This window comes from Phyllobates terribilis, unplaced genomic scaffold (genome assembly GCF_046119375.1).
Source record: "Phyllobates terribilis strain yellow unplaced genomic scaffold, ASM4611937v1 Scaffold_2__4_contigs__length_985480577, whole genome shotgun sequence".
Lineage (NCBI taxonomy): Eukaryota > Metazoa > Chordata > Amphibia > Anura > Dendrobatidae > Phyllobates > Phyllobates terribilis.
The window spans coordinates 907682900-907754988 of NW_027362762.1; the positions used below are offsets into that span (position 1 = coordinate 907682900).

Genomic DNA, 72089 nt, shown 5'->3' on the forward strand with positions numbered 1-72089 from the left:
GGATTAGAACAGAGTTTGGTAGATGGATTAGAGCAGAGTTTGGTAAATGAATTAGAGCAGAGTTTGGTAGATGTATTAGTGCAGAGTTTCATAGATGGATTAGAGCAGAGTTTGGTAGATATATTAGTGCAGAGTTTGGTAGGTGGATTAGAGCAGAGTTTGGTAGATGTATTAGTGCAGAGTTTGGTAGATGGATTAGAGCATAGTTTGGTAGATGTATTAGTGCAGAGTTTCATAGATGGATTAGAGCAGAGTTTGGTAGATGTATTAGTGCAGAGTTTGGTAGATGTATTAGTGCAGAGTTTGGTAGATGGATTAGAGCAGAGTTTGGTAGATGGATTAGAGCAGAGTTTGGTAGATGTATTAGTGCAGAGTTTGGTAGATGGATTAGAGCAGAGTTTGGTAGATGTATTAGTGCAGAGTTTGGTAGATGTATTAGTGCAGAGTTTGGTAAATGGATTAGAGCAGAGTTTGGTAGATGTATTAGTGCAGAGATTGGTAGATGTATTAGTGCAGAGTTTGGTTGATGTATTAGTGCAGAGTTTGGTAAATGGATTAGAGCAGAGTTTGGTAGATGTATTACTGCAGAGTTTGGTAGATGTATTAGTGCAGAGTTTGGTAGATGGGTTAGAGCAGAGTTTGGTAGATGGATTAGAGCAGAGTTTGGTAGATGTATTGGTGCAGAGTTTGGTTAATGGATTACAACACAGTTTGGTTGATGTTTTACTGCACAGTTTGATTGGTCTTGAACAGAGCTAATTATTTCTAACCAACGTAAATCATAAATAGAGGAAAAGTATAACCAACTCTAATTTTGACATAATTCGGTTCTGCTTTTTGTTGCCTTTGTAGAGCATGGTATTATGGAGGATTGATTCTGTATAGAATACCTCTGGAATGCAGCATGCCTTGACTCTTTTGCTTCATGAAGAATTCGACCCTCAAGAATCCGTCTATGCCTCAGAATGAATTTAAATAGTCTACCAGGGTATATTAGGGCTTCATATATTTCTTTTGGCTCTGTACAACTGGGAGATTGTATAAAACCATAATATTGTGATCTGCAAAAGGTATTAGAGTTTTAGATGTCCGATTATGTTGCACATAAAAAGTTTTTCATTGGCTTCCTAGTATAAATTAATTAAAAGGAATATTTTACTTTAATTGTGAAATTTTTCTAATAAGTCCCCAATTTCAGTACTTGTTCCATGACCTCTAATGTTCCATGTCTCTTTCATTTCGATAAAGGCAGAGAGCTTCATTCCCCTCTCTGCGTTAGTGATTTGCTTGAAGGCGGCTGACTGTTTTGTTCATTTGCTAAGCTAGCCCCCTTTTCTTGACCTTGCATCACAACGATGGAGATGGTAACCAGACAGCCAGCCCCCTTCATCATGTCACCGACATAGAAAGAGAGTAGTTTCTGCCAGTGACGGAACAACAGCATTGAAACTGAAAAATCCATTAAGGTTTCCCAATCAAATTTTTATAGTATGTTTAATTAATGTAAATTTGGAAACTAATGAGAAACTTTTTGTGTCATTGGACCACCCTTTGGAGTTGGGCGTTTGGTTTAAAAAGGACTTTGCTCCCAATACAGATAAGTGCCAATTTCCCCCAAATCCTCAATTTTATTTATTCATTGTGACCCTTGTTATGTTCTTCGTGCCTTACATTTTTTTTAGGAAAATTTTAAGTATGCAGTTACGAACTAATTTACAGTGCAATAAGTCTGGACTAATATAATGATACCGATATAATTTAAAAAAAGTTATCTATTTTTTCCAGTGAAACATTGCACCTCATGGTTAAAACTTTTTTCATGGAAGATTACTAGAACATATTTAATCCACGGCATCATGCATTCTTAACACTCGTCACATGCTGGGGTACATTGTTCCCAGGGTTGACGTCCAATTGGGAAATCAGCGATGTATTGTGGAAGACATACTAAGCCTTCTGGGTAGATTTTTTCAATGGTTTCAGAAGAGTGCGGATAATTTAAAGTGGTTTTCAAAGTGATACTAAGCAAATAAAGAGATCATCTTTCCTTAACAAGTTGACAGACGCTGTATGCTCCAGTTGGAAGAGGACCCCTAATCATCAACTATTGAAGAAGTAGCGTGCTGCTGTCACTGGGCATCTTTCCAGCATTGCTCACATGTATATCTCAATTCACTTTAAATTATTTGAACATCAAGAATTTGAAAATTTTTCTTAGTTATTGATTTTGGAACATGGAAAAAGATGGAACTTTTGAAAAAAATACCACTTAGTTTCTAGACAAACATCTAGATATGTCAAATTGCTCCAACAAGTGACCTTTCCCCATAATACCCATCCTGTAAATTCATTTTGTAGATTTTTTCTAATGTTTTTGTAAAGTACTACTTCAGGGTTCTTCTTTATTTCACCAATGGATAGGTATCAAAACTGTATGTTCCCTGTGTATACTGAAATACTTATCGGTCGATGTCTTCTGCTGTTTTCAGCGCTGCCCCAGTCCTCTTCTGCATGGAGTGGCACAAGAAACAGTAAAAGACAGCCATCGGTAAGCATTTGCTACACAGAGGGAAAATACATTACTGATACCTATCCGGTGGTGAAATAGAAAGAAAAGCTTCAAGCGTAAACTTGCTTAAATGTTTTTTACGATTTCAGTAAATCTTATCCAAAACTGAGATGGGTGTGTGAAACCCAAGTGCGATGACCAGTGAATCCGAGTATGAGTTCAACAATCTGTCCACCACATAATAATGAGAAATCTATATCTTCCTTGGTTTGTGTTTTAGTGCGTTTGCCTCCACTTTTTGTTCTAGTGAAATAGCCATTGGCAGCACATATAAAGACTTTTTAATTTTGACCATTTCTATTAGTGTCTTTTTCTACTGCACTTATAATAATTTTTTATAATAATTTTTTATTTTTATAGTGCCAACATATTCCGCCGCACTTTACAAATTTTAAGGGGGATTTATACAGACAATACAGAATAAGCATATTTCATATTGAAAGGAGTGAGGGCCCTGCTCGCAAGCTTACAGTCTATGAGGAAATGGGGGAGACACACAAGGTAGAATGTACATACAGTTATATGAAAAAGTTTGGGCACCCCTATTAATCTTAAGCTTAATGTTTTATAAAAATTGGTGTTTTTGCAACAGCTATTTCAGTTTGATATTTGTAATAACTGTTGGACACAGTAATGTTTCTGCCTTGAAATGAGGTTTATTGTACTAACAGAAAATGTTTACTGACTTACTAAAGCACTTTTTTTGGTTTTGTAACCTCATTGAGCTTTGAACTTCATAGCCAGGTGTATGCAATCATGAGAAAAGCTACTTAAAGTGGCCACTTGCAAGTTGTTCTCCTGTTTGAATCTCCTCTGAAGAGTGGCATCATGGGCTCCTCAAAACAACTGTCAAATGATCTGAAAACAAAGATTATTCAACATAGTTGTTCAGGGGAAGGATACAAAAAGCTGTCTCAGCGATTAAACCTGTCAGTTTCCACTGTAAGGAACATAGTAAGGAAAAGGAAGAACACAGGGACAGTTCTTGTTAAGGCCAGAAGTGGCAGTCCAAGAAAAACATCAGAAAGGCAGAGAAGAAGAATGGTGAGATCAGTCAAGGACAATCCTCAGACCACCTCCAGAGAGCTGCAGCATCAACTTGCTGCAGATGGTGTCACTGTGCATCGGTCAACTATACAACGCACTTTGCACAAGGAGAAGCTGTATGGGAGAGTGATGCGAAAGAAGCCGTTTCTGCAAGCACGCCACAAACAGAGTCGGCTGAGGTATGAAAAGCACATTTGGAGAAGCCAATTTCTTTTTGGAAGAAGGTCCTGTGGACTGATGAAACCAAGATTGAGTTGTTTGGTCATACAAAAAGGCGTTATGCATGGCGGCAAAAAAACACAGCATTCCAAGAAAAACACTTGCTACCCACAGTAAAATTTGGTGGAGGTTCCATCATGCTTTGGGGCTGTGTGGCCAATGCCGGCACCGGGAATCTTGCTAAAGTTGAGGAACGCATGGATTCCACTCAGTATCAGCAGATTCTTGACAATAATGTTCAAGAATCAGTGACAAAGTTGAAGTTACGCAGGGGATGGATCTTTCAGCAAGACAATAATCCAAAACACCGCTCCAAATCTACTCAGGCATTCATGCAGAGGAACAATTACAATGTTCTGGAATGGCCATCCCAGTCCCCAGACCTGAATATCATTGAACATCTGTGGGATCATTTGAAGAGGGCTGTCCATGCTTGGCGACCATCAAACTTAACTGAACTGGAATTGTTTTGTAAAGAGGAATGGTCAAAAATACCTTCATCCAGGATCCAGGAAATCATTAAAAGCTACAGGAAGCGACTAGAGGCTGTGATTTTTGCAAAAGGAGGATCTACTAAATATTAATGTCACTTTTCTGGTGAGGTGCCCATACTTATGCACCTGTCAAATTTTGTTTGAATGCAGATTGCACATTTTCTGTTAGTACAATAAACCTCATTTCAAGGCAGAAACATTACTGTGTCCAACAGTTATTACATATATCAAACTGAAATAGCTGTTGCAAAAACACCAATTTTTATAAAACATTAAGCTTAAGATTAATAGGGGTGCCCAAACTTTTTCATATAACTGTATATTGTATAATGCAGCCTTGATATATTATATAGGATAAACAATACATGGACTGGTCGCCTGCCACTATGTGTGCAGTCCTGACCGAGGCTATTATGTGCATGATTGGTATGAACTTGAAATTGAAGAAGACTTTAATATGGGGGAAAACTGGGATGGACAGATAGTGTGTGGAGGCGATACGCCAGTCTAAAGAAATGGGTTTTTAGGGTCCGCTTGAAACTGTGGGTATTGGGAATTAATCGAACTGTCCTGGGTAGTGCATTCCAAAGAATTGGCGCAGCATGCAGGAAATCTTGGAGACGGGAGTGGGAAGTTCGGATTATGGAGGATTTTAGTTTTAAGTCACTGGCAGAATGGAGGGCATGTGTAGGGTGGTAGACTGAGACAAGGGAGGAGATGTAGGGGGGTACTGAAGCATGGAGCGCTTTGTGGGTAAGCGTGATAAGTTTAAATTGAACTCTATATTGGATGGGTAACCAATGCAATGACTGGCACAGGGAAGAGGCATCGGTGTAGCGGTTGGCGAGGAATATGAACCTGACTGTTGCGTTAAGGACGGATTGGAGAGGGGAGAGATTAGTAAGAGGGAGCCCGATAAGTAGAGAGTTGCAGTAGTCCAGGCGGAAATGAATACGAGCTACAGTAAGAGTTTTTGCTGAGTCAAAGGTGGGAAAAGTCCTGATTCTTGAGATGTTTTTGAGGTGTAGATGACATGATCGAGCGAGTGATTTGATGTGAGGAGTGAAGGAAAGATCTGAGTCAAAAATGACCCCAAGACAGCGGGCTTGTTGCTGGGAAGTAATGGTTGAGCCACAAACGGAAATGGCAATATCGGGCACAGGTAGGTTAGTGGAGGGAGGAAATACGAGTAGTTCAGTTTTTGACAGATTCAGTTTTAGACATAGGGAGGACTTAATGTTAGACACAGCAGAAAGTCAATAACTGGTCTTTTGTAATAATGCAGGGGTGATGTCCGGTGCAGAGGTGTATAATTGGGTCTCATCAGTATAGAGATGGTACTGAAAACTGAACCTGCTGATTGTTTGTCCAATGGGAGTGGTGTATAAGGAGAAAAGAAGGGGGCCTAGGACTGATCCTTGAGGAACCCCAACAGTAAGGGGAAGGAGAGAGGAGGAGGAGCCCGCGAAAGACACAGAGAAGGAGCGGTCAGAGAGATAGGAGGAGAACCAGGAGAGAACAGTGTCCTTGAGGCCAATAGTGCAGAGCATAGTGAGGAGGAGCTTGTGATCCACAGTGTCGAATGCGGCAGAGAGTTCCAGGAGAATCAGCAGGGAGTAGTGACCATTAGATTTAGCTGTTAGTAGATCATTATAGACTTTAGTAAGGGCAGTTTCAGTAGAATGTAAGGAGCGGAAACCTGATTGTAAAGGGTCAAGAAGAGAGTTGTCTGAGAGATAGCGGATTAGACGGGAATGGACCAGGCATTCCAGGAGTTTAGAGATAAAGGGAAGATTGGAAACAGGTCTGTAGTTGGCCGTGCAGTTCTGGTCAAGGGATGGTTTTTTAAGTAATGGATGTATGCTGGCATGTTTGAAAGAAGAGGGAAAGATACCAGATGAGAGGGAGAGGTTGAAAATTTTAGTTAGGTGAATGGTGACAGCTGGAGCAAGGGACTGAAGGAGATGTGAGGGAATAGGGTCACTGGTGCAGGTGGTAGGGTGAGAAGATGCAAGGAGCCTGATCACTTTATCTTCCATGACTGGTTCAAAGTCAGAAAGTGAGCAAGATACAATGTGGCTGGGGAGAGCATGCACACCATTTGGTGATTGGGAGAAAATTTCCTGTCGGATATGGTCAATTTTTTCTTTGAAATAATTGGCCAGATCGTCAGTGCTGAGGTTGGTGATCGGGGCCTGTGCTGTTTGATTGAGGAGAGAATGAAACGTGTCAAAGAGTCGTTTAGGATTATTGGAAAGTGAGATTATGAGGTTGTTAAAGTAGGTTTGTTTGGAGAGGTGAAGCGCAGAGTTAAATGTTTTCAGCATAAATTTATAATGGAGGAAATCTTCAGGGAGATTAGATTTTCTCCACAGTGTTTCAGCGCACCTGGAACACCGCTGGAGAAGACGTGTTTGAGGTGTGTGCCAGGGTTGTCGCCGTCTATGCCGAATTGTTCTCTGCGTAGGAGGTGCGGGTTCATCCAGGGCACATTGCAATGTTTCGTTATAAAGCTTCAGTGCAGAGTCAGGACATGAGAGGGAGGAGATTGGGGCCAATGATGATTGCAACTTTTTCATAAATTTCTGGGTGTTAATGGCGCGTATATTTCTATAAGTGTGGAAAGTGGGGGGGTCTTGAGTAGAGTCACAGTTCTTGACAGAGAATGAAAGAAGATTATGGTCAGACAGTGGAAGGGGAGAGTTAGTAAAGTCATGTACTGAGCAAAGCCAGGAGAAGATCAGGTCCAATGTGTTCCCGTCCTCATGTGTAGGAGAATTAGCAAGCTGTGAAAGGCTGAAGGAGGAGGCTAGTGATAAAAGGTGAGTGGCAGATGGGGAAAGAGGATCGCCAATTGGGATGTTAAAATCTCCCATGATTATCGTGGAGATGTCGCAGGATAGAAAATTTGGAAGCCAGGCAGCAAAGTGATCCAGAAACTGACGAGAGGGACCTGGAGGGCGATAGACAGCGGCCACTCGCAAGGAGAGGGGCCGGTAGAGTCTGACTGTGTGGGCCTCAAAAGAAGGGAAGACAAGGGAGGGTACTGGGGGGATAACCTGAAAAGTACATTTTGTTGAAAGAAGCAGACCAACACCTCCACCTGATCTGTTGTCAGGTCTCGGAGTATGAGAGAAGTGTAGGCCACCATAGGAGAGAGCTGCTGCAGCGGTGGTGTCCGACTGCTGGATCCAGGTTTCAGTGAGAGCCAGAAGGTCGAGGGAATTAGGGAGGAAAAAGTCATGGATGTAAGAGAGTTTATTACATGCTGAGCGCGCATTCCAAAGGGCACAGTTGAATGAGACAGAAGATATGCAGGGAATATTAATGAGATTAGCAGGGTTACTGAATGTAACAGGGAAATACAAAGCACTTCTCCGAAAGATGGGTTAGGGCTTATTTTCCGGGGATGTCTTATCATTTGTTACATGAACAACAATCCACATTTATTCTTAAACAAAAAGTCAACATTTATTCAAATATAATCATGTCAATTGTGCAAGTTCTCCCACTTAAAAAGATAAGAGAAGCCTGTAACTGACATCATAGGTAGACCTCAACTATGAGAGACAAAATGAGAAAACAAATCCTGAAAATCACATTGTCTGATTTGGAAAGAATTTTTTTCCAATTTTGGTGGAAAATAAGTATTTGGTCAATTACAAAAGTTCATCTTAATACTTTGTTATATATCCTTTGTTGGCAATGACAGAGGTCAAAGATTTTCTGTAAGTCTTCACTAGGTTGGCACACACTGTTGCTGGTATGTTGGCCCATTCCTTCATGCAGATCTCCTCTAGAGCAGTGATGTTTTGCGCCTGTCGCTGAGCAACACGGACTTTCAACTCCCTCCAAAGGTTTTGTAAAGGGTTTAGATCTGGAGACTGGCTAGGCCACTCCAAGACCTTGAAATGCTTCTTACAAAGTCACTCCTTCATTGCCCTGGCGTTGTGCTTGGGATCATTGTCATGCTGAAAGACCCAGCCACGTTTCATCTTCAATGCCCTTGCTGATGGAAGGAGGTTTGTACTCAAAATCTCACGATACATGGCCCCATTCATTCTTTCATGTACAGCCCCAAAGCATGATGTTGCCACCCCCATGCTTCACAGTAGGTATGGTGTTCTTTGGATGCAACTCAGCATTCTTTCTCTTCCAAACACGCCGAGTTGTGTTTCTTCCAGAAAGTTCTACTTTGGTTTCATCTGACCATATGACATTCTCCCAATCCTCTTCTGGATCATCCAAATGCTCTCTAGCAAACTTCATATGGGTCCGGACATGTAATGGCTTAAGCAGGGGGACACGTCTGGTACTGCAGGATCTGAGTCCCTGGCGGCGTAGTGTGTTACTTATGGTAGCCTGTGTAAAGTTGGTCCAAGCTCTCTGCAGGTCATTCACTAGGTCCACCCGTATGGTTCTGGGATTTTTGCTCACCGTTCTTGAGGTAATTTTAACCCCACGTGGTGAGATCTTGTGTGGAGCCCCAGATTGAGGGAGATTATCAGTGGTATTGTATGTCTTCCATTTTCTAATTATTGCTCCCACAGTTGATTTCTTCACACCAAGCTGCTTGCCTATTGCAGATTCAGTCTTCCCAGCTTGGTGCAGGGCTACCATTTTGTTTCTGGTGTCCTTCGACAGCTCTTTGGTCTTCACCATAGTGGAGTTTGGAGTGTAACTGTTTGAGGTTGCAGACCGGTGTCTTTTATACTGATAACAAGTTCAAACAGGTACCAGTACTACAGGTAATGAGTGGAGGAAAGAGGAGCCTCTTAAAGAAGAAGTTACAGGTCTGTGAGAGCCAGAAATCTTGCTTGTTTGTAATTGACCTTATTTTCCACCAAAATGTGAAAATAATTCTTTCCAAATCAGACAATGTGATTTTCAGGATTTGTTTTCTCATTTTGTCTCTCATAGTTTAGGTCTACCTATGATGTCAATTACAGGCCTCTCTCATCTTTTTAAGTGGGAGAACTTGCACAATTGGTGGCTGACTAAATACTTTTTTTCCCCACTGTATATACACACACACACTGCACATACACATATATACACAAACTACACACACTACACATACACATGTATATACACACACAATGCACATACACATGTATATACACACACTGCACATGAACATGTATATACACACACACTGCCCATACACATGTATATACACACAGCACATACACATGTAGATACACACACTGCACATACACATGTATATACACACACACTGCGCTTACACATGTATATGCACACACAGCACATACACATGTATATACACACACACTGCACATACACATGTATATACACACACACTGCACATGAACATATATATACACACACACTGCCCATACACATGTATATACACACAGCACATACACATGTAGATACACACACTGCACATACACATGTATATACACACACACTGCCCATACACATGTATATACACACAGCACATACACATGTAGATACACACACTGCACATACACATGTATATACACACACACTGCACGTACACATGTATATACACACACAGCACATACACATGTATATACACACACTGCACATATACATGTATATACACACACACTGCACATACACATGTAGATACATACACATTGCACATACACAATACACATGTATATACACACACAGCATATACACACATATATACACACACTGCACAAACACATGTATATACACATGCTGCACATAAAGATGTATATACACACACTGCACTGTAAGGTGGCTAATGGTCACATAGTCAATGTGTGAGTATGTGTCACAGAGATGGCTGTCCTCTGTGGTGTAACCCGGAGTGTTTCTCTAGTGCACATAAGCACTAAGAGGATCATTTGGTGCACCTGGGACCGGGTTATGGGTAGCTTGGAGAGTTGATTGGGTCCAGCTACCCACATACCTCACCTGTTGGTGTGGTTAAAATCCTTTAAGATGGATGCCATTGTTTGACACATGGGCTGTGTGTTTGGAGGGAGAAAGTCTTCTGTGTGTTGTTTCGCCGGACTGAGCCAGTGAGCTTAACGCTATGCAGCCTGTGTGCCCACAGGACTGGCTTAAGCAGAGACTTGCTTAATGGACATTTTTCTTTGTTTTGCCTGAACTAAAGGCTGTTTGTATTCCTTTATTTTTGCCGGGTTTATGAGGTAATAAACCAACATGAAGATTTAAAGGAACATGCCTCCTGTTTGCCTCCCACCGCACGCAAGTGAGTAAAACCCCTACAGCACATACACAAGTATATACACACATTGCACATACACATGTATACACACACTGCGCATACACATGTATACACACTCACTGCACATACACATGTATATACACACACACTGCACATACACATGTATACACACACTGCACATACACACGTGTATACACACACTGCACATACACATGTAAATACACACTGCAGTTGAAGTTCAGACTTTCAGCTTTCATTTGAGGGTATCTACATTAAAATTGGATGAAGGGTTTAGGAGTTTCAGCTCCTTAACATGTGCCACCCTGTTTTTAAAGGGACCAAAAGTAATTGGACAATTGACTCCAAGGCTATTTCATGGACAGGTTTGGGCAATCCCTTCGTTATGTCATTCTCAATTAAGCAGATAAAAGACCTGGAGTTGATTTGAGGTGTGGTGCTTGCATTTGGAAGGTTTTGCTGTGGAGTAACCATGCGGTCAAAGGAGCTCTCCATGCAGGTAAAACAAGCCATCCTTAAGCTACAAAAACAGAAAAAAAACATCTGAGAAATTGCTACAATATTAGGAGTGGCAAAATCTACAGTTTGGTACATCTTGAGAAAGAAAGAAAGCACTGGTGAACTCATCAATGCAAAAAGACCTGGGCGCCCACGGAAGACAACAGTGGTGGATGATCACAGAATAATCTCCATGGTGAAGTGAAACCCCTTCACAACAGCCAACCAAGTGAACAACACTCTCCAGGAGGTAGGCGTATCAATATCCAAATCTACCATAAAGAGAAGACTGCATGAAAGTAAATACAGAGGGATCACTGCACGGTGCAAGCCACTCATAAGCATCAAGAATAAAAAGGCTATACAGGACTTTGCTAAAAAACATCTAAAAAAGCCAGCACAGTTCTGGAAGAACATTCTTTGGACAGATGAAACTAAGATCAACCTCTACCAGAATGATGGAAAGAGAAAAGTATGGTGAAGGCGTGGTACAGCTCATGATCCAAAACATACCACATCATCTGGAAAACACGGCGGAGGCAGTGTGATGGCTTGGGCATGCATGGCTGCCAGTGGCACTGGGTCACTAGTGTTTATTGATGATGTGACACAGGACAGAAGCAGCCGAATGAATACTGATGCATTCAGAGCCATACTGTGTGCTCAGATCCACCCAAATGCAGCCAAACTGATTGGTCGTCGTTTCATACTACAGATGGACAATGACCCAAAACATAAAGCCAAATCAACCCAGGAGTTTATTAAAGCAAAGAAGTGGAATATTCTTGAATGGCCAAGTCAGTCACCTGATCTCAACCCAATTGAGCATGCATTTCACTTGTTAAAGACTAAACTTCAGACAGAAAGGCCCACAAACAAACAGCAACTGAAAACCACCGCAGTGAAGGCCTGTCAGAGCATCAAAAAGGAGGAAACACAGCGTCTGGTGATGTCCATGAGTTCAAAACTTCAGGCAGTCATTGCCAACAAAGGGTTTTCAACCAAGTACTAGAAATGAACATTTTATTTATAATTATTTAATCTGTCCACTTACTTTTGGTCCCTTTAAAAACAGGGTGGCACATGTTAAGGAGCTGAAACTCCTAAACCCTTCATCCAATTTTAATGTGGATACCCTCAAATGAAAGCTGAAAGTCTGAACTTCAACTGCATCTGAATTGTTTTGTTTAAAATTCATTGTGGTAATGTCTAGAACCAAAATTAGAAAAATGTTGTCTCTGTCCAAATATATATGGACCTAACTGTATACACACACTGCACATACACATGTATACACACAGAGCACATACGGTACATACCAACCTGTCTCCTCTTTAGTGCCTCTAGACTCCTGCAGTTAAAGGACCTTTGGTGACATAATTTCTTGTAAAATCATGCTGGGCTTATTTTCAGGGAAACACAATATCAAGAAAAACTGTCAAAACAATTATTTGGAGGAATTGCAAGACATTACATATTGTGGCTAGTATTATATGGATGATAAAGCATCTAATAAATGGGGTTGAAAAAAACATGCATCCTTGGTTCTGCCCATGTGTCTGTGTCCCCAAACCCATATGAGGCAATAAAAAATGGGATTGGAGGATGGAAATAAATTCAAGGAAATCCGTGATGCCTTAAGTATTGCTCTTTTTTGCCTGTGTTTTAGGCTTGGACTATATGGAGACTTTAGGTAGTGATTACGGATGAGCGGACCCGTGGAAGTTCGGGTCCGTCGGCTTCAGTCGAACTTTAGTCCAATGTTCGGTTCAGGAACCAGAACTGTACACGAACTTGAACCAGAACCCAAACCCCATAGAAGTCAATGAATACCTGAACTTTGGAGCTAGAAAATCTCTCTCCAGACTCCTGAACTGTAAACCAGGAGAAGTGCGTGTTTGAAGTTCCAGTGTTCCAGTGAAATTCCAGTGCTGGACACTACTTGTCTGGTACGAACCCCAAAATTTACAGTTCGGGTTTGCTCATCTCTAGTAGTAATAGCTGCAGACCACAAAAATTGAGAACAGCTCAATGTATGTCTTTGGATGTCAGTTGAATAGTTCAAATCACAGTTTTTCTACAACTTTTTTTTCTCCAGGTAGCCTACATTTTATGCAGTATTCGGTTGCAGATAGTCCTGTGAAGTGTCCGCAACACCAGTCCTCCGGTGTTGCTCTCTGGTGTCAGCCACACACAGCCTGGAGACCTCAATCTCCAGAGCACACACTCCTCTCTGGAAACAATCTGAATGACCACTTATATCCTGTTCAGCCACACCCTGAGGGGAGGTATGGGGAATGACTTCCCTCCCATCTCTACGTCATTCCCATAAAACCACACCCTTTTAAAGAGGTAACCCCCAGCATATAATATCTATTGATTTCAATACACACAGGCCAACAACCTGCGTGACACATACCTACCCTCGTATATAATACCAGTGACTCTGTCACAATCGATATTAGATAGATAGATATGAGATAGATATTAGATAGGTGGATAGATATATATGAGATAGATTAGATATGGAATAGATATTAGATAGATAGATATTAGATAGATAGATAGATAGATTGATATTAGATAGATAGATAGATAGATAGATATGGGATAGATATTAGATAGATATTAGATAGATAGCTAGATATTGATAGATAGATATGAGATAGATAGATATTAGATAGATAGATAGAGGGATAGATAGATAGATAGATAGATAGATATAAATATGAGATACATATATAGATACTGTAGTTAGATTAGACTATGTTAAAAGGGATCCACAGACAACAAAGAAGGAAGGCTGACCGCACTCACTAAGATGGACGCTCGTTCAAAGTTCCAAGGATCCCACTTGGAGGATTAACAGCTTAGAGGCAAAGAAACAGCGTCCAGTCCAGGGTGATGCATTTCAAAAGTTGAAGTTTATTCCGGCATTATACTGAATGCTGTTTGTTTGCCTCTATGTTAAAGGGGATGTCCACCTTTGGGGACAATTTTCTCTGTTTACTTAGATGCATGTATTTAAGGCTAAAAATCGATTTTATAATTAGGATTGATTAAAAAAATGTTGCACCAGGTGCCTTCTGTAACCTCTCTGTTGCACAACCTACATGGTGGGTGCAAAATGAATTAACTGAGAATCTGTCAGTGAGTTTATTCTGATGGTCTGAGAGGAGAGTTTGTAACTTTTTTTTATCTCACAGACAGACAAATAGATCGATAGGTAAGCAAAAAAGAAATGCAGGCAGCACTCCATGATGGTTTCAAAGTGATAAAATGGGTGTTCTGTTGGCTTCACATCTTTCTTTTTTTTTCTATTTTTTTTGCTAAACTTGTGCTGCTTCATTTTTCCTGATTTCTAGATAGATAGAGGAAATGCAATAGATTACTGTAAGGTAGATAATAATAATAATAATCAGATAGATAGCGGATAGGTGCAGGAGTTTTCTGTAATGACCTCTCTAGCAATTTCAGTTTTTGATTCCAATTCATCCCAACTTTTCTTCCTAGAATTTCTTGTTCTTGTAAATGCAGCGTGACCCATGTGTCAAAGTCTTGGGGCCAGCTGAGCACCAAGGGGATTGCATGAGCAGAATAACAGATAGATAGATAATAGATAGATAGATAATATATAGATAGATACAGGGGTGGACACAGACTGTAGTGGGCCCCTGTGCAAGAAATTTTTGGGCCCCCCCCCTGCCCTTCATAAGGCAACAAAGTTATGTAAACATAACCCCCCCATGTGCATCTCTCACCCCCCCCATGTGCATCTCTCATCCCCCCCATGTGCATCTCTCACCCCCCCATGTGCATCTCTCACCCCCCCATGTGCATCTCTCATCCCCCCCATGTGCATCTCTCACCCCCCCATGTGCATCTCTCATCCCCCCGTGCATCTCATCCCCCCGTGCATCTCATCCCCCCCGTGCATCTCTGATTCCCCCCACTCCTAGTTAATTAATTGTATTTAAAAAAAATAAAACTTGTTATACTTACCCCCATGCGATCCCTGCAGAATCCTGGCGCTCGTCCACGTTGCTGCCACCAGGTTCTCCTGACGTTCGGCCATGTGACGGCGCCACATACATAGCCAGCAGCTTTTGTTTTGGCCAAAAGATTTTTAAAGCCGCCACCACGATAAGGTAGACTCTTCTGGCCGGGCCCTACTCTAACCTATTATAATTTTCTTAAAATATCCAATACTCTTTTTAGATATATTTTTATTTTGTTTTCTTTAAGGGAATGTGTCATATACATTTTTTTTTTTAAATGACCAATAATACCACATACAGGGAATACCGCCACACCATGACCAGACCACATATTACCACAACATAGTGACCGAATAATACCACACAGAAGGAAGAAAAACTGCCACACCATGACCAGACCACATATTACCACCACATTACTAATATTACCACCACATTACTAATATTACCATAAGTGTCATTATACACGGGAGCTCTATACATGGTATGTATAATTTAAGTGTCCAGGTAATCTAGTGATCACCAGTGACATTATACACAGGAGCTCTGTATATAGTGTCAGTGTACAGGTAATACAGTGATCACCAGTGACATTATACACAGGAGCTCTGTATATAGTGTCAGTGTACAGGTAATACAGTGATCACCAGTGACATTATACACAGGAGCCCGGTACATAGTATATAGTGTAAGTGTACATGTAATACACTGACTCACTGGTGACGTCTCTAGGTGAAGTCCTTCAGCTACGCTTTTCTCCTTCATCCAGCACAGACCGCCATCACGTCTTCCAGCCAGGACTCGTCTCTGCATAAAATAACACAGTTATCTAGAGCACATTCCCCAACTTCTACATTACGCAGCTGAATACAGACGTGCATCCACCATCAATATATGGTTAGTTATTATGCAACCCACCATTCCAAATATAAATTGTAATCCACCACGGTGCCCCCATTAACTGTAAATAGGCACTTAATATGTAATTTAATTAGAACCTCTACTCTTTCCACCAATTTGTTACCAGTTACACTCCTGCATCCGCAACGCCCCCTACTCTATACTTCCTGCTCCCTGCATTCATTATTTACATGCACCCCCTGCCCCAATTCATTATATCATGTCCGTGCTCTCCCCACCCCATCATCATTTACTCTCCCCCACCCCACATTCATTATGTGCAGCTCATTATCCCCCTACTCCCAATTCCCCCATGTGCAGCTCATTTTCTCCCAATTCCCCCATGTGCAGCTCTCATCCCCCCCATGTGCACATCTCTCATCCCCCTCCCCCACATGTGCACCTCCCATTCCCCGCCCCATGTGCACCTCCCATTCCCCCCCATGTGCATCTCCCATCCCCCCCATGTGCATCCCCCATTCCCCCCCCATGTGCATCCCCCATTCCCCCCCCCATGTGCATCTCCCATTTCCCCCCCATGTGCATCCCCCATTCCCCCCCCATGTGCATCTCCCATTTCCCCCCACTCCTAGTTAATTGTATTTAAAAAAAATAAATAAAATTTGTTATACTTACCCCCATGCGATCCCTGCAGAATCCTGGCGCTCATCCAAATCGCTGACACCAGGTTCTCCTGACTTCCGGTCATGTGACGGCGCGGTCACATGACCGGAAGTCAGGGGAATCATAAAGGCGCTGCCGCAGCAGAGCAGCGCAGCGCTGAGATGTCCCGGAGGCCCCATGAGGAGAGAGACGCACAAGAGGGGGGGCTCCGAGGGGGCCCCTACAGGCCGGGCCCCATACTGGAGTCAGGGCAGTCATGCCCTGATGGCGGCCCTGCTGGAGGCTGGAGGGGCCCCCTCTCCCTCGGGGCCCCCGTTCAATGAACCGGCTGCACGGGCGGTAGTTCCACCCCTGGATAGATAGATAGATAGATAGATAGATAATAGATAGATAGATAATATATAGATAGATAGATAGATAGATAGATAGATAGATAGATCGATAGATCGATAGATAGATAGATAGATAATATATAGATAGATAGGAGATAGATTCATACATGGTGTATGATGTATGTACGGTCTATTAGATTGATAGTACAGCAGCTTCCCATCAATGACATGCCAACAACACATAACATGTGTAACGTGAGTAACTAACGGGACTTTTGCCGTTTAATCCATCAGCTGTGACCTCGTGGGACCGCAGCTTGACACCCTGCCTGGGAAGCTTAGGTTTTATTGGCTGGAAAAATCTCATTTCATGTTCAGGTCAAAAGAGCAAGTTTAATTTGTCATAAACCGGAGTGAGTGAATATGAAATGTGTGCAATCTCCGTCCACACACACTATGTATACTTGACTGTCTGGAGCTGCTCCCTCTTTGACCCGTATAATCAGCAGTTAGTTTAAGGAATATAGTAACACATGTTCTCCTGGTGGTCTTTAGTCCACGTCAATAAATTAGTTTCACAGTCTGAGCTTTCTCGTTCTATCCTCTATGCTATTCTTCACATGACCTCATGTGCGCTACATTTTCACAGAGGTTCAGAATTCGCGTTCTTGGACCTGCTTCAACTTCATCTTGTGGATGTTTCTTCTCAACCACCCCCTTCGGGTTCATTTATCCATCTTCCATGTATCTGAAGTTGTCTGCTAATCATTGAAGAGGAGCTGTCACCAGGTCAAAAGTGGCCAGTTTTTGCTCCTATTTCATACTTGCCACTTTCCTGAGTATTTCAGGTTTTGTTTTTAATGAAATCCACCATATAGCTCTATAGATGCGGAACAAGGGGACAAGGCTCATGGGATTCCGTGGGGGCATGTCTTTAGGTTGCTCAGCATTATTCCCCTGTGAACAATGTCTTCTTTATAAATACCATCAAAATTAGCCCTAAATAAAAATACTCATATCTTTGGAAGCATATGGTGGATATAAACCCCCCCCCCAAAAAAAAACATACAAATAAAATTGGAATTCTTATGGTAGCAGCAGGAATAAAATAAGAGTAAAAATTGGCCACTGTTGACCTGGTGACAGGTAAGTGCAGTAGATAGGAAAATAGGTTCAATGCTTGGATATTAGAAGCTGAGAATTGTTCTGCTTAATTTAGAATACTGAATCCAGGTTTGAAATAGATAGCCACATAGGCTACAAATGACCCTTGTAAAGTGATTAAAGAAGTGGAGGTCACTGGTAGGGTGGTAGATAGAGCTGAGGGAGGAGATGTATGGCGGTGCAGAACTGTGGAGAGCTTTGTGACTGCGAGTGATAAGTTTCTATTGGACACTGCAGTGGATGGGTAACCAGTGCAATGACTGGCACAGGCTGGAGGCATGAGTTTAATGGCTGGATAGAAATATCACCCTGGCTGCTGCATTCATTATAGATTGGAACAAGTTTACTAAGAGGGAGACTAATTAGTAGATGGTTTCAAAAGTTCAAACAAGAATGAATCAATGTAACAGTAAGGGTTTTTGCAGAGTCAAACATAAAAAAAGTTTGAATCCTTAAAATATTATTGAAACTACAGTCTGTATTGACCAGAAGAGTTATAGTTCTTGAAAGCAAAGGAAACCAACATCTTCATGAAGAAGGGCTCATTGAGTCTCTGTCACCAAAGCATGGAGGGTCCTAGAGCTTGGTCCTCAGTAATAATTAATGAGTACCTTTTTTTTTCTAAGGTATCATCCTTACTTATTCATTGACTATTAGTAATGGACCAGTTAAAAAAGGATGAAACTCTGAAGTACAAAGTTTGTCTTCAATGTTTCATCAGTTCTCTACGGATCCACCTAAGGGACAATTCTCAAGTTTAGTGATTCTCTTGTCGGTCTTGATGAGGGGGCATTTTGGAGCGGGTGCTCCTGATTCATTAAGAGGTGCACTTCTCTTAATGAATCAAGATTGTTGCGTAGTGTCGTTCACCTCTGTGCGCCTCGCCATATGTCTTACTCCAGCTTCTGGCGTAATTGAAATTTTTGGTGCAGCCGAACATCAAGAATTTGATGAATGGGGGTCGCCAGACCCCATCACGCCCCCTCCCCAGCTCCACCCACATTTTCACAGCTGGGATAAGAATTATGTGAAAATGGCAGAAATCACCCTTTTTTTGCACACCCTGTTGTTGCACACAAAAAAGGGACTTTTGAACAATTTTTTAAATCTGGCAAAAAATCTTTAATGAATCTCCCCCATAGAGTTGGCCCAGTCAGAGACATAAAACGAATGAGAATAGGAAATTATCTGAGACTCAAGAACCAGAGAGCAATAAATCTATTCTTCAAACTGATGTGCATATGGCTCAATGAAGATCCATGGGTCAGTGAACTGTTCGATAAAAAAAATGGACCACATACTGATGTGTGAATGCAGCCATAGGAGTCCTGTGCCAGGTCCCTGCATCGTACTGTGAAACACGGATGTATGAATCTGGACTACAGTGTAGCAATTGAAACACAGCTCTGCAACACCTTACAAACTCTGCTGCATTTGACAACCTCTGCTGCATCTGACAACCTCTGCTGCATCTGACAACCTCTGCTGCACCTGACAACCTCTGCTACATCTGACAACCTCTCCTGTATCTGACAACCTCTGCTGCATCTGACAACCTCTGCTGCACCTGACAACCTCTTCTGCATCTGACAACCTCTGCTGCACCTGACAACCTCTGCTCTTTACTTCACCAATCTTCTACACTTCTTGTCGGCTTCTGCTTTGTTATAAATGTCCATGAGGTTCCAGCCACTTGTATAATTAAATAGTGACGGCTCAAACATCGGATGATAATAAGCTGCGTCTCTTAATCAGGAATTTCATATAAAATATTTCTAATATTAAGAACCAATCAGAATGCTGTGATTATTTTTGATATTAGGGAAATGTAATTTCACAGACATTTACATTTCTAATATGCTTTCGTCTGGACTGTTTGGCTGAGATAATTTGCTGATACAGGATATTACGTGTTTATGAAGTCTAGTTACTGCCTCAAGTATAGAGCTAAGAAAAAAGCAGAGCAGCTGGCCATAGCGCCCGAGATTGCTAAATACACTGGAAAAATAAAACCTTTCCTGCTAACCTATAACTTCCTCTATTACTGCCTTCAAAATTGGGCATTTTTTTTACATTTTTGCTCTTTTTTTTTTTCCTTCCATTTTTTCAAGAGCTATAGCTTTCTTAATATTTTTGTTAACATGGCTTACGCAGACTTGTTTTTGTTGGACGAGTTGTAATTTTGATTGACACCATTCATTTTACTAAGTAATGTACTTAAAATTGGGAAAAGGTGAAAAAAAGGATCCTCTAGGGCGTGTATATAAGCTGCTCTGCATTATTAACCTGTGAGCACCGCCTCCTTGTAAAGACCATAAAAATTAGAACTAGTTAAAAAGGCCCAGATCTCTGGAACCATAAAGTGGATTTAAAAAAAATAACAGAAAAAAACCTTAAAAATGTAAAAAATGCAGCGGGATAAAGAAAAAGCAAAATATGGACACCTTTGACCTGGTGGCAGGTCTTCTTTAAGAAGAGAAATCTAAGAAATACTAAAGGTGGACATAAACACGCCTTAACCCCTTCAGGACACAACCATTTTTGTTTTTGTACTTTAGTTTTTTCCACATTTATTTTAAAGAGCCATAACTTTCTACATTTTCAGTCCACGTAGTAGTCTGAGAGCTTATATTTTAGCAGAATTAATGTACTGAAAAAGGGTAAAAATAGAAATCCCAAGGTTCGTGAATGGCTAAAAAGCACAATTCTGAAAATGTTTTTTCGTGTTTCCTAGTGTTTAACTTTTATGGTTTTCCATTGACAGAGCTACTTGGGACTTGTTTTATGTGTGGTGAGCTGATGTTTTTATTGCTACCATATGATACATATGTTTTCATCACTTTATATTGCATTTTTTGATGGGAGTTGTGGCAACTAAAAATCAGCAATTCTGACATTTCATTAATTAATTTTATACAGTACAGACTTTTATTTTTGAATCGGAAAAAAGGTGCTTGTTCATATTTTAATACTTTAAAAAAACAAAACACATTAATTATTCACTTTTTTTCTTTAATCCCCATAGGGGACTTGAATCTGCATGCTACATACCTCAATTCCCCAGTATTGCAGTATATAGTGAAATTGTTGATATGGGCTTGGCTTCATAGGAGGACTAAGATGGCAGTGATGGGGGTCTTCAGTAGGGCCCACTTTTTTCTAAATATGTTAATGAACTGTTAAGATCTATGAGCCGGACATAGATCTTCCTAAGAATCTGCCTCAAGAGCTTATTTTAAATGAATGAGGGCGCTACCAGTGTCAGATATGTATATCAGGAGAGCAGACTGTCAGTCATTACATGTCTCACACTGGTAACTCCTCCTTTCAATTATAATAATCTCTGGAGGCAGATTCTCTGAGAGATCTATGTCCGGCCCATAGAACTTAACAGCTCATTTACATAATAAGAAAAATGTGAATTTCTCTGGAATAAGACATTGGATATCAAGGTATAATTTTATTCAACTTCTATGACATACATATAGACGGCTTTGGACAGTTGATCCTAAGATTCCCTTTAAGCGTATGGATGGTTGTCCTTAATATTATTCAATGTACAATAATTAAGGTCAGAGAAATGTCCAAAAAATGTTTTCTTCCAGGATCACTACTTATATCCCGATTAGAAGACCTCCAGAAACAAATGCATTCATTTGAGTGAATATTATTAGCATCTTATCTCATATTTTAACTCATATTTTATACTAATTTCTAGAGTATTGTCACTTTGACGGCATATCAGAACATCATTGAAACCTACAGCATTAAATATGCGAGTATCTCTTAAACAATCGGTATTGACTTTTAGGTTTGCTATATCCAATAGGTAGTTCTAATTCTGTTCATCTCTAAAGAGGCTATTTGCATATTAATGTTCCTAGAGGAGTGTTGCATACCCTATAAGGCTCCTAACGCCTACTTGACACTCTCCACAAGGAGAAATATTACCATTTAGACATCCTGTAAGAGTCCTCTCACTGAACCAAAACAGTTCTTTCCTGCTTTGCACTGATGAATGGCAAACACCCTGAAACATGTGTCTGCAAATGGAGTTTCTGTTTTGGCTTCTTATCCTAAGACAAGTGGAAATGCATGTTAAATTGTTGATATTGAATTTTAGAATTGCTACCCCCCAATAGACAGCACTAGCGTTGCAGTTCTCTTCATGTCTGAAGAGGCTATTTGCATCTTCAGGACAGATAAATGGTGTCATTGAACCCCTCATTTGGAACACAAACTTTCATTTCCCCATATAAAAATATTGTAATCCTCGTGTAATATTAAGTGCATCCAACATGGTTCAATTCTCAATTCAGTTACTCTAACAGAATCTAAAATGAGGCTTTGTCTTATGTTCTGGAAATATTACCTTTATCCGGATCTAAGGCCGAATTCAGACATCCATAAATCACCGCGCAAGTACAGAACGTGATGCATGGACTGGCCACAGGTCTCCTGACCCAAACTTGAGAACCTTATATGTCAAGTGGGGGTCAGGAGATTCACGACCAGTCCAAGCACCATACAGTAGTCCATACTTGGAACGTAGTATAAGGACTTCTGAATTCTGGCTGAGTAGAGATCAGCAGATTTTTTGTGTGCTAAGTCATATATTTCCTTCAAGAGGTGTTACAGTTCTCCAAAATTGATGTCCTTTGAATAGTCCATTAATATTACATCATTGGGGATCTGACTCTCCGGTAGGTGAGCTTTTTCAAGAGGCTGCAGTCCCCTCTATTTGCAGTCTTTACTTGTACCTGGTATTACAACTTTTCCAGTCGTAATATATTCTACTGCTACTTTTCATGTAGAGTCAAAAGTCGCTTCGATTGACATTTGATCTGAATTTCTTCTCAACAATTTTAACTCAACTTCTTCTGAGTCTAATTTCTGCTGAGTCTAAAATTGCTGGAATAGATAATGCATCATTTCAGCTTTTTTATGATTAATTGTATATTAGGTATATAATAGCGGAGATCCATTGTGGTTCTATACACTCATAGTCATGGTATAGAACGTGACTTTTGCAGTAACACCCTTTAGCTCATTGTATTTAGGGCAAGTTGCCTAATATGAATAGTAACATGAAGTCAGGGTCAGAGGAGTGACTAGAGCACTAGAGAATCCTCCAGTTGTTCGAGAATCTGCACCATTAATTGGGCACACCTAAAATAAATCCCTTGAGGACCAGGTTTGGACAAACCCATTGGAAGCTGATATTTTTTGCTAGTCTTATTGTTGGGTTATTTCCAAAATAATATATTACCTCTTATTCAAGATATTCATGTTCTTGGGCATAACCTTGCTTGTATAGCAGAAAGCAATGAGGGAAACTTGAAACTTCAGGTCCCCAATGCTGGATTTGCAAGGCTACATGCAGGGTTTTTTGAATTTTTAGGAACATGTTTGCTCCAATAAATGCCTTAAAAAAAAATCACTCAAAAATGCTTGGCAGACTCTTCCTATTCATGTCTTTTGTAAAACTTCCTGCTGTTCACGTGTTCAGTCATTCGAGAGCCTTCAGTTTTTGAAAAAAGGCGTGGTAGGAAAAAAGGGAATACACATGATTTCTTTGAATCGATTCCTGATGGAATCTGCTCCAATCTAGACACTGTCCAAATCAGACAGCTGCAAAAGTCATTTCAGGAATAAAATTCACCCAAAACACTTAAAAAAAATCCCAAATGTAATATTCTGAGTACAGGTAAGTATAGTCTTTACATATGAGGTAGATGGACTTTTAGGCTTTTTTAGGCAACTTCTGTATTCTCTTTAGTAGAATTGGTGCAAATCGATTTTCAGAACCCAATCCATGGGTCGTGTCAGTGCATTTTGGCCACTGGATGAGGAGACAAAATAATTGTCCCTTCCCTGACGGCATTTGAGGCTCTGCTTTTGATTAGCTGGACTGGTGGAATGTCACATGCGGGTCATGTTGCATTGATGGCGTCCCGCCAGGCCAGCTGATCAAAAAGTCAGTTCTCAGGGCTCCCATCCAGTGGTCACAGATTACCGACCTGAACTATGGTCCAGGTTTTGTGACTTGATTGGCAATTACTCTACTTTTCAATTATGCTCAAAATATCCCAATTTTATAATTCCGTCCTCTAAGACTTATGCGGATCTTGGCTTAACCTTATCTAAATAAAATAACCAATGTAATTTGCATTTGTGCTAAATAAACACAGATTCTGATTATTCATTCTGAATGTACTATGAATATGATTAGGTCACATGCAAAGCAATACAGCAATTCATATGTAGTATAGCGTTACTAGAGAAAGTGCATTAATAGATAGTATCTGAAGCCAAAGTTGATTATGGGTATTTTGCTTAGGTCTGTGTTCATTGGGCATGTGGACTATTCTGCTGAAATGTATTATTTGTTATGCTTAGCCTTTTCTGATCCGCAAACAAAAATTACATTATGGCTGTGAAAGTGTTAAATTTGACTAATCTTTGTGTAATATTTATCACCTATACATTATTTTCAAAAATATTACAAAAGTTGACACCTTGTTATTTCTCCCTTTCATATTATAAAGATGCCCAGATTTTTTTTGGCACATAAAATATGCTCAAATATATTCATTTTGAGATTTTATCAAATGTATCTGATTAGGACTTACCTGTATATTATGTAGGTGCTGCTTACAGACTGTGGTAGTGTGGCATATTAATAGAGACCTGTCATCATTATAGCTAGGAAGGCACAATTTTGAGAATTTATAAAATATTCATAAATGTTATAGTTTATTTGCTTGGGACTTCACTTTGCATAAATATAAGTCAGATAACCTTCTAGATGATCAGACTGTTCTGTGTCTAAAGCCACTGCTATAGAAATTAGGATGTCCCAAATGGGTGCAAATCAGAGAATCTACATTAGTGGAAATATATGTGCATAAAAGTAAAGTGAGTTGTTACTTCATCAAGTAGCTACAAATCCAAGAGGACATTATTACAAGAAGGATCCAGGATGTTGGTCATTATTACAAGAAGGCAACATTATCACAGGAAGGGTCCAGGATCAGGAACATTATTACAGGATGGGGTCGGGAAGAGGGATATTTTTACATGGAAGATTAACACATATGTCTTTATAGGATCTAGAACTGTACAATGGTCCTTACATCTGACCAACATGCAGGTGGGGACCAAGGTCCAAAATTTGTACAATGGCCCATCATACACTAGTTACGCTACTGAACATAGACTAGTGACTGCTTTGGTAGAGGCATTCTTTCGGTAAGAACTCTTCATATTTTGGCTGATAGACCCAAGGATACAATTGGTGGTACTTAATCCTGCACATTCGTTGTCTCAGTTATTCATTTTCATAATTTAAGATCTGGAAGATGAAGAAGAGAAGATAAAAGCGAGCCTTCAAAAATGTAAAATGGCATAAAAAAAAAGTATTTCTTTTTGATATGTCATTTAGAAAAAATTAAATATCAGCTTATCAATATCTAATTTATTATACTAACTATTGCCATATTAGAAATAAATATTACGGTATCTCAGTTTGTCAGGACTGCCGATTTTTGTGCAGTTTTTAGAGCAGTTTCAAAAATGAGTTTGAGAAGTTTCATAAGTTATCTCAAGACCCTGCACAAATTAAACAAAAGTCTGGCGAACCTACAGATTTCTATGAGATCGGCTGACAGTCTAGGTTGTATGGTAGCCTAACCACCAACAGATGTTGTCAGGGAAGAAAAGGCTTGTTGAATTTTCAACAAACATTTGTTGTCGAGAAGAGAAGTCTAGCAGTGGTTCTCTCATAGACAACGTGAGTGCCCAACCAAGCAGAACTTTCCAGTATATAGGGAGAGTTGTAGATGATAACTGGTGGCCAAACGATCATGCAGGCGGCCTCTATATCATTGTGTACTAAGCCTGTAAAGGTCTATTAACACTGCACAATTATCATGAGCGAACATTCCAAGGAACGCTTATTTCATAATAACTGTTTGGTCCAAATAGGCTGCCGATCACTCGATAAACCAGTAAAACACTCGTTCGTTGGGTGAAGCGATATTTTGGTTTGCAAAAAAGGATCTTCATTCTCAGCAATTTAAACAAAAAAGTAGCAACCTACGCTGACTGAACAGTCCCCTCATGATCGTTTAGGGCACATCTGAAGTGGGGTCAGACTGTGTAAATAGGGTCATCAACTACTGCAAATAAGTGACTTTTCGGCAATCATTTACCGCAGTCAATCTACAGGTGAAATTAGACCTTTAGTGTGTAAGACACTTTTACTCCACTTGACTTTCAAAATCAATACAATGCATTCGCTCCAGTCCAGTCATAAGCGACCTGAGCATATAAAAGGGTTTTCACTTACAGTATTGTATTTTAACTTTTTGTAGAATTCTGACGGTGAAGTACTGATGAGCATCTCTTCTTCATTCACATTGTTTAACCATCTAACAAAGAGAAAAAGATTAACACTCAGAGCAGTAGACACAGCCTTCTGAAAAGCCTTTCCGACACAACATCATCGTTGACCACGCATGATGACTTGCCGGTAGTGATGAGCGAGTGTGCTCATTTAACCCTTTCGCCAAGCACACCCGGGTTATTTCCGAGTATCTTCGGCGTGCTCGTATATTAAGTTTGAGTCCCTGCGTCTGCATGATTTATGGCTGTTAGTCAGCCTCAACACATGCAGAGATTGCCTGTTTGTTAGGGAATCCTCACATGTGGTGAGGTTGACTAACTCGCTCATCACTACTTGCCAGGCCTACCAATCAGAAGAGTTGTGAGGGATTCCAGCAGGTAGGGGGAGTCTCGCAGGGCTCTGTTCCAGTGGTCACAGACTAACAATGTGACTGCTGTACAAAACTCATGTGAATATTTTTGCTCAACTCCAAACTGAAGACCAAGAGAAGAACTGATATTACACACCCTGGGAATAATTTCTACAAATAGAGCACACCAATGTTGTTGAATTTTCTTTGCCTATCTATTGGAGTTCTTTACATTTTTAATAAAATTTCAGCCAGCAGCACAAATTAAAGTGGTATACGTACAACCTGTAAATCATAGGTTTTTAATTTTCACCAGATGTTTTGGGGTATTTTATACATATTTAAAATAATGTAACATACAGATTTAGGGCCCCCATACATACAGTCATGGCCGAAAGTGTTGGCACCCTTGAAATTGTTCTAGAAAATGAAGTATTTCTCGCAGAATATTATTGCAATTACACATTTTGTCATACACATGGCTACTTTCTTTGAGTGTATTGGAACAAAAAAAAGAGAGAAAAAGCAAATTGGACATAATTTCACATAAAACCCCAAAAATGGGCCTGACAAAATAGTTGGCACCTTTCCAAAATTGTGGGTAAACAACCTTGTTTTAAGTATGGCAAGTAACCAGTGTGGGCAATATGAAAATCACACCTGAAACCAGATAAAAAGAGGAGACGTTGACTTAATCTTTGCATTATCTGTGTGTGCTAAACTAAGCATGGAGAACAAAAAGAGGAGAAGAGAACTGTCTGAGGACTTGAAACACTTTTGGCCATGACTGTATTAGATAACTGTCAGCTGAATGACAGCTATCTCGCCCGACTCTCCCATACACAGGAATGCTCAGCTTCGCCAAGCGGCAACTGCTTGTCAACCAGAGATAAAATGGATAAGTTGTTGGAAATTCAGCCTGTATGATCCTTCCATCCTCTGTCAGGAAGAGTCTGCAGACTCCAATACACATTAGACTATTGACTAATACTGCTAATATTGATGGGTTTGGCTGACTTTTTTTCTGAAGTGTATTGGGGGTCTTAAATTCATAGTAAAGGTTTTCATGACTCACAACTCACCATCTTGCGTACTTACAACGGAAGGTTATCTCAATTAAGAGGATTACAATAATTTAACATTGCACAAGCCCCTGACGGATGTCAAGCCAGTTGTCGTAAGTAAACTTTTTTGTACTGTGCTATCCCAGTGCTGTGTTATCTGAGTCAAATTGACCGTTGCTAGATCTGGTCCATCATTCACCTTCCAATGTTTATTTATTTATGAATACTAAAGGGGTTATCCTATGATCCAAAGCTAACATTCAGGGTGGTTGATCTTCTTCCGGGCTCTCTATTGATGGGGCGTGACTGCCAATGTCAAGCTGATTAACTGCTGGCTTCCCACATTTAGGCAACGGGGAGCCGACTCTCACTCTTCATGAGATCGGCACTCAAGCCCCATCAACAGAGCAGAGCGGAAGAGAAGTCGCTGCTCTGTCGATGTGACATCAGCGGAAGCCACAGAATCGCTGGCAGGAGAAGTCTGTGACCGCTTTGTGCCGGCAGAGATCTCCGCTAGGCAGAACAGCCAGGTAGTTAGCAGCTATCTGCCTGTTAGTTCTTAGACACACAGTAAAAAATTAATATAGTCTTGGATAACCCCTTTCAATTTTAAAAAATCTTAGCCCTTATCATGTACAACATCAGGTGCAGAATTTCTTTCATCATACAGTAGATTATTCCACCCTTACCTTATCCAATATTTCATTAATGACTCCAATTTCTCACTATGAAAATTCAATACGTTTTCGTCACAAGGTAGCAAAACTTTCGACAGACTGCAACTCACATCAGAGCCACTGGGTGGCCACATTTAGACACATATAGTGTAAACTACTTTCCAACAGAGAAACACAAAATCAGTACTTTGTTTTTTTTTTAATTTTAATCTTTGATCTGGTCATCTCGTGCCACTTATTTCGGGATATGTCAATTCAAAATGAAATCTATAGTCAGTTTTTTTTTAAGCCTTCTAACTTCAAAAATAAACTAAGGTTGTCTATCGCTTTTTATGGCAGTTATTGTGCATGGTGTCTATATACAGTGGTGTTACTTGAATCTCATGGGCTCCAACGCAAAAACTCCAATGGGGCCCCCAATTATTGCAAGTCTTTAATAGTAATGGTCTTTTTATAAAGGACAAAGAAACTTTTGGGGACCCTAAGGCTCCAGAGCCCAGGTGTGATTGCAACCCCTGCACTTATGGTAGCCGCACCCCTGTCTATACTTATGTGTTTGCTCTTGTCATTTTAACTTGTCTTCCATAACTAGATGTTATTTCCTGGAGATGATGTTTATGGCACAGTGCTGTTCATACATTTTTATGCAGTCCTATTTCATACTTACACATAGCAGTCTTTTTCCACTTGAGCTGCATTGCCTGCCAACAAGTATAATATGTTTTCAGAAATGAGAGAGCAGGAAGTATGCTGCCAGCTGTCTGTCTTATATGGTAACTGCAATCTATTATTCAGTTTAAGTTTTGGCTAATTTATTGTGGTCTCAAAGCCAGCACTGAAGTTTGTTCCATAAAACACAGATATTTCACCCGCTGTCCTGATGTGACCCAGGGAGCTAACACCATGCGAGGCGCAGGAAAGGTTGCAGTACAAGATCAGTGCAGATGACTGTTCCAAAGAGGGGCCTCCGATGTTCTGACGTTGAAAGCAACCGTCCTACACTATTTTCTTCTGCTTCGATCTCCTTGGTTAGCAACCAATGCAAGCAAATGCCTAATGCCATCTTTATCGGCAATGCCATATTGAGTTACATAAGTACGGTACTCGACTATTATAACTATATTACCATTAAAAAAGTTTTCTTTCCTCCACCTTTTTTTTTTTGTCAAGCTGAGATAATACAGCTATCCGGAGATTTCAAGCTGCTTGGATGTTCCTCTAAAAACAATAAAAAAATAACATGACCTCATCTTTGTATGTCCAGCTAAATATTTATAACAGAATGTTACAGAAAATAGGGAAAAATCAAGATGCCAGTGTTCCCACCCCAGGGGAGTGCATTTCATTGAGCTCAAAGGACAAAGGGCAGAAATTCGGGAGCCTAAGGGGGCATTTGCACTGCACGAATAAATTTACCTCCAACCGGCAACATGTTTGCAGATCGGCGAACATTTAATATCCTGTTTACACAGGCAAGAGCGCGCTTCAGATGTTCACTGAAAGATCAGCAATAGATTGTTCAGTGAGCGTAGACTACCATTGATATTGGCAGCATAGGTCCTGTTTCCTGTCGAAAACGATGCTCTTTTGGGCAAACCAAACAATCTTTTCATACGATGAACCATCATTTTGCTCATTCGTTGGATGAATAGGCTTACTTGTTGGAGAAACGGCTGTCAGTCAATGTGCCACGGTGTGCTGCCACTGACTGTATACTGAGCGATGTCTATAGCCATGCCAGCCGTGCCTCTATGACTGAAAGCCGGAGGCTCCCGGGAAAAATAAAGGTAATTTCCTCACAGTAGCCATGCCTTCAGAACAGCATCTGGGCAGCTTTGGAGCACTAGTATCCTGCAGATTAACCCTATATCTGCAAGTTAATAGCGTTTGAGGACATGACAGAGCCCTTTAAGAGTACATACGAGAGGTGAAGTCAACCGAATAGTAAGTAGTGTGGAGAAATGATTCCATATTCCGACACATGACGATGTCTAAAGTACATTGGATAGGAGTAGAAGCCAGTGATGAGGTAGATAGATGAACACATTCAGAGACTTGAGAAGGTCTTAAGTCAATATGTGCCAAACAGATGGATGTTATAAGGCCCCTGGAGAAAGCCTGGATGGTCTTCAATGTCCAGGACTATGAAATTGGTGTCCTAATATTAAGCTAATTTGTTGTGGTCTCAAAGCCAGCACTGAAGTTTGTTCCGTAGGATAGGTCATCAATATCAGATCCATGGGAGTCTGATATCTGGGATTCGACTGTTGCAGGTCCCATCGTGGCCAAAAGTACACAATGTGCAGAGCCAAAACATCACACCTCCTTACACTGCATGCCAGCCATTCTCAAGTACTGCAGATCAGCCCTCATTGAAATATCAACAGGATTGCCAGGTGACCTAGTGGTAGGTCATCAGTGAGATAGTCACAGAAGATCGTAAAAAAAAAGAAATGGGAAAGTGACAAATATGCACCAAGGGGAAAGCTCATCTTCAGAACATACTGTATATATAGTATAATGACAGACATATTTATGCTACCAATAGTTGTGCAAAACATTTTGTGACATAGCATTTTACACTGGGTGAGGCTTTACAGGACATGGGAGGTAAACCAATGCCTGACAGATTACCTATAACTTATTTCAGAAACTGCAGTAACTTTGAGCAGAAATCTACTCCAACTTATAACTGGTAGAGTTTTCCTTTTTTTGTCCCAGGTGACGAGCGTTAATCAGGAGGGGGCTTCATTTTCATTTCCAGTACTTACCCCACTCCTCTATGTGTTCCCTGAGAAATAGAGCAAAATGTTTTCTTAATATAAATTTGGGGACTTTTATCTACTTATGGAACATGACTTATCTGCCTTGAATCTATGAAATTAAGAGAGTGTTTAGCCATTTGGGTTGAAATCACATTTCTGGGATTCTCCTATAAAAGAAACATTTAGAAATTATTCCTATAGAAACACAACCTCTAGATACCAAAATCCCACCTCGCCTGGTGAACACAAGTCTGTAGTTGTCTAAAATATTATACAAAATGAACTTTTCCAACCCCAAAAAATTACCTGTCCATGAGAGATGTTCGAAATAGTAAATATCTAGAGACCTCCACCAAACATTTACACCCGGGTCCCGAATCCTTTGTTCTACCTCAGCAGCAAGGAGCACTCCATATAAACTTTACGGGAACTCTCTTACCTTTTTCGAAAACTCCAGTAGAGTTTGTATGAGCTTAGAGGTAGAGTTTGTGTCAGCCCACATAATCGGTCAGTGCACTTATACAATCTTCTCCCCACCAAATTCATGGATGGAAGAGTGAGGATCTTGCAACTTCTATAACTATGGTGACCCAATAATGAAGCCATATATCACCTATCCTTTGGTTTAACCTTGGGTGTACCAAGTTGGTAAATTATTACTATGCACAGGATACGTGATAACTTGCTGATCGTTGGAGATCCTATCTCAGGGATCACCACTAATCCCGAAAATAGGACTCTGCAATGCCCCATCTGAATGAAGCTGCAGTTGAGCATCTGCACCACCAATTTTATATTAAAAGGAATCTGCCAGCAGGTTTTTGCTGTGTAATCTGACAGCAGCATGATGCGGGGCCAGAGAACCTGATCCTACAGATGTATCACTTAGTTTACTGGGTGCAGCAGTTGTGAAAGAATCACAGTTTTCTCAGATCTAGCAGAGCTCGAAATGGTGAGCTGTGTATAACCCCGCCCACACCACTGATTGGCTGCTAATCAGTGGTGAGGGCGTGGTTGGACTAGAAGGCACAAGACACCTAGTCCTCTAGTGATAATCTGCTGCTGATAAAACACTGGTTTTATTGCAGCAGCAAATCACAGTCCAGAAAGTGACACGTCACTGGAATCAGGGTCTCCGCTCCTACAGATTGGCTTTGACATTCCAAAATTCTGTTAAATATGTAACTAATTACTGCAGCATTAATAATCCTGCATTAATGAGATGGGCTGATTGAGCCACTTGAAGTCCCATAGCCCGTTTTACACCCACAGCAGGACACTATTCCCCCCTTTAAAGTACTAAACAGAGACAAATAACAAAAACAACAGATCTGACAACAGCTACTTGTTGACAGCAACGGAATAAAAGCAATTACTATGGAGCCAATGATAAGCAGCCAATGATCACTTCACTTACAGCGCGTTTGCACCCAGCATTACCTCAATTTGCCTGTGAAATAAAATAAGACTGACAAGCCGAGATGCCAAAGTATTTCCTCCCAACATCTGCTTTCTCCCCCCTCTGCCTAATGTTAACTCCAGCTTCGAAGAGATTCTTTTTTTTTCCCCATGTTTGCCTGACCAGACCATTTTCTACCGGTAATCCCTTTTTGAGCCTTGTAATGGTGATACACTTCACCTGAAATGCTAAATACTAATGTCTTAGAGCGACTCTGTCACTTCTGAAAAATCCACAGTAAAAATTACAGTAATCAGTAAACAGCTTAAAGGGATTGTCCCATCGTGTACATTTATCGACTAGTCGCAGGCCATAAATGTCTGCTGCATACCGGTTCCATAGCTGGGATCCGTAAGGCTAGTACCTGGCAAACCTGGGCAAGTTCCATGAGAATACGGCAACCTGGGAGCCCAGGCCCATCTGCCCAGGTGTCATTTTGCAACATCTGTACAGCAGATTTGCATAGTCCATGTATAGACTTATGCTCAGTTTCCTCTATACAGCATGGGTGTTGGCTGTTTTATACAGCAGGCATCCAAGTTAACTGCTGTGATCATGACAGTAGCATTTAAGATGATGAAAATGGGGGACGGTGTCCTTTCTGACTCCTATTGCACCCTCCGCAAGATGATTGCACAGTGTCAATGTCACTGGCATTGTCATGGCAGTCGATTGAGCCCTACTGATGGCGCCTGTATCTGCCATATTTGTACTCCCGTAAATGCCAACCTGTGACTGAAATTGAAAAAAAAAATTAAATGGGAGAAGTTCTGTTTTTTTTATCAATTTGTCTCCCAGAAACAGAGATAAAAAAAATCACAATGTCGTGTGGACCCCAAAGTAGAAATGTTAAAAACTACAACTTGTACTTCTAAAAACATGCACTCAACCAACTCTACTGAAAGATAAAAAAGTGATCGCTCTTGAGTGAGGAGGAAGAATTGAAAGCAAATAGGGACACACATCAACTCTGTCGCCCAATGGCTCGTATGAACCTGGTTCCGGGCCAGCCGGTCAGTATACATCTCAGAAACGGGGCTCCATCTGTCAATGGGTAGGTGGCCACACATACTAGCCTCTCTCTATTCATTTGTTTGGGGTTGGACTTGTTTCTATGAGAAATTTATGGCATATCCTGTGGATATGTTGGTAATGGGGCAGTATGGTGGCTCAGGGGTTAGCACTGTTGCTTTGCAACGCTAGGGTTCAGGGCTCAAATCCTATCAAGGACAACATCAGCAAGGAGTTTGTGTGGGTTTCCTCTGCATTCTTCGGTTTCCTCCCACACTTCAAAGACATATTGATTGGGAACTTAGATTGTGGCCCCCAATGGGGACAGTGATAGCAATGTCTATAAATCGCTGGTGAATTAATGGTGCTTCATAAGCAAAGCAAAATAAGTGATGTTTGGGATAGAAATAAGCCTTTGAATCATGCTGGAAGAGAATACGTGATTTTCATATTTATTCTTTTATTTCCCTTCTTCAAGCCTGAAAATGCAATCATGCACTACATGCTGATGCATAAAGAGGACTCCTAAGCTTGGTGACATAATGGTGAGGACTCCTACGACTCTTTCATCAGTTAAATAAAGGTCAATATGAAATCTTAAACAGGAAAAAAAATGACCGTATACACTCGAGTATAAGCCGACTTTTCAGCACATTAATTATGCTGAAAAAGCCAACCTTGGCTTATACTCGGGTATATACTTATCTGTACTTATATAGTATATTCCAGTGGTGGGGGGGGTTGCGGTGGAGGTGTGGGGCACATGCAGTAGCCAGCTGCTGCTGCTACCACATGTGAACGCTGCTAAAGAAAATGAATATTCACTCTTTTCCACGCCCATGGGAGTGGAAAAGAATGAATATTTATTTTCTTTAATAGCACGCAGTATCAGTTGCAGCCGACAGCTTCCTGCTGAAGCTCAGCTATCCTCTGTGCCCGCTATTAGAGAGTATGAATATTCACTCTTCTCCTCTCCCATGGGTGTGGAGAAGAGTGAATATTCATTCTCTTTAGTAGCAGGCACAGAGGATCTGCACAGAGGAACTGCTGACACTGCACTCTATTAAAGAAAATGACTATTCACTCCTCTCCACGCCCATAGTCCCGGCGTAGAAAGGAGTGAATATCCTGGCAGCTCACCTCAGCATCTGAGGGTGCATGGCAGTGATATCATGCGCTGATCAGATGCTGAGGTGAGCTGCTGGCAGAACAGGACACACTGGAGCAGAGGGAAGCAAGATGAGTAGAAGTGTTTATTTTTTTCATGTGTGCAGTGATGGGGGGCCATGTATACCAGGATAGTGGGGCCATGCATACCAGAATTGGGGATGAGGGAGCCATGCATACCAGGATTGGGGATGATGAGGCCATGCATACCAGGATTGGGATGAGGGGGCTATGTATACCAGGATTGGGGATGAGGGGGCCATGCATACCAGGATAGGGGGGCAATGCATACCAGGATTGGTGATTAAGGGGCCATGCATACCAGGATTTGAGATGAGGGGGCCATGCATACCAGGATTGGGGATGAGGTGACCATGCATACCAGGATTGGGGATGAGGGGGCCATGCATACCAGGATAGGGGGGCAATGCATACCAAGAGTGTTGATTAAGGGGCCATGCATACCAGGATTGGAGATGAGGGGGACATGCATACCAGGATTGGGGATGAGTGGGCAATGCTTACCAGGATGGCCAAATTTACCAGTAGCTGCTTCATTTCCCACCATAGGCTTATACTCGGGTCAATACGTTTTCCCAGTTTTTAGTGGTAAAATTAAGTGCCATGGCTTATATTTGGGTCGGCTTATACTCGAGTATATACTGTGTCTCAAAAGCAACAGATTATATGCCCCAGTGTATTGGCTTAGCTAAAAATTAGCCAATTTTTAAGCAATTTTGGAAGGTCTAAAATTTTGAATTGTTTAGTAAATCTCTACCCCTTTTAACCCCTTCACCACGTTGAGTTTTTCCGTTTTTGCATCTTTGTTTTTTGCTCCCCTTCTTCCCAGAGGCAAAACTTTTTATTTTTCCATCAATATGGTCATGTGAGGGCTTGTTTTTTGCGGGACGAGTTGTACTTTTGAACGACACCATTGATTTTACCATATTGTGTACTGAAAAACGGGAAAAAAATTCCAAGTGCAGTGAAGTTGCAAAAAAGTGCAATTCCACAATTGTTTTTATTTTTTACCATGTTCATTAAATGCTAAAATTTCCTGCCATTATGATTCTCCAGGTCATTACGAGTTCGTAGATACTAAAGATGTATGGGTTCTTTTTTATTTATGTAATGAAAAAAAAAAAGTTTGTAAAACTTTTTTTTGTTTGAGACCCATAGAGTCTCCATTTTTCAGGATCTGAGGCTGGGTGAGGGCTTATTTTTTGCGCACCGAGCTGACATTTTTATTGATATCATTATGGGATGGATACGATGTTTTGATCGCTCATTATTGTCTTTTATTGCAATGTTGCAGCGACCAAAAAAACGTAATTTTAGCATTTGATTTTTTTCTCATTACAGCGTTTACCGATTGGATTAATTCTTTTTCTATATTGATAGATCGGGCGATTCTGAACACGGCGATACCAAATATGTGTATTTTTTTTATTGTTTTATTTTGAATGGGGCAAAAGGGGGGTGATTTAAACTTTTATATTTTTTTAATTTTTTTATACTTTTAAAAACTTTTTTTTTACTTTTCACTTGCTTCAATAGCTGCGATCATCTGATTGTCTGTGTTACACATAGCAGGGCTTCAGTTTTGCTATATGGAGCAGAAATGCTCATCTGCTATGAATGCCGGCCACAGGCAACACTCATAGCAGTTCCGCAATGACAACCAACTCTCTCCTGCAGACCCCGGGTTGTCATGCCAACCCATCGGCACCCCGCGATCATGTGACAGGGGCGCCAATGGGCGGAGTTAATGATGCGTTTCCGGCGCAATTATGTTAAATGCCGCTGTCAAAGATTGACAGTGGCATTTAACATGATAACATCTGCAGCTGTTAGGGGCACATGTTTGCTGATGAAAAGGTGCGGGATCATTGCCGAAGCCTGCACCAAAAACAGGGAGGCGACCTATGATGTACCTATATGTCATAGGTCATAAAGGGGTTACAATGAATCTCTACCTTTATAGAACATGAATATTTTGTGCTGGAGAATATAACTTTGTATTTGTAGAGGCTCCAAATCCTGTAAAGAAAATGAACGTATGACTTTTTATCCTACATGGAGACATTTTTGCAGTTTAGTAAAGTCCATAATTGTGCGCTGTAACTTCCACGTACAGTCAGTGAATTGCAGGATGAGGACATGGGGCTAAAGCGAAAGATCCTGTAAGACTCTACCATGATTGGTAATCCTCGTATAATAAGATAATTGCTATTCCTTATCTTCTGACTTGTTCTGTGACATCTGTCCAGGTAAGGACACATTTAGTTGGCACAGATGCACAAAGTTTAGTAATGTCTCTAGATTTAACACCGTTCTTTAGCCTCATGTGACCTCAATAATAGAAATAAAGAACCTGCTGGCAGGAAAATGAAGATATAAACAGTATAGGTTTGCAGGCAAGGCATGAATATGCTGAATGATTATATTAGTACGCCTGTCATATCAATATATTTAAATAATATTAACTCCCGTTGTAAACCTGAGTGCAGAACAGAGGCAGCGTGCCAAGCCAAAGTTACACATGCTGGTCCCAGGGTGCGGGTAATTCTCTGCTTTATCGTTCGGATGAACAAGACTAGAAAATCATCAGCTCACCTGCAGTAATTCCAGATGAAGTATTTAAACTGCAATAAACTATCCAAAGGAGAATGGATGGTGGCTTTTACGTGTTCATTTTGCCCTTCAAGTTGGGTCTTTTAGGGTAAGTTCACATGTGGCAGATTTGTTTTTCCTATTCATTTCCATGGGGATTTTTTTTGGAAAGAAGTTCTGCATAAACAACCCCATAACAGATGATTCATCAAAGACATTTCTGAAATGATTCTGCTACATGTGGGCATCTCCTAACATTGTATCAAGGAACATATTATGCTTAAAGGGGTTATCCAGGACTATTTTTTTTTACTAGAGGTCTAAAAACCAGGGCTGTGGAGTCAGTGTCCATTTTGGTGGAGTCGGAGTTGGAGTCAGTATAAAATGGACCAACTCCTAAAATATTTAATAAATTGGGTTCGGTAGACCAATGCAGAATGTGCTGAATAATTTTTCATAAGAATTTGGTAAAGTTATGAAATGTCCTATAAATGTCTGTTCTGTTCCTGATCTAAGGATCTCGGCTTTTAGTTGAGATGAATCTGTGCTGCACTTTATGTGCACGCTCAGTAGTGAAGCTCCTCCTCAAAAGCTGTGGAGTCAGTGTCGGAAGTCGGAGTCTGGGAAATTGAGGAGTTGGAGTGAGACGTTAAACTTACCGACTCCACAGACCTGCTAAAAACTCACATACAGGTAGTTGGTAACTACATGCCTTTTCTATCCGGCGCCGGCGCAGAGCGGTCACTGACCACCACTGCTGTGCCAGTGATTCAGCGTCTCAATGTCAACAGAGAAGCTCTTCCTCCAGGCTGCTCTGTCGACAGGGTGTGACTTCAGAAGTCATGCTGACTGAAAGCCAGCTCCCTGCAGTTAGGGACATCAGCAGTCACACCCTATCAACAGAGCAGAACATAAGAGAAGCTGCTGCTCTGTTAATGTGACATCAGCAGAAGCAGAACAATCACTGGCTGGAGCGTCTATGAGCAATCTATGTCGGGCACAACCGGCTGGTAGTTAGCAGTTACCTGCCTGTTAGTGTTTAGGCACATTGCAAGAAAAATGAAATAGTATTGGCTAACCCCTTTAATGGATCGGTTGGTCATCTTCAGTGAAATGGCTCCAAATGGTCCTCTCCATTTCTTTAAAGGAAAGGTTAGCACAAAATGACTGTTTAAAAAAAATCACAGGCGCTTAGTGCACCCTTGCTAAGGCCAACAGCTGAGGGTACCTTCCCACTTGTTTTCTGTCTATATCTGCCCTCCTTTGGCTCCTGTAAAGTCAGGGCTGTCATTAAAGGAAAACAAGTAGGTATGAAGGTGGCAGCAGGCATGCTTGATAGCCACTCTGCTTCAGCTGCTCCTCACTGCTATCATACTGTAGACAGGAGCAAAGGCTCAGACCCCATTCAAGTGATAGATCCGCATCCAAAGACGGTAAGCAGTCGTTTTTACTGGAGCCTTAAAGGGGCTTCTGACCTTTTGCAGGTCATTTGTTTCCCTAAAATGCATGTATTTGGGGCTAAAAATTATTTTTCACTATTGGGTTTCATTAAAAAAAATAATTTTTGCATCATTTGACTTTTAAAGGTTCTTTGTTTCCCGACACGTTCATCTTCGAAGTGGTTTGTGTTCATAAATTAGCTGAAAGGAGATCAGAAAGCTAAGAGTTACCAACTCTCCTCTTAGAACATTTGAACGAGCTCACTGACGGATTCTCAATTAACTCATTCTGCAGCCAACGATATACAGTGCAATACAGAGGTTAGAGAAGGCACATGATGCAACATGATGACACCCAATTGCAGAAACTATTTTTAACCCCAAATAAAAAATAAAACAGGAAATAATAAAAATTGTCCCCAATTTTGGCCTCGGCAATGGTAGGAATATTCTCTGATTTATAACATCATTTCAACAACAAAAATCTGGACATATAAGACCCACCCAAGTCACACCTCCAAAAAGACATTGAATGACCCCAAACATCCACTTTTAGGTGGATATTGCATAACACCTGTCCCTTTTGAGCTCCGGTGTGCAGGAAGGTCTTAGCAAACCAACACTGTTGGCAAGTAGGGAGTTGGAATTGAAAAAAACAGCCTCATAAGGAAGTATTGACTGTGGAAGTCTTAGGTCTCCTAGGTTGTGGACACCTCAGGGTGTGCCCATCATTCTCTCTCAATTGTATCCACTTCTGGTTTAAAATCTTACACATTATTTTAATCAGGCAGATTAAGTAATGCAGTATAAGTCATGGAACATTTGGAGAACAGCAGTATGCTCAAGCGTGAAGTTTTATGTTTTTCTCTTCAAAGTGTAATACAATAAGTTTACTATACAAGTCCCATCCAAAAATGCTGCTCCCGAATTCTTTCATCAACTACTTGAAAAGTAGAGTCTTTTTCATAATTCCTATTGAATTATTTTTCAGTAGGGCGAGCAGACCCGTTGAAGTTCTAGTTCTGGAACCTGCCCCAATCTTTATTCCAAAGTTCGGTTCGGATACCAGAATTGTACCCAAACTTTAACCAGAACCCAAACTTCATTTGAAACAATGGCGACCCAAACTTGTGATCTAGAAAATATTGTCTCTCTCTCCTCCCGGACTTCCCCCATTGCAACGGACTTCCGGTGGGAAGTTCGTGTTCAGTGATTAAACTGTCCGGTACAAACCCCGAACTTTTAAGTTCGGGTTTGCTCATCTCTATTCTTCAGCACTATGGATGAGAGAACCCAAGTTAACTCATGTCTATTCAGCACCCTACAGTACTCTCCCTGTGATCATCCAGCATCATGACTCAATGGGTCTTATTTATTAAACCATGTAACCGAAAAACTAAAAAAATGGCACCATATTTGTCCATGTGTTGCTGTTGCTGCTCAGTCCTATTGAAAGGAGTTATCCGGGACTATTTTATGTTTTTCCTATGAAGCTAAGGACTAACAGGCCGGTAGTTGCTAACTATCTGCCTGTTTGTCTCACCACTTATCTCTGCCAGCACAGAGCAGTCTCAGACCGCTCCTGCCGACCATTCTGCAGCTTCCTTCTCTTCCGCTCTCCTCTGTTGACGGGGCGTGACTGCCGATGTCATCCTGATTGACAGTCGGCTCAATCATCACCTCAGAAGAGGAAGAACTGATCTGTTAACATGAAGCAGCAGAATGACGGACAGGATTAACTATGTGCCACTTAGTACTTAGGCCAATAGTATAAAAAATAAAATAGTTCCAGATAACATTCGTAAGAGAAACAGACTGAGCTGGAACATCAGACACTAAGCGTGGAAAGAAATGGCTCTGGTTTTGAAAGAAAATGGCCACGTTTTTCTAACCCCTATATTTTAATTAGTAAATGTCTAATGGCTGTGCTACTATTTTATTTTGTTCTGATTGATTTTTTCCAGATTGTTCACATTAGATGGATGACATTTGTACATGGCAACTTTCATATAGTAAAATAAAGAAAATTGGGTGCTCACTGATTGGGTGGTGCTCAGGAGTAAATGTAAAGCACAAAAAATCGGTAATAACTCCAGCACTCAAGAGTCTGTGAAAATGCAAAGTTCATTTAGCCATACCTAAGTGGAAGCAGATACATAAACAATGTTTCGGCCTGCAGTAACTGCACAAGTTGCATGACGGGACCCCACAGCTACCAGATACCTTGAAAAAGGCCAGTTCAGGTCAAAACGTTGTTTATGTATCTGCTTCCACTTGGATCTGGCTAAATAAATTTTTGCTCTTGAGTGCCGGAGTTATTACCGATTTTTTTTTAACTTTCATATAGTGCCACGGATTCATTTTTGGGTCTGGGCTACATTTTTTAGCAGGCTTCTTAGCAGTATTTTGCATCATCCATGATGAGTTCCAAAATAGTATCCAGGGACACACGTAATTGATAAGCAGAATCGTAATACCCCGTTGACAATTTATTCATACATTTTCAGAGGAAATGATGGAGGGACCTTTATATACTGTGTATACAGTCATGTGAAAAATAAAGTGTACCCTATTTGAATTTTAATGGTTTTATGTGTCAGGACATAATTGGAAAAAAAATTCCCTAGAAGGTTTTAGAATCAGAGAAATTCAACCTTAGATAAATAACAGAACATGAAAAATGTCACCATATCATTATTTATATACCAAAAACTAGGCCAAAACTGCTGAAGCGGTGATAGAGGCCTTCGATTTGGGCAGTTGCATATGGCAGGGCTGTCCCCTATCTCCCCTGCTTTTCACAATGTCCCTTGAACCACTGGCGGAGTGCATTAAAAGGCATTGTGGGATATTGGAGAAGCGATAGGGAGGAGAATTCTGCTCTCTACAAATGACATTATGCTGTTTCTTCAGGACACCGATTCATCACCTTTTAGGCTGCGTTCACAAATGTGGTATTGCTTATAGAATCATTTGAGAAGTACTCTAGTCTCTCTAGCAACTGGGACAAATAAGAACTATTGGTGATTCATGGAAAAGTCGAGGAGTTAGAAAGATTCAGGATTCTACAGGAATGTTAATCCTAAATCAAATGTTTGAGGATTCAAGTCTCAAAATCCATAGCTGTCTACTCACGTTTGAATATAGAATCCATCCTTAAAAGATTTAAACAAAAGTTAATGGTATAGAGGAGGCTTTCATTGTTGGTGGTGAGAATAAATCTGATAAAAATGACTTGAAGGGCTACAAGACCATCTCCAAATAATTTAGAGTCCATCATGCTATAGAGAATGAATATTTATTATTTACATGTGGAAAACATTCAAGACAGCGGAAAATCTTCCTAGAAGTGGACTTATCAGCATATTTGCTCCAAAATTAGGCCATGCAAAGCTCAGAGAAATTGCAAAAAAAAACAACAAAGAGCTAAAGCTCCAACTCTAAAGGCCTTTGTTAGCATATTAAATGTTCAAGAACATGACACTATAATTAGTAAACGACTGAACATATATGGCTTGTTTGGAGGGGTTGGCAGGGTTTTTTTTTTAAAGAACATGTCAGCATTGATAAAGTTTTCAAAGTTACATCTAAACAAACCACAAGACATCTGGAATAATATAATTTGGACAGATGAGCCATGTTTGGTGAAAGCTAAGAGTAACAAACACTTCATACCAGCTGTCAAGCATGGTGGTTGAGAGATGATGATTTGGGCTTCTTCTGCAGCCACAGGACTTGGACACTTAGCAGTCATTAAGTCAACCGTAAATTCCCCAGTATACCAAAGTATGATTGAGTTAAATGTGAGGTTATTTATTCAAAAGCTAAAGCTCGGTCGAAATTAGGTCATTTAACAAGACAATGATCCCAAGCACAGCAGCAAATCTACATCAGAATGGCTGAAAAATAAAAGAATCAAAGCGCTGCAATGACCCAGTCCAAACCCAAGACCCAAGTTCAGACCTCAACCCAATAAGAAAGTGTTGCATAAATGAATGCTCACAAACTTCAATGAAGATAAGCAAAATTTCTGCCGAAGAGTGAACCAAAATGATGTGAAAGACTGATAAAGTCATACAGGAAAAAATTACAATAAGTTATTGCTTCCATTGGTAGCTCCACAAGCATTCATGTGATGTTCTTAATTTTTCATCTAATTTTTGGCCTAGTTTTTACTAAATGACACGATATAACGTATCACGTGTTATTGTTTATCTGACATTGTATTTTACCTAATTTTAAGACCTTTTAGGGACCAAATGGTTTTTATTATGTCCTTATATATAAATCCACAGAATGTAAAACAGATATACTTAGTTTTTCTCGTGACTTACAGTTTTGAGACAGTATATATTAAAAAAAATGTATATTTTCTTTGTGGTAATGTGGGCACAAAACCACAGCAGCAGTTTCAGAGATTTGCTTCTAAGTAGACACCAGGACATATGAATGAAAAACTCATTGGCCCCGATTCATCAAGTGTTTGAGTCAGAGGTGCCGAATTCAGTAAACTTAATGAATCAGGCGCAACTTGAGAGTGGTGCGCGGCTCCATGCGCCTCGCCACAAATCGGTCAGGGACTGGAGTAAAATTTGTGGCGTTAGGTGCCCCACAGCTCATCAAGAATTAGAGAAGCGAGCGTCGTCCCGCCCATCCCACCCTAGCTCTGCCCATTTTGGTGGAACTGGTAGAATGTTTCGTGTAAACCTCACATTGCGTAAAAAAATGTGGCATTTCCGACAGTTTTATGCCAAAAAGGCGTAAATACCTTGACGAATCTGGGCCATTGACTTATATTGTAGAGTGTTGTGGACATGCTCAGATATAGCTGTGTAGGACGATGGCTGAAGTGGAGGCAGATTTGTTACAGGCGGTGGGCTCATCACCTAATGTCAGTGGTGGATGCAGCGTTGTCTGTGTTCTGTTTCATTATAACACTGCCATCTAATGAGAGTAGGGCACTTTACCATATTGTGAGGGCTCAAAAATGAGTTTAAATATGGCCATGCTTCAGGATATTTGAACGTTTATAGTGATGTGGCAAAAATAATAAAATCTAAAAAAATATAAAAACATAATGTATGCAACAGATCATCTAAAGATACATTTACCAAGCTGCATAAACCATGAAAACCTTAATTTACAAATCTTATGTTTCCTAGCCCTGACCTTACATCTTTCAGCAGTCTCTTAAAAAAAAAATAATTATAGAAAAAATAAAATAATAATAATAAAAAATAATAATAATAAAAAGACTAGACTCAAATGTTATACAAGCAGAGGAGATAGTAAAAAAAAATGATGACTAGTTCCAATAGCAACCGGGTCACTGACCCAATTAGGATTATAAGACATGATACAGCTTGGGCATGAAAATTAGGATGAACTATAGTACAATAGACTGCTTAATTGTTTTATAATGACACCTACAAAATCCAGAACAGGAAAAATAATAAAATATTAAAATAATATTTATTGAAAACAAAGTGGACAAGACACCATTAAAACCATATACAACAAAAGACAGACAAGATAAAATAAATGAAGGTGCTGCCTCAGTGTCTATACATATAATACGTGAAAGAAATGTCTATATTCAATATGACTATTTACCATAGAGGTTTAAAATTTTTTAAAAAAACATGTAAAAGTAGATGAGACGCTCCCTTTAAGAGTTTATCGCAAATCACAAATCTAAGGACAATTTTGTAACATCTGCGCCGATTTGTGGCTCCTTTGTTTCCTCTTTTGCCACTGGGCAATGGCGAACCTTTATAGCTGGTGACGTAAGATATTGACAGTCCAGTTTTTTTCCTGGGACTTTTGATGCTGCTTAATCAGGGAGCTATGGGGTTAATTTTGGTCTGGTTTTAATCACTCCTTGAGAGTCCTGGATGAGGCTGTCAGCTATTTAAACCCTTGAAGTTCTGACTTTCAGTGCCAGTCAATAGTTCTGCTTCCCTGCTCTATAACTCTATTCTGTGCATCTGTTGTGTCATCCTGATTTATCCCATTCCCTACCTTGGCTTGTATTTTGACCGCCCGCTTGCTTTCTGATTTTGTCTCTGCTATGACCTGTAGGTATCGACCCTGCATGATGACCCTTCTTGCCGCCAACTTGCTCCACCAGGCAACAGCTCACTCTGTGGCCACAGTCTAGGGGTTCTTATGTAAGCCCAGATCCCTGTACAGGGGTTAAAGGGTGGGAATCAGGGCAATCTGGTAAATAGAGTGACTTACGCTAATCCCCTCCGTGGAAGCTCTATTAACAGCTACCAGTCTTGCAAGAACAGTGCTATTGTGACAAATTCTACTTACAATCATGTGTGGCTTTTTTATATCAGACCTATTCCCATATGTAAAAATGTGAACCCATGCCTTAAACCAGGGTTCCTAAACCTTCTAAATCCAAATACCTCCCACTGCCATTTAACTATCATAACATATCCCCAAGACTATGATCATGATTGTGCTACGCTTTAAAAGCACAATATAAAGACAAGATAGGTACCTATCGGAGACTGTGAACATACCTCCTTGGAGTACACATTTTCTAAGTTGAAAACCTTAGCCTTAAGTAATAGGTGTCCATTGTCAATTTTTGGCCAACTGGTTGCCCATCTACTATTGGCAATACTATTTATAGGGGCATTCTACTGTGGCTAAAAGAAGGATCTCTTAATCATAGTATCCCCCTCTATTAAATATATATACTCTAACAAGAGGATTAATTCATTTAAGCTTACTTATCAGACTGACTTCCCTGGTTATTATCAGTCTTTGGATGAAGAATATTCTTTCTAGTCTTTCTTGTGTTTCGAAAGTTGCTGAATTTTGTTCTCATCTGGACCCCAGTTTTACCATATTGATTTAATAAGCAAATATTGATGCATATATGCAAGGACTCCGATGGTAATTTTTTTGAAAGTATCAAATATCTGTTTTTGAAATTTTGAGTATTTCTATCCAAAGAAACTGATAACAATTATTCTATATTTTTAAGGATCAGCGGCACATGGTTGATTGTCGTCGCTTATACAGTGATCCTGGCTTATACAGTGTCGTAGCTTATACAGTGCACAGACAGACTCTAGATGACTAACATCGGACTTACTTCAACTTTATCTCAAGTGGCAAAAGCATGAATTTATTTTTACTTTTATTCCAAGTCTTTGTGTTTTTTTTTTTTTGTTTTTTTTTTAGTAACGGGTGCTTTAAACTTAAGAGCAAGGAGGGGCGTACTATTGGAATCTAAACAGTTTTTTTTTTTTTTCGGGGCATTACTTCCAGCAAGAATTCTGCAGTACTGTATTTGCCATCGCTGCCGGCTATTGCTGTGCATCTACTTTCTAAGGAATTTTAAGTCTGACTGCACCGAACAAGATTTAAAAGGTTCCGTTATACAATACTTTAACAAGTCTGAAAAGGACAAGCTATTGGCAGCTCCTACTGCTCACCCCTTCCGTGACAGGAGGGAATAATTGTCAGATTTAACTCTTCTAAGCCCGGGATAAAAAATTTTGGCTGTCTACCCTCGTCGCAGGTTTCTCTTCTTTCCGAAAGCTGTGGAAAACTAGAAAAGTCGTTTTATACAATGCAGCAATGCCTGGTACGGGATCTTTCAAGGCTAAGGCTAGAAAGAGGTTAATGCAGTCCAGGGGCTTGACAGGACACGGTCTGATTTTTTTCTTTAAAGGATTTGAAGGCAATTTTTGAAACGCTTGAAAATCTAACAAGCAGTAACATCTTGTAGGAGATTTTTTTTTCTCCGTCTCTCTTCATCGCTGTTAAGTAGCTTGAAGAGTTTCTGCGAGAATGAATCAGATTCACTCTGGACAACTTTGCATTCCTAGTCATCATCCTATTAGGCAGCCACGATTCCATCTCTAGCTGATGGGCAGAGAAAGTGGGCAGCATGCCAGGTAGACGTTTCCATGACTCCCAACCCCCAAAGGTGATGCGTTTTTTTTTTCCAGCTAATTTAATGAAGAGTGGGCTGAGCTCAGGGTGTACAGTACGCCAAACAATAGCTGCCTTCGCAATATCAACAGAATGGTTTATGGGAATGCACTCCCGACTTGGCAGAGGATCACGTGACCGTACGGCTCAGATTTTGTGTGGATGCCAAGGGGTCTTGGATAGCAACATCCATGCTGACTTTCCCCCCTCTTCTTCTTTCAAGGCTCAGAAAATGGCGGATTTTAAAAACTTGACTTTAGTCAGACTCAGCAAGCGATTCAGCTTTGAAGCACAACTTCGTCTTTATTCCGGCTTTTTTTTTCTTTTGGCAGGCCACCAGGAGGCTGTCCCTTTCACGCCTGATACATTTTTTTTTTACTGCTTATCTTCCTACAGATAAAGACAAAATGTAAATATTATTTTCGCCAAATACGTTTTGAATACGCATTTGTAACGGGCATGCAACAATCCGATAGAATATTGCGACGGCTGGCAAAGTAAAAAGTTCTGGTTCGGATAATTAACAGGCAAATGGGGTGACAGCATACAACATGAGCTCATTGCTCTACACTGAAGGATACTGGCAACCTGCCTCTCTGACCCCCCCCTGCTCCGGCAGATCATTTTCCTTATTTTATAAAATGCAAGCTGCCTACATACATATCATGGGATCTCCCACCTCTATCGTGGTGCAGATTGTCGCGGCAAGGATTGGTGATGATTTTGTGCAGTGCTTTGTGCCGGGAATCCTGAGAAGTAAATTGGAAAAAAAAAAAGTCAGGATGCATCATAGACTTTCTGGAAAGACAGCTTCAAGTAATGGAAATATTTATATATTTTTTAAATATGATTTTAAATTTTTTAGATACTTTTTTTTTTACGTCCACGCATTTGATTTTGGTGGAATAGGCCACACAGCCGTGAACTGCACCCCTTTATATATCCAAAGGTATATTCTACTTTTTACTTTTCTAGAAATTTGTACTTGACAGTCCTCGCACGTAAATGCCATTCTTTGTGTTTATTATACATGTTTTTAGTGTTTTTTTTTAATATGACGGACTTGTATTATAGATTAAGACACAGAGCTGAGCAATATGTAGATAACCTGATTTTTTTTCTTTCTATGTCATCGCTACTTAACGGCAGCATTTTAGCATCAAACACTCTACTCGGACATTTGTTTGCCTTTTTAATTAAGTTCATTCGTAACTATATACGAAGTAGACACTAATGTTAAAGTATGTAATCATGCTTTGTTTGGCTGGAATGATAGCATTTTTTCAGTTTTACTGTGCACTTAGGAATACTAGATATTACTTTTTTTCCCCTTACTATTATACTCCTTTTTTCTTTTCTTTTGAAAGTTAAGTGCCTTATCGTAATTGAGATTGTCCGAAAGAAAAGTATCTTTCCAGTCCTTTAATGGAAAAGTAAATGTTTGAGACATGAAAAATGTTGACATGAATGGAAAAATAATGAATATTGATCTGAATAGTTAAAAAATCTGGTTGATTTTAAATATATATATATATATATATATATATATATATATATATTTCCATAACTGTCAAAAAGGACAACATCAATAGATCAATAGAAAGATGATGAATATTCACCTGAATAGTTAAAAAACCTGGTTGATTTTATGTATATATATATTTCCATAACTGTCAAAAATGACGACATCAATAGAAAGATGATGAATATTGACCTGAATAGTTAAAAAATCTGGTTGATTTTATTTGTACATATTTAAGCATATATTTCCATAAATGTAAAAATTTTGGCCAAAATATCAATTTACTAAATAAGTAAAGTAGTCCTCAGCATATCCAAAGATAGATATATATATGGATATAAATATATATATACATATAGATATATATCTGTATATAGATATCTATCTACTGTATATATATATATATACATATATTTATAAATATATAGATATATAAAGATATATATATATATACATTGAAATGTTGGGGACTACTTTACTTTTTTAGTAAATTTACATTCACTGGCTAGAATTTTGACATTTATATATTTATAATATTTTTCAAATTTGACATTTGCAATTGTAGTATTTTAGCGCCTCATAATATTTTCTGCTTAAAATGTCTGTAATAAACCCATATTTATTCTGTGTTGTTCCCTTGTAACTGGGCAAATATAATGAGAAAATTAAGGGCAGGGTTAAGTATAAAATATGTTCATATATATATATATATATATATATATATATATGTATATATATATATATATATATATATATATATATATATATATACCGTATATATGTGTTGGCTATGCCAGATCGTCATATTTAAAAATATAGCGATTTTTTTTAATTTTATTTTTTCTATCATTTTTACTAATTCTGATGTCATAATTTCAGACAACCCAAGAGGTTCAAACTTGTTACTGAACTTTCTAAAGTTTCCAAGAAATCAGCAAAGGTAAAGGGAGACTGTGATATCGCTCTTTAATGCAAATGGTTAACATGTTCTTATATTTTGCTGCAAGTGATTCTTATTTCTAAATTAGCCACATCAATCTTAGAAGGAGCTAAAAAGGAAAAAAAAAAACTAACAATTTATAAACTTTCTGCTGCCAAAATCCTTCACGTTGGTTGACAAGTGTATAAATATGTATGTGTGTTTGTTTTTACTCTTCAAGAGTTTAAATCTTGGAATAAAAAGTTATTTTCCGTCGTTGCGCATTGGATTCTGTCAGTTTCTAGCATCTGTTTATTAAAAAAGATTTTCTGTTTTATTCCAATGTATTAAAATTTGTAACACTAGAAAATGACCTGATGTGTTTTAGTACCGATCGATACTGGTTGTCGACAGAATTTAACGCATGAATGAGTTCTATGGAAATTTAAAAAAGTGTAAAAAAAAAAAGGAGGAAAATAAAAAAAAAATCAGTCCAGGCTGGTATCCCATAATGCACTGTTGAGGCTATGTCATATTATGTCATATCATTGTGCCTAATAGATTTCACCCTATACATTATCACTATAATTAGGTAATGGGGCAAACCTAATTTACTCATAACTTGTCCTAAAAAAAATGTTATTGCTTGGAAAAGAAAGATTGAAAGATAAAATATGATGCTTTTTTTTTGGCGGAAAAACAATTGTGAGTATTTTTATGCTAATTAAAAGCTATGTTAAAAAAAAATGTCATCTCAAAAAGTAAACTATTAATTCTTGCCAAGATTTTACTATTTGGCTCTAGAAAAAAAAGAATAATAAAAGAAATGTATAAAAGGATATGTAAAAGCTTTAATGCCTAAGAACATGAACCCGTAGATCCGATCTTGTGGTGAATTGTTCTGCTCAAGCTCGATTCTGTGGGTCTGTGTGATTGAGGTTCTGAATCCACATATTACTCAACCTGTTGAAATTATAAGTAATCAATTTGAATTTTACAATTTGAATGTAATTTTTAATAACTCTGTTTTTCTTTTAAGTTTTAAATTATGGCCAAAAATTCTATCTATCTATCTATCTATCTATCTATCTATCTATCTATCTATCTATCTATCTATCTATCTATCTATCTATCTATCTATCCTTCCAATATCTTTCTATCTATCCATCCAATATCTATCTATCCATCCAATATCTATCTATCTATCTATCTTTCTATCTATTCTATCTATCTATCTTATCTATAAGTTTAGATTTTTTAAGATAAATAAAATATATAGAATTAAGTAGATGTAAACACAAACATATTTATTACAGAACATGTATAATTTATTCAATTGTTCAATTTTATGTTTTAACCTCTCAGTTTTTTGTTTTTTCTTTCCTTCTCCTTTTAGCTTACTTAGTTTATTGCAACATTTTTACTTATTAATATAAGTTACTAATACGCTTGAGTAATTTAACAATATTATTGAGGTAGTACAGCACTTATTTTCCTCTGGCATGTTCCAGTGTTAAAAATGTTTCATTTCTAAGTATTCTTGAATTTGTAGATTTCTACTGTTTCTTTTTCCACATTTAATTCTCGATCAGTTAATAAAAAGCATGCTGTGCTTATAGCATGTACTTGTCGTTTTTTATAGCCGTTTAGTGTTCATAAAAAATAAAAACGAGGGGGTGATGGGGGAAAAATTGATGAGACCTGGAAGTGTACAAATCATGGAAGAAATGAAGATTTGGACTACGTTGGAAGCTGTGTGCATCCAGGTTGAGGTAGTAGGTTGTATGGTTTAGAATGACACCCTGGGAGTTAACTGTACAACCTTCTAGCTTTCCTTGGAGCACACTTGAACCATCGAGGAACCGTCATCTCCTGAGACAAAACATCTGTCTTCAGTTGTGTTCTAAAACTTGTATGATGCAAAACTGGAAGCTCCAAATGTCTTTAAATCATAACGTTTCGCAAATGAAAAAAAGTAAGAATATTCTACTCAACAATGTCAGATAATATAATGCAACCTGAAAAAAAAAATTAGAGAAAGAGAAATCCATAATTTTCAGTTCAATTGTCCTAAAAAAAATAATTTTTAAATTTTAGGCAAAATTAGTATTGTTCTACATAGGGAAGGAGGGCGGAGATATAAGGGGATGGACCTTTCCTGTCCATCTAAATAATCTTTGTAATTGGGGCACAAATCTTAGTATAATATCAGAGCTGCCATTACAAATATTGGAGGATGTTATTATATGAAGGACATGGTAACATATTTAAAGAATGTTAAGCAATTTCCATATTTTAATACTCATATTCTTTTCCGTCTTCGTAATTCCAAGGTTTAGGCGTAGACTGTTATCTATCCACGGTTAGCACAGAAGTAGAAATTGCGTCAGTCCAGTAAATTTAGAAGTCTTGGACATGAATCCAAATATGTTTATTTTGTTACTTGCTTTAACCACTTTGTTTGTACCCATCCCTCTCGCACAACGGAGGCGGCCATTTTGCACACGAACAATATTCATGAGCACGCAATGCTATGAATAAATTGGGTATGGATAAAAAAAAATGAAATACAAGCCGAAATAATTAGTGAATCCATAATGAGTCTCAGTCAAAGTTGAAGCTTGTGGCCTATGATCAAAAAAAGTATAAAATACCCTTGTAATGCTTCTACTTTGATTTCAATCATATCAAAATCCAAATGTTGCTTTTTGGTCTAGGTGTTGTGTTTTGGTGAATTTTCCATATGGCACAACTCAGCGTTTTCCCTGGGTTTTCTATAGACCTGTAGGTAAACCTAAACTAGTCTAATCAGGACTCACCTCTACATGGAATAAGATGGATCAGTGTACTAATATTTTTAGATTTTTATAGTGTTTTAGTGAATATTAATTTTAATATTGTATCAAGTCCAGGATCCAAACTGAGTTCGTATCGATCGTATTTTAACTTTTCTTTTTCTTAAATATTAACCCTATGTTTGGGCAAGCCATTTGACTTGATGTGGTACGTACTAAAATTTCTTCCATCGTAAATATAAAAAAAGTTTGTGTTTGTTTTTGTGATTTCTTAGAATAATGGATGCTATGTGTTATTTATATAGCCCTGTAATTATTCTGATTAGCTCTAACGACAAAGTAGAAAACCATTCATTTACAGTGGTATTTTGCATCAATGCAATTAGCATTCATGCCACTGATTGCTTGTATGTTCTTACCCCCTTTCACCTTAATTAAACATTTTCCTCATTATTGATGTACTCTCAAATTAAATGGCTGTAATAAGGCAGGCTACCATTTTTAGGTAATTTCCTGATATGCAGGCGTATGTGTCTTCGATTTATACCAGGTTTTGTCTAACGATGTATATCAACAGATTGCATGTAAAATATGGTAAGGTTTTAGCTGATGTATCAACCTGAAAATCCCACAAAAAAATTACATTTCAAATAGAAAATAGTTTTTTCCTGTGTCATTTACACTAAGCATTAACTCTTTAGTATCAATTATCAAGTTTGAAGTGTGGATTTTTGTAGGACTTCGTTTTAATACATGTTTTGCTCTTGTACATTTAAATGTCTTCTATCATTCATCTGGACATGGTACCTGTTAAATATTTGGCTAAAAATGAAAAGGGAAAAGTTAAATTATTAAAAATAAAAAACATTTGTACGCCTGTATGTCTAGTGATTATATTCATATTAGAATAAAAATCAACATCAAACCCAATGGTATAAAAAGCAATAAAGACATTGTAATATTACTGGAAAATATTGATGAATGATCTGCAGTTTATGAGAATATTAGAACTCAGGAAAGATTGTTTAACTGTATAACATTGTGTGGGTCAGACGATATTATTTATCTCTTTCCATATATTGATGTCCATGTTCGAAACTTGATGAAAGAGTTAATGGTTATAACAGTAGTCCAGGCTGAAATTGCTAAGTTGGGATCTAGTTTTTGGCCATTGTTACCGGCTTATTTGCTCCATATTTACTCGCTCCGCTGAATTTTTGTAAAAAGAATAGTTAGAAGACCAATTTTGGTTAAAGTGTTAGTTGCTATATAAGCATTCCTGGTGTTGAAGCTAAAGTTTTCTTATATGGCTATATTATAGATCCGTGGGTTCATTATGGAAATTATAGACTCAATTTTTTTATGGATGAATATAAAATTTGATGGTGAAAAAATTGTGCCATGTCCCATCAAATACTAAAGGTAATGTCCTATAAGGCATACATGAAGAAAGCGAGGTGGCACACTGATGTAATAAAATCTTCTTTTATTCCATTTCCATTAAAAATGCAGGGAAGCGGCACCTTATGCGGACAACGGCCGCTTCACGTGTCTATCACGCTTCCACGAGACCTGTGCCACCTCGCTTTCTTCATGTATGAATTGTGACTTACTTTGTTTCTGGAGGGAGTTGAACCCGATGGTAAGATTGATTGCTCCAGCTGATGAGGTCGAGCTTCTGGAGTCTCTGCACAAGGACTGAGTTGCTGCAGTGCTGGTTGCCTGTGCATTTGTATTTGGACATGTCCTATAAGGGCTTTCCTCCTATAAGTGTAGACAGTGTTTTAGGTGCTGTACTATGTGGAGCACAAGAAGTGCCAACAGGCCCATATTATGGTCTCGTATAGATTCCGTGCGCTGGACCATAAGGCCTGTGCACACATTGCATATTTGTCATGGTTTTGTCACGTCTTTTTTCTGCGGAGATTTGTCACAAAACCTGAAGGATTTCCTAGTATCAGTAAAGTGAATGAGATTCCTGAAGTCTCATGCACACAGTGCTTATTTTGACTCCCAGATTTGGTGCAGTTTTAAGTCTGCAGCATGTTAATTCTTTTAGCATTTTGCCGCAGATTTCACACATACTAATAAGTGGGGAAAAATCTTCAACAAAAATGAATAAAAAATTCACCTATTTTACGCTACATTTTTCCTGTCAAGAGATGCAGAAATGGTGCAGACATTTCTGTACCAAATACTTAACGTGTGCACATACTCTAAGGATACAAGTATACAGGAGTTATTTTTTTGTGTGTTACTTGTACATTCTTATCGTGAAGTTCAACGCCGTGGTCTGTATCTAACACTGTTTGGATCCATTTAAGCATGACAAACGCATTTAAGAATTCAGAAAGTATAAAACCCTCAGTATATTGTAGTATATAATTTTTTCAGGAAATTATTTTTATTTTATGGGCTACGAGATTACATCAGTACAAAAGCTGGAGCCTCCACTGATGCTGTGCCAGAAGCGTAGATTCGAAGGGACAATCTCAAACACTACTGATTTCAATAGTGGAGTGATAGAAGAAAGAAACAGGGTCAATGCATCATGGCATGGAAATCAAATGTTTTATACTTGGTTAGTTCAAATTATTGAAAATTAAAAAGTTAGGACAAATCGTAGTCAGTAGCTACTGGGTGCTTACGGGTGACTGTTTCTTCTTGGTATAGGACATTTCCTTCATAATTGTTGAAAATTTGGAAATGTAAAAGCCCCAAAAGAGAGTGGGTATCATTTTTTTACCTCTTTCAGTTGAGACCTCAATACACATTACATGAAAGTCATGAACCCACTAATTTCAGTGGAACCAGTCAACCATTTTGTGATGTGTATGGAGAGTCTCCCAACTCTCTTTCGATAGATAATGTAGGGTGACAAAAGGATCGGGAAGTTGGAATTTCAATTTCTGACCCTTTCATTCTCCAGGAGCTAACCAGAGTTGTCTGGCAGCAGGTTTCCCCTTTCTCCTGAGTGTTCATGTATATGGTGAAGTCAGGAAAGATAGCCATCTCTCCAACAAACATTTTCCGAAAGCTATCTTATGTGTATGGCTACCTTTGCATAGACCTTAAGGTTCTCTTAGCCATGCAGCAGGTTCATGTTTTCGATATCTCAGAATGAACCGTGCCAAGAGAATGAGCACTGATTAACGGCAGGTCTACATTTGGAAAAGGGTTTGTTTTCATAGGACAACCCAATTAAATCTGCAAAAGTGCATGCTTGGGAAACAAGGAACCTTATAACACTAGTAAAACACTGAATGAATAAACTGTATCTAATCAAAATTAAATAATAGTAAGCCTCAATGTCCTCAATACATAAATGGGTGCCCAGTAGAGTGTCGCAATCCACCGATGTAGAAGAACTAAACTTAAAGAGTGACTGTCATTTTAATTTTTATTTCAGAAATCAATTGTACACATGAAAATAAGTAATTATAATATATCTTATCAGGTGAATCTACTTCTGTCTCCTCCCATACTCATTTTTCATTTTCAGTTCATGGGTAAAATCTATAAAATCTGTATTTCGGAAAGACAGATTCCCTCAATGAGGAGATAACAAGGGAGAAGGGAGGAGCTAGAAACAGACATATATTCAGCTGAAAGTTCTCCTGGAATAACAGTTACAGTTTTACATAGAACTTTATTGGAAAGCAGATTTCCCTAATAAGATATATTACCCTTATTTTCACCTGAATTATTGATTTGAGGAAAAAAATAAAACAATGGTTACTCTTTTAAAGAATTAGTGTACTTGCAGTCAGAGACATAGTCGTTTGAGGATTTGGGTCCCATTGTAAGATTTGTAGCAGGACTCGCACCTACCATGTGCCATTTATAATACTATTGTCTTTTTATGTGACAGTGAGACCTTTAGGCTACTTAGCATTATCACCTGGTCCCTTGAGGCTTTTACTGCACTTGTTAGAGATAGTCTAATGCCTGCAGTGTTAAAAAATGACACTGTGTAAAATTCCTATAGATTGTGCAAAATTACAAATTAAAATACTAAATGTCTATTTAATATATGTCTGCAGCCGCCAACGTACTGCATGTCACTAACAAAGAGACTTCTTTTATTTTTTTGTTTTTGTTTGGTGGTCCTTTTGCAGGTCATAGTCATTATCATCACTTTACTATAATCATTCAATGCTGCTGATGTGTTACATAGTTATATAGGTTGAAAAAAGACATAAGTCCATCAAGTTCAACCTTTCTCCACCAGATCATTAAGGGTATTTTTTTTACTTAAATGCATGTAATTGAGATCAAAAATTTTATTTTCAATTGAGTTCCATTAAAATGTTGTATCATTTCCCTTCTATAGCCTCTGTGATCCACTGTCTATTGCTGACTGAAAAATGAGCTAACTGAGAATCCATTAGTCCTCCTGCTATGACAGTCTGACGGGGACTTTATAACTCTTTTATCTGTTTTTTTTCTTAGCTGCTCTCAGTTGATTTATGACCATGGACCACATCAATGTTGACAGTGCAAGGTAATAAAAGGCATGCAAAAACCAAATGGTGCAACATTTTTAACGAAGCGCAATTGTAAATCAATTGTAAATGGTATTTTTAACCCCAAATATATGCATTTAAGTAAAAAAAAAAGTCCCCAACCCCTTTAATAACTCGTTTTAGAGTATCCAATGTGGACAGATAAATTTGGGCTACCAGTGATTTTTGTCCGACTTTCTAAAAAAAATTGCCAAACAAGCAAATAAGACGATATCAGCTGAAGTTAAGTAGTAGGATTTTTTATAAATGATTATACAATCTTTCAGTGATATACAGCTCTAAAGTCTCTCCCATAATTCTTTGTGGGTCACTGAGTTCGTACGTATAGCTTTGACTTCAGTACCATGTTGGCATTGGATGTTGCATTACTGAGATATTTTCCTCTTAGAAGCGTTTAGTTTATGGAAGAATATTCCCATATAATTGTGCTGTATGGGGGCTCTACACAACAGCACAAATATTGCTTTCGACACCATAATTGCAGCTGTCAGGCCACCATGTGCTGCTGTACGGGCCATGTGGAAGCATCTCTACCATGTGCATGAACCCCGATACTATAGAGTTAGTTCAAAAAAGAATTTCCACTGATCTCTTAGGAGTCTTATTTCTCCCGTAACTATAAATTGCCTTCATACAACTGTAGATAGTTCTGTTTGATGTATTGAAACCTGTTGAATCAGAATACCCCCGGGGGCTATAGACATTCCTTAACTATTTCAGTAATATGGTTATATAAAGTACAATACAGACAGGTCTTCATAATCATTCACTGGTGTCCACCGACCTCAGACATAAACCAAAGAATGAGCAGGAGATTAAAATGGATGATGGTTTTACATCTAGTCTAACAATCGTAATTGTAATTTCTTTATCTTTTTATTCTTTGCTGGACCCGTCGAAACGTCTTATCACCAAAATCTAAAATGTGAAGAAAACAAGATGTACAAGTTCAAACAGATTAATGGATTAAGTGTGTAATTGGCTTCTACTGATATGGAAACTATTATCTAAAATATTTTATACTTGGGGTTTTCTGAAAAAAAAAAAGATTTTATGTAATTTAAGATTTGTGTCTTAAAGCATTGGTTAACCTTGAGGGAAGCTATATTAATACCAGGAACAGCTTAAAGGGGCTTCTTACGTTGGACAATCCCTGCCTGTTATTAAAATCAATTGACAATAAATTGTAATCAACAGAAAAAAAAACTGTCAGTAAGAGTTCAACTTTATTGCAGCACCTCCGCAGGACCATTTGAGTATTACACAGTGTCCATTTATATTTTTGAGTTGTCTGAATAAAGTAGGACAGGACAGATCCTGAAAGCAAGAAACCCTTGTGTCTGCTTTCTACTTTAGCCAAGAGATGAGAAACCTAAACAGATAATCCCAACTATTTACTCAAATTTTAGAAATAGAGTGTAAGGGAATGGAGTTTCAAAAAGTAAATTCCTTCATAGAGCTGAGCAAAAATGGTTCATGGGGCCCCTAGTCCATAGCTACCCAACCAAGCCCTACATACCTCCTCCCACTTGTGCGTCCATGTCGATCGGTAGACCAGAGCTCTGCAAACCTCCTCCTGCCTATGCAGCCATGTCAGTAGTCTGTGCCATCTGACCAAACCCTGCAAACCTCCTCCTACCTGTGTGGCCATGTCGGTAGTCTGTACCACTGAACCAGAGCCCTGCAAACCTCCTCTTACCTGTGCAGTGTTGTCAGTAGTCTGTGCCACCGGACTGGAGCTCTGAAACCCTCATCCTACCTGTATGGCCATGTCAGTAGTCTGTGCCACTGGACCAGAGCTCTGAAAACCTCCTCCTACCTCTGCGGCCATGTCGGTAGTCTGTGTGATTGAAACAGAGCCTTGCAAACCTCCTCCCACCTGTGCGGCCAAGTCGGTAGTCTGGGCCACCTGACCAAGCCCTGAAAACCTCCTCCTACTTGTGCAGCCATGTCAGTAGTCTGTGCTACTGGACCAGAGCTCTGAAAACCTCCTCCTACCTGTGCGGCGATGTTAGTAGCAGATCTGTGGAGTCGGTAAGCCAAACCTCCGACTCCGACTCCTCAATTTCCATGACACCAACTCTGACTCCCTCATACATGGGCTCTTGTTTAAGTGATAAATTTACTGCAGCACAGATTCATCTCAGCTAAAAGTCTAGACTCTTAGATCAGGAATAGGACATTTCATAACTTTCCCAAATTCTTTTGAAAAACTATTCCCCACAACCTACTGTACCCAATTTATTATATATTTTAGGAGTTGGAGTCGGTCCATTTTATTCCGACTCCACCAAAATGGCCACCGAGTCCGACTCCACGACTCCGACTCCACAGCCCTGGTTAGTAGTCTGTGCCACTAGACTGGAGCTCTGAAAACCTCATCCTACCTGTGCTGACATGTTGGTAGTCTGTGCCACCTGACCAAGCCCTGTAAACCTCCTCCTACCTGTGCGGCGATGTTAGTAGTCTGTGCCACAGGACTGGAGCTCTGAAAACCTCATCCTACCTGTGCGGCCATGTCGGTAGTCTGTACCACCTGACCAAGCCCTGTAAACCTCCTTCTACCTGTGCGGCGATGTTAGTAGTCTGTGCCACAGGACTGGAGCTCTGAAAACCTCATCCTACCTGTGCGGCCATGTCGGTAGTCTGTACCACCTGACCAAGCCCTGTAAACCTCCTTCTACCTGTGCGGCGATGTTAGTAGTCTGTGCCACTGGACCAGGGCTCGGCTAACCACCTCCTGCCTGCCTGGATCTGTGGCACCCTTTCTGCATAGTAGGACCAGCACAAAGGCAAGTAGGAGGCTGTTTGCAGAATTTTGGTCAGACTACCACACACTAATAAGGTGGCCGTGGGATCATGGTCCTCTGAATGTTTTTGCTCAATTCTACTCCTTTAAATAAAAAATCCCTATTTTTATTGTTATTGTCATCACTCTTACCAAAGGTGACTCTATACCAATAATTCTGAAATGTCACTGCTGCAATCAACAAAATTTTGCACCATCATATTAAGAAACCTATTGTTCAGTCACATGTATAGACAGATATATGGCATCCCTTGTGGTGGAAATGAAGGCTAATCATAAGGTTTAATGAAAATTGCACATCATACATTTACCTACTCTCCAGGTTCACACATGGCAGTTCTGCTGTATCTTTGGGTCCGTGCTGAATGATATTGATTTTTTTCTTACCACAGTTAAGCTACATATCAACATTAACAAATGCTGTTACCCCTATATGTAAGTAATATATAGTATTGTGCAAAAGTTTAAGACAGGTTTGTAAAAAAGGCTACAAAGTAAGAATGCTTTAAAAAATACAAGCATTAATAGATTATTTTTTATCAATTAACAAATTGAAATCTAAATCAAATCAATATTTAGTGTCACCATTCTTTGCCTTCAAAACAGCTTAAATTCTTCTAGGTACACTCACACACAGTTTTAGAAGAAACTTGGCAAGGAGGTTGTTCCAAACATCTTGGAGAACCAAGCTCAGATCTTTTATCTTCATCCATCATGTTTCTCTTTTGTTCATTCACTTGGTTTGTATTTTGTTAATTGAGAAAAAGAAACTATTAACACTTCTATTTTTGAAAGCATTCTTACTTTATAGCTTTTTTCCACACTTGTCTAAAACTTTTGCACAATACTGTTTTTTTATTATTATTGAATTTAGTCTTATATGCATAATTCAGGTAATATTGAGACCGTAAAAGTTGCAACCAAGTCAAAAAATATGCAAGTTTAAAAAAATATATATTTTGCTAAAACTGCACTGAGATGCATTCAGTTGACTATATATGGGGCATACTATCCAAATAGGTTGCATAGGCTGTTTTTGTTACATCTGAATGTGGTTTTGTAAAAAATGTGTGTGAAATTTTGAATTTCATTGTGAAATCCAAATGTGGGCTTATAGTGCCGCTGAGGGGACATAAAATTCACTACACCTGCTGTCTGGACAATATCAACACAGTACAGCTTCTGATAAACATATGCCCTTACCTCTCTACCACTTTGGGTTTTTCCAGTTTCATTTTTTGCTCCCCTTCTTCCCAGAGCCATAGCTTTTTTTATTTTTCCATCAATATGGCCATGTGAGGGCTTGTTTTTTGCGGAACAAGTTGTACTTTTGAATTATACCAATGGTTTTACCATATCCTGTACTGGAAAATGGGAAAAAAATTCCAAGTGCGGTGAAATTTAAAAAAAAGTGCAATTTCACAAATGTTTTTTTTTTTTACCATGTTCACTAAATGATAAATCTGACTTGCCATTATGATTCCCCAGGTCATTACGAGTTTGTAGATACTAAAGATGTATAGGTTATTTTTTATTTAAGTGGTGAAAAAAAAATCCAAAGTTTAAAAAAAAAAAAAAGTCACCATTTTCCGAGATTCGTAGCATTTTCATTTTTTGGGATCTGGGGCCGGGTGAGGGCTTATTTTTTGCATGCAGAGCAGATGTTTTTATTGATACCATTTTGGGGTAGGTACAATCTTTTGATTGCCCGTTATTGCATTTTATTGAAATGTTGTAGAGACAAAAAAAACATAATTCTGGAGTTAAGATTATTTTTCTCGTTCCGCCGTTTACCGATCGGATTAATTCTTTTTTTTATATTGATAGATCGGGCGATTTTGAAAGCAGCGATACCAAATATGTGCATATTTGATTTTTATATTTTTTTAATTTTTAAAATATTTTTAAAAACATTTTTTTTTTTACTTTACACTTGCTTCAATAGTCTCCATGGGAGACAAGAAGCTGCGATCTTCTGATCACCTGTGATACACATAAAAGGGCTTCAGCGCTGCTATGTGCAGCAAAAATGATCATCTGCTATGAGTGCCGACTGCTGGGCGACGATCAAAGCATCCCTGCAGACCCCGGGTTGTCATGCCAACCCATCGGCGACCCGCGGTCATGTGACACGGGCGCCGATGGGTAGGATTAGTGACGCGCTTCTGGCGCGTGCATGTTAGATGCTGCTGTCAGAGTTTGATAGCAGCGTTTACCATGTTAACAGCCACGGGTGGATTGTGATTCCACCCTCGGCTGTAAGGGGCACATGACAGTTGTACTGATCAGCTATCATTTGCCCAAAAACATGCGGGCTCATCACCAGAGCCCAAATCAAGTGCAGGGATACAACCTTGGACGTACTCATACGTCCAAGGTCGTAAAGGGCTTAAAGGGAATCTATCACCCGGTTATTGCCATCTAATCTGAGAGCAGCATATTGTAGAGACAGCGACCCTGGTTCCAACATTTTATTACTTATTGGGCTGCTTGCTATAGATTTTTAAAAAGTTTTATCTGCTGCAGATCTACCAGTTCTCTGAATGCTAAGCTCTATATATCCCGCCCACATCACTGAATGGCAGTTTTCTATATACACTGCTGTAAATCTGTGGTGTGGGTTATACAGAGCTCAGCATTCAGAGAACTGCTAGATCTGCAGCAGATAAAGCTGATTTTATCAAAACTGCAGCAAGCAGCCCAGTAAGTGATAAATTGCTGGGATCAGAGTCTCTGCCTCTGCATAATACTGCACTCAGATTAGGCGGTGAAAACCTGATGACAAATTCCTTTCTAATTGAATTATATATTGTTACTGACATGTAATTTTGTTTAAATATATACATATATATCTGTATATATATATATATATATATATATATAGGTTTGTGTATATATATATATATATATATATATATATATATATATATATATATGTAATTTATAATTATAATGAATAGTAGCAAAATTAAAGTCTGAAAACATTTTACTTGCTATTGATATAAATCATCCATTTCTTTATTACTGTACAATATCTCCTATCTCGAACTTCTTCTCATTACAACAGCTACACAATTTCCCAGCCGCCCCCCAGGCATACATCTATAGCACTTCACAGGGTATTGTGCCCACTGCTGGCTCTTTGTGCAGACAAATAAAAGCCAAGGAGCTCTGAGCATGGATTTTGAAACCACAACCATGCCTTAATTGTTAGGGAAATCATTTCCAACTTTGTAATGACCTCAGCTTAGGTTACAACTTTGTGGCTATCCAGAGGAAATAAAAATAACACAAAAAAAACCCTATTCAGCCGCTTCAGAGAACTTTCTACACAATAATAAACAATTCTTTCCTGACCTCCAGAAGTGTTTAGATTAAATCACTGTTTCAGCACATAGCAATTACATCTCAGTTCATTTCACACAAAGTTTCCTTCCTGAGATCATATGTTAATTTCAATTCATTGTTTCTCTCCAGAAATATTTCCCATTGACCACTTCACCTTAAAACCCGGCTTATCTTTGTTACGGCCGCCCTCCATATATTCTGTTACTGTACATTTTATAAGGGTTCACTCAATAAAGTATAGTGACAAACCTACCTGCCATGTCATCTGGATTCGGAAGAGGTTTTGTATTAGTTTATTTTTCATCTAGCGTTAGATTAGTGTTTATATCATCGTTGTGACCTCCAACTTGCCTTATGTTCTCATCATTGTTGTGTCCTACTTGCCCTGGACGTACAATACACCTTATACTTTTTTATTTTTAGCTTTTATAAATTAAAGGAATTGTGTCATGAGACATTGGGGACATAGAGATAGTGTATGCCATCAAATATCTGGTCAGTAAGGGTCTGACACTGTTATCCCCTTGTGATTGCAGGAGTTAGGAAGCCATTGTGCCAATTCTTCTCCTATCTGCTCAACTCTCTGTTAAGGGTGCATAGTTGCCCAATTATAGCCAGTTGCCAACCTTGTAGCCAAATTGAAAAATTTGACAGGATGAAATGGAATGTTATTTTCTGAATACCTCTACCACTTCCTTCTAGTGACCGGTGGGGATCACAGTGGTTGGATCTCCACTGATCGGAATTTAGTGGCATTAATTTAAATTATTGGCCCAACATTCAACCTCTGAAAAAAGTGAAATGGAGTCATTTTTTTTCTTTATTTATTTTACTCACTTATATAGTGCCATTAATTCCACAGCGCTTTACAGACATTATCAATTGATAAAGTTCCACAACGCTTTCCTGATCTTCTTACACTCACAGTATTTCAAGCGATTAATATGGTCACAATGATCAGACAACCACAGTCAGATATTAATGGTAGCAATATACCAATTTCGGAACAGTTTTAGGTATAATAAATTTATGGAGATATGTCATGATAGACATTGGTGGCATAAAGTTAGGATATGCCATAAAAGTCTGATCGGCAAGCGTCTGACCACTGTGATCCCCGTGTTATTGCAGGAGGGGAGCTATGAAAGCCTTGTTTCACTTCTTATGTCGTCTCCACTCAACTCCCAGCGAATGATCCATAATGTCAATTAGTGGCCACATGGAAAAAGTTGAGCAGAGCCAACGATATGAAATGGAATGATGCTTTCTCAATAATTCTACCACTTTACTTTAGTGATTGGTGTCGATCACAGTGGACGGATCCACGCTCACCGTAATTAAGTGACAATCATTAAAAGGACAAACCTGCAACCACTAAAAAAAGTCAAATGGTGCCAAAGTGCTTTCCTCGGCTTCTTACACTTGACAGCAGCAATATACCAATTTTGAAACAGTTATTAGATAGATCTAATTTACATCGTGGATACATGTTGATCTCGACTGATGAGAAAATCTGCATCTCATGAGTATTAATTTATTTAAAGGCGACAATACAGTATTTGTGTAAAACTATATAACCCGAAAATGCAGGGACTTCAGTAGACCACCAAGTGTCCCTAAAATTTGCCGCAATGAAAGGATTGCCATGAACAGTAGATCAGGTCTATTTATTACATTTCCTGCCCACCTTACCAGAATATACAGATATATTTTGAGGTAGAGATATCCTTTACGTATGTAATATTTATCTCCTGCAGCACAATATATTGTGATAACGACAAAATATTTAGTCATGAAGAAGAAGTGGCGATCTAGTAAAACTATCAGTGTAGGGAAGTAAAAAGAATAATATGACATCCAGTGATATACTCTTACCATGGTTGATATTTATGTTTTATTCTTTCTTTTTAAACCATAGTGATACTTACGATCGGTAGTTTATTTAAATTGAATTGACAATTTTAAAGAAACTTGGCCAATTCTGTAAGTTCTTTTTTGCCGAAGAAGCAATATATATACATTATATGTATACTGTGTGTGTATATATATATATATATATATATATATATATATATGTATATGACGCGCCCCTGGGCCTGTGTCGCGCTGCGTTGCGCACGCGGGAGCTTACCCGGAGCCGGATCTTTTGAGGGTTGTAGTCTCGTGGCGGTGATCCGGTCCGTGCCCAGGGAGTCAGACTAAGTGGCGCTGTATTAGCGGTAGATGTTGTACGACTACGCCACCCGTTGAATGCAGCGAAGGAGCTGCCGCTGCAGGGCAGACCGCTGAGGCCGGTGGTAGGATTGTGCAGCGTGATAGTATCACCCCCAACGGGAGGGGTATGGCCTCAGGGCAGCCGACGTGGATGATGGGGGTAGCAGGAACCACTCGGAGACGGTACGGTGTAGTTCAGGGTCTTTACTGGTGACAAAGATAGACCCTCCCGGAGTACTGGCTAGCGATTGGGGCCTGGTCAGTCCTTGAGCAGATGGGATCTCCCCTGGCCAGGCGGAGTTGTAGGCCTCCCAAACTAACTGTACTCTTCTGGCTACCTTGCTAGAGGCGGGTATAAGTAGCCCATGTCCCTGAGTGTACCGTGTGGTGCTCACCCGTATGGGCGGTGACTCGGGGCCTTCTAGTAGCTTCCGCTCCACGACGGCGGTGCTGGTCCCACGCGTGTGACCGTGCCTTCGGGTTTCTTGGCCAGAGGACCTGAAATCCCCTGCCGGTCGGTTTCTGCTGCTGGATAGGAGTTAGTCCCCACAGCCTCGGACTCCGGGTCCGGTGATAGCTTCTCAGTCAGGGCGAGCTCTGCAGCTGCCAGCCCCTGACTCCTTGTAACACTGCTCCCACAGAGCTCCTGTTGTTTCTTCCCATAGCTGCTTCTCTTCTCTGTCTCTACTTCTGGCATGGCCCAGGAGCTGGGCCCAGCCGGAGCCACAGCTCCCTGTCAGCCCTCCTGGCTGAACTCTCCCTCTGAACTCCCTAACCCTGCCTCAGCCCCAGGTTTATATAGGGGAAGTTCTTCCCCTCCCAGGACTGGGCAGGAGGTGTGGCATGCATAGGATTCCTGACCAAGAGACCTCCCACCTGCTCTCAGACATAACATTGCTGTTACTGTGGAAACCAGACCCCTGGGGTGCCACATTCCCCCCTAGTGAAATTTAGTACTCCGGGACTAAACATATTTTTAGAAAAACATAACAAGGTATAAACAATAATAATACAATAAGAAAAACACATAAAAATGGTTACGGCGTGTCCGCAACCGGGTGCAGTCTTTGAAGAAAAGCAAGGTGTCCATTTCACCAAAACAGGGAGACGTAACCAGGTAGGGGTCTGTCCTTCCCCGAGTCCTTAACAGTCTTTAGTCCATTCCTAGGTTACGCTCCAACCATGTACAAGGATTCCCGGTAAATCCACCAAAGACTCCCATAAATTACTAGAAACACATAATTATTTACAGGATATGGCCGCTCTCAGTCCTCGGCCAGTGGGGATAAGGAATGGCTGCTCACAGTCCTCAGCCTGGTTTAAGATAGGGGCACATGGGGAACAATTCACTAATCCCAACGGGGACCATATTTTAATTAGCAGCAGTCCTTGTACCCTTACGGGTAGCTATTTACAGCTCTTTATTCACGCTACTTCCCTTCAGTAGCTATGTCCTCTTTGTGCTCCCTCCTGAGGGTAGTCCTCAGACCCGTCCAGGTCCTCTTGGCTTTCCTCGTATTGGTAGTACTGCAGCTCCTCCTCGGTTAGCTGGGTTAGTATCTCTGCGACAGTCCTCCTCCCAGGTGGCCAGGACTTTACCTCCCTTTGGGCTGCCCCGGTTAATTGGGCCACCAGGATGCTCACTTTTTGCTCTTCTGTGAGGGGGTACACCTGGAAGAGGCTATCCAGCTTTTCACTAAAGTCATTCAGGGTATGTGACTCCCCTGAGTATTGGGGTAGCCAGGCTGCTCCCGGGATATAGGGCATGGTAAAAGGCATGACTGCAGCAGCGCTGGCGCTGGCGGGGGTTGAGGCAGTGAAGCTCTCCTCCGTATCCGACATCTTCCTCCCCCCTAGTGGACCGTGGCCTACCTTGCGATGATCCTCTTCCGTAGGCCGCGGCTCCGCAGTGGATCGTCAGGGTCGAGGACCTTCCGTCGCGCTCCTGTGACGTCGGCGTCTGCTGGGCTCCTTCCAGGACCTTACGCAACGTCCGGACGTGAGGCGGGGCTTCAGTTCTCGCGCGCTTTTGGAGTCCACGCCCCTCTTCTTCCCGCGCGGTGTCTTCAAGATGGCGTCCAACGGCGGGAAAACTCCACGGAAGGCAGGAAGAAGGCTGAAAATGGCGCCGGATGGCGGGAATCTTCACCGATGGCGGGAGGAAGGCTGAAGATGGCGCCGGATGGCGGGAATCTTCACCACTGGTAAGTTTGAACAGTCTTTTTCAGGCACGCAGTACCCGGTGGTTGCGGGCACGAAATCCTGCCGACTACGCCAAAAGTTGACGCGCCCCTGGGCCTGTGTCGCGCTGCGTTGCGCACGCGGGAGCTTACCCGGAGCTGGATCTTTTGAGGGTTGTAGTCTTGTGGCGGTGATCCGGTCCGTGCCCAGGGAGTCAGACTAAGTGGCGCTGTATTAGCGGTAGATGTTGTACGACTACGCCATCCGTTGAATGCAGCAAAGGAGCTGCCGCTGCAGGGCAGACCGCTGAGGCCGGTGGTAGGATTGTGCAGCGTGATAGTATCACCCCCAACGGGAGGGGTATGGCCTCAGGGCAGCCGACGTGGATGATGGGGGTAGCAGGAACCACTCGGAGACGGTACGGTGTAGTTCAGGGTCTTTACTGGTGACAAAGATAGACCCTCCCGGAGTACTGGCTAGCGATTGGGGCCTGGTCAGTCCTTGAGCAGATGGGATCTCCCCTGGCCAGGCGGAGTTGTAGGCCTCCCAAACTAACTGTACTCTTCTGGCTACCTTGCTAGAGGCGGGTATAAGTAGCCCACGTCCCTGAGTGTACCGTGTGGTGCTCACCCGTATGGCCGGTGACTCGGGGCCTTCTAGTAGCTTCCGCTCCACGACGGCGGTGCTGGTCCCACGCGTGTGACCGTGCCTTCGGGTTTCTTGGCCAGAGGACCTGAAATCCCCTGCCGGTCGGTTTCTGCTGCTGGATAGGAGTTAGTCCCCACAGCCTCGGACTCCGGGTCCGGTGATAGCTTCTCAGTCAGGGCGAGCTCTGCAGCTGCCAGCCCCTGACTCCTTGTAACACTGCTCCCACAGAGCTCCTGTTGTTTCTTCCCATAGCTGCTTCTCTTCTCTGTCTCTACTTCTGGCATGGCCCAGGAGCTGGGCCCAGCCGGAGCCACAGCTCCCTGTCAGCCCTCCTGGCTGAACTCTCCCTCTGAACTTCCTAACCCTGCCTCAGCCCCAGGTTTATATAGGGGAAGTTCTTCCCCTCCCAGGACTGGGCAGGAGGTGTGGCATGCATAGGATTCCTGACCAAGAGACCTCCCACCTGCTCTCAGACATAACATTGCTGTTACTGTGGAAACCAGACCCCTAGGGTGCCACATATATATAATATATATATACATATATATACATATATATATATAACCCTTTAGGCGAGCATGCTTGGGTGCTCACCGAGTATTTGCGGTGTACTCGAATGTTATGTTTTAGTCACTCCCGTGTGCATGATTGTGACTGACAGCTTTAATTCATGTGAGAAATGCCTAACAAACAGGCAGCAAATCTTGCACACGGAGTGACTTAAACATAACATTCGAGCACGCTGAAGATGCTCGGAAACCACCCGAGCATGCTCATAAATCTCGAGTAACGAGCATGCTCGCTCATCACTACTGACTATGTATTGCATGGCCACATAAACACTCTCTGTGATCTGCTCAGCAAAATGGAGCTTCTAGGTATTAACCGATGCAGATTGGCTCTGTCAGTACGTTTTGCCACGGAAGGAGGCTGTTTTACCTAAAACTGAAGCTCGTATGGACACCATAATTGCAGAGAAAAACAACATAATAAAAAAAAAGATAATGTTCTCAAGAGATATTTTATGAAGGGGGATATACTATTCATGTATTATTCCATTAAAAATGCATTTTATTCCACCAACATTACATAAAACGCACATTTCAGGAATACATAATAATCTTAAGAATAAGCTCAATAAGTTATTAAAGGTAAAACCTGAAAAAATCATAAAAAACAATAGAAAAATCTAATTTTATCTTTATTTGCTTTTTTAAAAAAATGTATATAAATTACCCAATAATTTGTAAATAGCACCAATATAATATATAAATTATCCCACATAACACAAGGCTTCACACAGCCATGCTAGTGAAAAAAAAAATATGGTTGCTGAAACGTGCTGAAAATAATAATAATAATAATAATAGAAAAATATTTGAGCATTAAGCTGTTTTTGGGCCCAGTCATTAAGAGGTTAACTATAAAAGCTTTTAAAACGTCTTAAAAATGATCTTCAACCCCTTTAAATACGCGTGGGTTAAGTCATAAAGGACTCTGCCTTAAGAATACTTAAAGTCATCGGTGAAATAATAATTATTGAGGTAAAGTCATAGCCTCAGATGCCCTCTCAGCTAATTGCCAAGAAGACAAACTTCAGAACGAGCTGTTTAATACAAGAATGCCTCAACTCTGCCGAGTCCTGTCACAAAGTAACTAAAGTTTATAACATCCTGAGCCGCAGCGCTGCTCTTTCCAGACTGGAATAAATCTTACATGCTCACAAAGAAGATTTGCTTTTATTGTCCTATAAAAGTTATCCATAGACTGGTAGACTTTGATTTTCATGTTTGGAAGGAACATGTGGAATGTTATTTCTAATGATCGTTTGCAGTACAGAACCCTTTAAGTAAACACTGGCAGAGTCATGTGTCAATGACATATCTCCTTTTACAGTATATAAAGAGTGGTTCAGTATAGTACTTTATTCTATCCCAAGAGTAGACGAGACCCTGGAGACTTTCTAATTGCTTTCCTTGAAGGAATGGAAGAGCGTATTTGATGGCTCCATAAGAGTTTCTACTACTGGCCTCTAGATTTTTTTCACTTCCATCAGTATTTACATATTCAGCATATATTAACCTGTTTATTTATCTATCTATCTATCTATCTATCTATCTATCTATCTATCTATCTATCTATCTATCTATCTATCTATCTATCTATCCCATATGTATCTATCTATCTATCTATCCCATATGTATCTATCTATCTCATATCTATCTATCTATCATCTATCTATCTATCTATCTATCTATCTATCTACCTATCTATCTATCTATCTATCTATCTATCCCATATGTATCTATCTATCTATCTATCTATCCTATATCTATCTATCTATCCCATATGTATCTATCTATCTATCTATCTATCCCTCTATCTATCTATCTATCTATCTATCTATCTATCTGTCTATCCTACAGTACAGACCAAAAGTTTGGACACACCTTCTCATTTAAACATTTTTCTGTATTTTCATGACTTTGAAACTTGTACATTCACACTGAAGGCATCAAAACTATGAATTAACACATGTGGAATATATACTTAACAAAAAAGTGTGAAACAACTGAAAATATGTCTTATATTCTAGGTTCTTCAAAGTAGCCACCTTTTGCTTTGATGACTGCTTTGCATACTCTTGGCATTCTCTTGATGAACTTCAAGAGGTAGTCACCGGAAATGGTTTTCACTTCACAGGTGTGCCCTGTCAGGTTTAATAAATGGCATTTCTTGCCTTATAAATCGGGTTGGGACCATCAGTTGTGTTGTGCAGAAGTCAGGTGGATACTCAGCTGATAGTCCTACTGAATAGACTGTTAGAATTTGTATTATGGCAAGAAAAAAACAGCTAAGTAAAGAAAAATGAGTGGCCATCATTACTTTAAGAAATGAAGGTGAGTCAGTCCGAAAAATTGGGCAAACTTTGAATGTGTCCCCAAGTGCAGTTGCAAAAACCATCAAGCGCTACAAAGAAACTGGCTCACATGAGGACCTCCCCAGGAAAGGAAGACCAAGAGTCACCTCTGCTTCTGAGGATAAGTTTATCCGAGTCACCAGCCTCAGAAATCGCAGGTTAACAGCAGCTCAGATTAGAGACCAGGTCAATGCCACACAGAGTTCTAGCAGCAGACACATCTCTACAACAACTGTTAATAGGAGACTTTGTGCAGCAGGCCTTCATGGTAAAATAGCTGCTAGGAAACCACTGCTAAGGACAGGCAACAAGCAGAAGAGACTTGTTTGGGCTAAAGAACACAAGGAATGGACATTAGACCAGTGGAAATCTGTGCTTTAGTCTGATGAGTCCAAATTTGAGATCTTTTGTTCCAACCACCGTGTCTTTGTGCGACGCAGAAAAGGTGAACGGATGGACTCTACATGCCTGGTTCCCACCGTGAAGCATGGAGGAGGAGGTGTGATGGTGTGGGGGTGCTTTGCTGGTGACACTGTTGGGGATTTATTCAAATTTGAAGGCATACTGAACCAGCATGGCTACCACAGCATCTTGCAGCAGCATGCTATTCCATCCGGTTTGCGTTTAGTTGGACCATCATTTATTTTTCAACAGGACAATGACCCCAAACACACTTCCAGGCTGTGTAAGGGCTATTTGACCAAGAAGGAGAGTGATGGGGTGCTACGCCAGATGACCTGGCCTCCACAGTCACCAGACCTGAACCCAATCGAGATGGTTTAGGGTGAGCTGGACCGCAGAGTGAAGGCAAAAGGGCCAACAAGTGGTAAGCATCTCTGGGAACTCCTTCAAGATTGTTGGAAGACCATTTCCGGTGACTACCTCTTGAAGCTCATCAAGAGAATGCCAAGAGTGTGCAAAGCAGTCATCAAAGCAAAAGGTGGCTACTTTGAAGAACCTAGAATATAAGACATATTTTCAGTTGTTTCACACTTTTTTGTTAAGTATATAATTCCACATGTGTTAATTCATAGTTTTGATGCCTTCAGTGTGAATGTACAAGTTTCAATGTCATGAAAATACAGAAAAATCTTTAAATGAGAAGGTGTGTCCAAACTTTTGGTCTGTACTGTATATCTATCTATCTATCTATCTCATATGTATCTATCTATCTATCTATCTATCTATCTATCTATCCCATATCTATATATCTATCCCATATGTAT

The 72089-nt window shown here is 39.9% G+C and overlaps 1 long non-coding RNA gene across 1 annotated transcript; it reads right to left on the bottom strand.

Moving 5' to 3' along the window:
* Positions 1-44523: 44523 nt before the first annotated feature.
* Positions 44524-53949, bottom strand: LOC141236533 (uncharacterized). The gene is made up of 3 exons (XR_012302189.1): positions 53831-53949; positions 47661-47730; positions 44524-47371 (listed from the first exon to the last, which is right to left on the bottom strand). It is a non-coding gene; the product is annotated as an uncharacterized lncRNA (long non-coding RNA).
* Between the last annotated feature and the right edge of the window lie 18140 nt (positions 53950-72089).